Below are 72,089 nucleotides of genomic sequence, written 5' to 3'. Positions count from 1 at the left end.
GTTATTAAAGGATTTGGCCTTGTGCTTGGGGAAGGGCTTAAGGAAGCAAGACTTTCCTCTGGATTAGATGTTCCCAGGAAAAGAGGGTAATACTATGATTGGGTATGTTAATAAATCTTACAAAGAGGGAGGAAAGACTAGAGAGCTGTGATTAGCTATTAGCAACAACAGTCACTCAGATTAGCCAGGATAGGGATATAGAGGGTCACCGGAAAGTAGGTAAAAGGTTCAGGATTTGAACTGCGGTGGTCCACTTTGGAGTCTGCACATTTACCTGCTTTATAGGCAAAGGCAAGGGGAGCAGCAACAGAAGTAAAACACGGACAATGGGAGAGATGTTTTAGGGAGACATCTCCTTGGTTATGTAATGGAGCCAAGGCATCAAAGGACACTGGCACCACAGAACTCCCTTGCAGGAGCTAGCTAACTGCTCTAACAATAGTCTGAAGTTCAAAAAAAAAAAAAAAAAAAAGTCCTTTTAGAGGACCTTTTTGCTTACCCATAAGTGTCCACCAAGCAGACTCTTCTCAGTTTTAAAAGACTTAGCCCCTGGGGCGCCTGGGTGGCTCAGTGGGTTAAAGCCTCTGCCTTCGGCTCAGGTCATGATCCCAGGGTCCTGGGATCGAGCCCCGCATCGGGCTCTCTGCTCAGCGGGGAGCCTGCTTCCTCCCCTCTCTCTCTCTGCCTGCCTCTCTGCCTACTTGTGATCTATGTCTGTCAAATAAAGAAATAAAATCTAAAAAAAAAAAAAAAAAAAAAAAAAGACTTAGCCCTGGGACCCCTGGGTGGCTCAATCTGGTTAAACATCTGACTCTTGATTTGGGCTCAGGTCATGATCTCGGGGATTGAGGCCCTGAGTTGGGCTCTGCACTCAGCACAGAGTCTGCTTGCCCCTCTCCCTCTGCTCCTCTGCCTGCTGGTGCCCCACTCTCTTGCTCTCTTTAAAATAAATAAAGAAAAATCTTTAAAAAGCTTAGGCCTGTTTTTCATGTGTGTGATAAGGCTACTTTCTTCAAGAGGACTCAGGTCCGTGCTGGTAGCCTGCTGTCCTCAGTGTACTTGATGGAGGCTCCTCTCCATACATTCTCAGGACCACTTTCAGAGGTGTTACCTCCTTGCCGGGTCTGAGACCCTTTTAATGCCACTACCAACAGGGTGTGCCAGGAAATTGCTGCACTCGCCTCTCTCAGAAATAGACAGATCATCGAAGCAGAAAATCAATAAAGAAATAAGAGCATTGAATGACACATTGGACCAGATGGACCTCATAGATATATACAGAACATTCCACCCTAAAACAACAGAATACTCATTCTTCTCAAGTGCACATGGAACCTTCTCCAGAATAGACCACATACTGGGTCACAAATCAGGGCTCAACCGATACCAAAAGACTGAGATGATTCCCTGCATATTCTCAGATCACAATGCTTTGAAACTGGAGCTCAATCACAAGGAAAAGTTCAGAAGGAACTCAAATACCTGGAAGCTAAAGACCACCTTGCTTAAGAATGCTTGGATCAACCAGGAGATCAAAGAAGAACTTAAACAATTTATGGAAACCAATGAGAACGAAGACACTTCACTCCAAAACCTATGGGATACAGCAAAGGCGGTCCTAAGGGGGAAATTCATAGCCATCCAAGCCTCCCTCAAAAAAATTGAAAAATCCAGAATACACCAGCTGTCTCTACACCTTAAAGAACTGGAGAATCAACAACAAATCAAACCAACTCCACACGTAAGAAGGGAAATAATCAAGATTAGAGCAGAGATCAACGAGGTAGAAACCAGAGATACAGTAGAACGTATCAACGAAACTAGAAGCTGGTTTTTTGAAAGAATCAATAAGATCGATAAACCATTGGCCACACTAATCCAAAAGAAAAGAGAGAAAGCCCAAATTAATAAAATTATGAATGAAAAGGGAGAGATCACAACTAACACCAAGGAAGTAGAAACAATCATCAGAAGCTATTATCAACAGTTATATGCCAATAAGCTAAGCAACCTAGATGAAATGGATGCATTCCTGGAAAACTATAAACTCCCAAAATTGAACCAGGAAGAAATTGACAACCTGAATAGACCGATATCTAGTAACGAGATTGAAGCAGTGATCAAAAACCTCCCAAAAAACAAGAGCCCAGGACCTGACGGATTCCCTGGGGAATTCTATCAAACTTTCAAAGAAGAAATAATACCTATTCTCCTGAAGCTGTTTCAAAAAATTGAAGCAGAAGGAAAACTTCCAGACTCTTTTTATGAAGCCAGCATCACCCTGATCCCCAAACCAGGCAAAGACCCTACCAAAAAGGAGAATTTCAGACCGATATCACTGATGAATATGGATGCTAAGATTCTCAACAAGATCCTAGCAAACAGGATCCAACAGCACATTAAAAAGATTATCCACCATGACCAGGTAGGATTCATCCCTGGGTTACAAGGATGGTTCAACATTCGCAAATCAATCAATGTGATAGAACAAATCAATAAGAGAAGAGAGAAGAACCACATGATCCTCTCCATTGATGCAGAAAAAGCTTTTGACAAAATCCAGCATCCGTTCCTGATTAAAACGCTTCAAAGTATAGGGATAGAGGGAACATTCCTGAACTTCATCAAATCTATCTATGAAAAACCCACAGCAAATATCATCCTCAATGGGAAAAAGCTTGCAGCCTTCCCATTGAGATCAGGAACACGACAAGGATGCCCACTCTCACCACTCTTGTTCAACATAGTATTAGAAGTCCTAGCAACAGCAATCAGACAACAAAGAGAAATAAAAGGTATCCAAATTGGCAAGGAAGAAGTCAAACTCTCTCTCTTCGCAGATGCACTGGGCTTTAATAAAAGCATGTGGGGGAGGAATGAAATGACTATCTATTGTGCTGTCCTATACAGCAATTCTCCCCTTTACCTGTGTAAGCAAACCCTGATTTCCTTTGGGAAGTCCCTAGCACATACAGTCCTGGAACGACATGGAAATGAAGATGCCCTCTCCGCCACCCTCCTTCAGTCCACCAAAAACACACACCAAGGAGGGGCCACACAGCATGAGTCAGGCAAATCAGTCTCTCTCTTCTAGGAGTCTGAATCTTGAGTGGGGAATCTGTGTAGAGCTGACAAATGGCAGTTCTCTGCAGAGACTATCCACTCATTCCTAGCTGCCTAGACTCCCAGAACTGCCTTTATCCCTTTGCATTCCCTTTGACTCTCTAAGCTACCTAGAATATTTCCAATAACTTTTTGCTTAAGTTAGTTCCTATTGTTTGCATCCAAAGAGGCCTAATTGACATATGGAATTTATTTGATAACGTCTTCTCTTGAGCAGAGTTTTGGAAAAACATCCTTTAATGATGTCAGTTCAAAACAATGAGAAGACATAGAGTTAAAGCTCTGGCTCCCAGTTCACATGGAAACCAGAGTATGCTTTCCCAGGAGACTTGCTTTATTAAGACTACTGGGTCTTTTTGCCCAGTACTGATAGGTGGTCAGAAAAAATGGCCACAAAGATAATGGGTCTTTGACCTTGATTTTCATTACCTGACTCTTTATCTTTTCTTCTCAATGGGAACAGATAATGTTTATTCACATCTCATCTCCAACTTGCTTTATTAAAAAACAAAAAGAGAATACCTTTGTTTCAATTTACAGAGAAATCTGATTAAGAGCTTCTTAAATCTAAACACTGTATCTCCAAAAGTCCACTGTTCTATAAAACCACAGATAATGTTAAATGGGATAATATGCTCTTCTTGACATAAAAGTGACCCATTTGCTTCCAGTTCTTGAAACTTCTGGTGTTCCATCTGAAGTCACACCAAACAATCCTCTGAGAATAAAGTCTTAGGGTAACAGAGCAAGGAAAGAATATGGTTATAACTACACCTTTTGAAAAACATGCAGGATGGGGGAAAGAAGGCATTTTCTGAATACCTACATTTGAACATATGCCTGTAAATACTGGAGAATAATTTTATTTTAGAAATCAGATATCCAGTGAGCTTTTTATTCTGTAAAGTAGCAGGTCACACTGAGAAATGGGATCATTTAAAAATGCTTGCCTGTGCTTATTTTCAGATGATTACCCACATGGAAAATCCAAGAGAATCTACAAGCTATTAAAACTAATAAACGAGTTCACAAAGTTTCCTTGATCCCAAACCAACAGTGTTCTCATGTACCAGTTATGACCAATTAGAAAATGTAACTGAAATGAAGATCCCATCCACAATATCACAAAAACTAAAGGCATAAAACTATTAGCTTTCAAACCAACATAAATCCCAAAATAACACTGAGCATAAAACAACAAATTGCAGAATGTTAGATATTTATATAAATGATAAAGTTTACATTTTTATATAAATACCAAAAAAATCTTGTATTTAGAACATGTAAATGCAAAAGTACTATATAAATATTTATGGATTAATACACAAAATTTTGTTTTTTGGTTTTACCTCCAGGTAGTACAAGAAAAGAATGGGACTGGGAAAACACTGGGACTTTATTACTTGAAAAAATATCCAAAGCAAACATGGCAAAATGTTAAGGTGTATTGTAGGTACGTTATTATCCTCTTTAAAAGATTATTATTATTCTCTATAACTTTATAGTTCATAACAAAATGTTTAAAATACTATTGTAACTGTGAGGAACAGAATATTTTCCTTATTGTTCTCTTACACCAAGTAGACAATTTGAGAACAAAATAAAAATCATTCTGAATGTGTGGGGTTTGTTGTTCTTAGAAACGTGAAGTTAGCAATTAGCCAGTAGAAGAAGTTATGCATGAGATAACTCAGAACCTCTATGACCAGAGTTGATGTTCTTAAAATAAACATCCTTCCACATTTCCCCTTATGGAGAAACTTCTCCCTCAAGCTTTTATAAAACAGAGGCGGTAATACAGGCCTTGCACAAGGGGGAGGTAAGATTGGTGCCAATTTTACCACTATTTGGTGACCTTGGAGAACTTACTTTCTCTTGGGTTCATTTGTAAAATGTGGGTATTAAGTTTCCCTTTCTTGCTGGCTTGTTATGCAGAGAAATGAGGATATATATATATATATATATAACCGTTTACTGTTATAGAAATGTTTTATATATATATATAACATATATATAACATATAATGTGTGTGTGTGTGTGTATATATATATATATATAGAACCATTTACTGTTATAGAAATGTTAGAGGATTCCATGTACACATTTTTCACTGATTTCTGGATTGAATTTCATGAAAAGCCAAATATAGCTGTTGGGAAGTACAAACACAATCACACTTTGGAGAAAAGGAGTAGAGTCTGCCTAACATTAAAGGCTCACTATCAAGAAAACGATAATTTGCAAACAGGACATAATCCTGTGGATTATTTTTGGAAGAAAATGTACCAAAGTGTTTGTTATTATAGTGCTTTTTTCCTAAGTTACTAGAGAACTTTATTTGAAAAACTTCATTCTTATCTTATCAGACTAAGACATTTGATAGAAATTAAGAATGCCTTAGGTTATTTTTGTTGGGACAAAGGCTAACCTCTGAAATTTAAATGGAAAAAGAATGTCAGTTATTTTCTTATTTTTATCCATATATGTAGAAAGGCAATGGTTAAAACCAATAACTCAGTATTTCCACTGGGTTTGAATCCAGATTTTGCCATTTACAATTGGATGCCAAATAATTTAACCTCTCTGCTTCTGTCTCTTTCCTAGTAAAATGGGGATGATAATGATACCTACCTTTAGGCTACTGGGCTTTTCGGGAAGACAATCATATCTCTCTCCACAGGTGAACCTAGGTTTTGTGGGACCTAAAGCTTGTATTTTTGAAGAGTCTCTTTAAGTGCAAGAATTTGACATTATAAATACAAAGTAAGTTATGAGGTCACAGAAGGAGTCCTGAAGCTTTATTAACTTCTTGGGATACCTACCTCTGCTTTCCTCCACTCTCCAGGCCAGGAACCAACTGAGAAAGTAGACACAAACGTCACAGTGGGATATCAAAACACAGTCAAGCAATCTCTTATTTACAATTCAAAATCCAAAAAGTTCTAAAAGCCAAAAGTGTTTTCATAACTCATTTGGCAGAAAAATCCAATTTCATCTGAACTCATTTGACAGTAAAATCTAATCTGAACTGATGTGATATGGTCTTATTTTATTCCACTCAGTGTGAATATTCATAAACTTTAGTGCAGAAATAATAATGTTTGATAATGGAGAGTTGTCCCAGAAACCGAAAATGAGCCATACAACCTTTCTAAAATCTGAAAATTTCTGAAGTTTGAAACCCACCCACCTGGTCCCAGGAGTTTCAGATAAGAGGTTGTGGACAGTGTCGTATTTATTACCGACAAGGCTGAACTGAGGAATACATCAGAACCCCAGAAATACAAGGGCAGAGCTCTCCAGAGCAAGCTTAGTACACAGAGGGTCAGAGAAAATCCACACCTTCCCAGTCAGGTGAACAAGCCTTCCTTCTCTCAAACTCACCAATTCTCCCAAACTTGTCCAGAGGAGGAACAAGTTACTAAAGGGGTAGGTTTGAGAAGCCCAAAGAACTACTCCCAGATGTTTCCCTCGGAGGGAGTCAAGTGGAAACATGGGAAGTAGGAATAAATGTTCCCCACTAACAATGGGGTTATTGTGAAGATTAATCAGAACAAGGACTTAAAGAGCTTAGCTTTGTTTTTGACCCGCAGGAAGCCCCAGTATATGCTATTGTCATAGGTAAACCTCCTGCACCTGAGTAATTTCCCTCTGGCCTCAATCTCAGGACACTGTGACCTTTCCAAACTCTGGTCTCCTTCTTGCCAGTGGTAAGGGAGCTGTTTAGAAAGGTTAATTTCACCCTCAAGAAGAGCACTGATCCTTAAGGTCTGGATTGCCTCTTACCACTCTTCATCTCTTATTTTCTTTCTTCTGATTTCTTTGCTTGTTTATTCTACATTTTATGTTATCTGGCTATGTTTTATTTATCTTTAAACTTTGTGAGTTGTTACTATTTTAAATTATTTCTGGAACAGGGTGACTATACTCACATAAATAACTTCTAAGTAATGCAAAGAACAACAGAAGTGTTTGCTATTTATCAACCACATAAGATATAGATGAAATCAGTCAAGTATGGAGGAGAAATCTAAGGATTAAGGGTCTTGCATGACTGAAATTTGGTGGAAGAAATAACCTTCTTGTCAGATACTTTTGTATCCAATTATCTTCTGGCTCCATGAACCAGAAATTTCTCTTTTTTAAAGGTATTAATGGAGTATATCATCTTATTTTACAAGAAATGTCTGGTGAATTAAACTTTTTAAGAATGAAATGGGTTGGGGGAAAAAAAGAATGAAATAGGTCGGTGGAGTGGGGAATAGAGTGAAGGGCAGTGGTAGGCCTTTGGGTGAATAAAACATAAGCTATATGAAATCATACTTAAAGTACTGTACAAAGATCTATACACATGAATTAATTCTGACTTTTTTTTATTTTTTTGTAATCATAAAGTAATATATGTGCATTGTAGAGTGATTAAAAAATAGAAATTAATACAAAAGAAAACAATAAAATCTAACCAAATCCTCAACTCTGAGATCATTAACATTTAGGTGCATTTCCATCCAGTCTTTTTTGTTTGCACAGATATTCTTTTATTTTCTAAAGTGGGACTATATTTTACTTATTATTTTACAATTTGTTTTTTCAGCTACCTATAGATCCTAATTATTTTCCCATGGTATTAAATAGTTCCTTAAAATAATTTTTATAACATAATTCACAATCATAGTAATATGTTCAAGTAGTAGAGAATTGTATAGAGATAAAAGCAAAATTCTGCTTATCTTGCCAATATCCCATTTAAACATGATATAAAATTAAAATTATAAAAGGAAAAATTGTTATATCTGACTACACAAAATTTTAGTGCTGCAAAGTAGAAAATAATCACAAAGTATAAACAATAAATGACAAAATAGAAAAATGTTTTCAATGCAAATGACAGATAAAGGACTAACTTCCTCCATAGGCAAAAACTTTTACTCGCACACACAAAAAGAACCAGAACATTTCTAAAAATGGGATAAAGATGTGGGTTGGCACCTCACTGATAAAGAAATGCAAGTGGCCCAACAAGATAAAAAAAAACAAAAAACAGAAGAAAGAAAAAGAAAAAAAAAGCCATAAGAGGATGAACTGCCCCACTTATATAGAAGTTAAAAAAAAAAAAATGAACATGTTTGGTAATATACATTGTTGGGATGATGTGGAGAACTATTCTTAGTCATAGTGGAAGTGTAAATTGGGGCAAACTTCCTTGAATGGTGAATTAACAATATTAACATCCTAAATATATACTTCCTTTCACTCAGGAATTCCACTACTTGGTCTTTGTCCCTTATGATTAATATGCAGAGATATTTGTACAGTGTTGTATGAATGGCAAGATCCCATATTAAATGAGTTGAAGGAAAACAGCCTGTGAAACCATTTGGTGGAATTACTTAGTTTAACCACTAGATGTCAGAATTGTTGCACAAAAATTAAACTATAGCCAGGTAGATAAAGAGAATTTGAAGGTTGGAAAAACTTTTCCATATATAGCCTTTCATTTTAAAATAATTGGTACTTATACATGCTTCCCAGTGCAACTCTAAAATAAGAAACATTTTGCATATCACAAAATACTTGCAAAATAGAGCATTTCATAAAGTGATCTTCAAATTCTCTTTTGAAACATACTTTTCCATAAAGAAGTCTCAAAAAATTTTCATATGTTTTGACTAGGCTTTAGCCTAAAATGCACTAAAATTGGGTAGGTTCACATGGTCTGATTTGCAAATTTCCAGGAGAAACTCAGACTTCAAAGAATATTACTTATAACACGAATAATACCCAAAATTCTACTGTTGCAGATTAATTTTGAAGAACTTAAGAGTTTTCAATCTTGGGGTGCCTGGGTGACTCAGTTGGTTAAACCTCGGCCTCTGGCTCAGGGCCTGATCCCAGGGCCCTACGATAGAGCCCCGCATCGGGCTCCCCGCTCAGCAGGGAGCCTACTTCTCCCTCTCCCACTCTCCCTGCCTGTGTTCTCTCTCTGGCAAAAAAGTAAATTTTTTTTTTTAATTTCCAATCTTTAGGAGTAGAATATTAACTGTAAAATATCTCTAGGTGAAGTGACCCTTCATTGGGTTCACCTAGAAGGAGATGGGTGGGATGACAGCACACTAGGAGGAGGTGCCTCTTCATTGGGGCTTTGTGTGTCCCCTGTATTGTCCTTCAAGCTAACGACCACACAATTCAGTGCAATCTTACTACTGAGAAGTATGAATACACAGGGAAACCTAAGATCTTAGACATTATTCAGCTTATCGAATTCCATGTTGCCACAAGTATTTCCTAATGTTCTTCTATCAAGTTGCATATTTTATATTATCTAAAATAAATAAGCACAAATACATTAGGCAATAGATGTCACTTACTTATTTATGTTCTCATAAACTAATTACTAAGGCAAATATTGAAACCAAATCCATATTTAGTTTCTGATTAAGGAGCTCCAAATACAAAAATTTCTTGTAGACACGGGGCTACATAAATGTCTGAGAATTTCTTCATCAAAGAAAGAAGCAGGAGATGCAAATTGGACAGGAAAGTGAATCAACAGTATTAGGTGATTACTTTCAGAAATAGCTGCTCATTTATTTAGGTTTATATCAAGTATAAAATAAAATCATAATAATGAAAAGGGCTGAGACAATATCATCTTGGCAAAGTATAATGTGTTTGGCATTGCTAGGCATACCAAACCTGAAGATGCAACTACTTTTTAAATATCTTTCATTTGAAAGGAATTACGTTAGTAAAGTGATATTTGTAAGCATATTCAGCTATAGATACCAGTCAATTCCTAATGCTTTCTGGTCATGGTACATTCTACAATTTTCAAAGCAGGTTTACACACCTTATTTGATTTTCTCCTGAAGAATTACTTTTTTTGGCATTCATATAAAAAATACTAACAGCTTATTATCAACTTTCTCTAGCCTATCTCTAAGTTGAACTAAATTAAATATCTTTAACCTTAGCCACTTCAAAAAGAAAAAAATAAATCTATCCATTAAGTTTGTGGATGAGCTGTAAAAGGCAGAAATGACATCAGTGCCCAGTCCCCTGTTCCCCTTCCCCTGGACTCAGAGTAGAACCCACTCACAGCTCTGGCACGCATCTCCTGTGGATAGACAGAGCTTACAGCTGATGAAATAGGAATGACTTTTCATGGACCATGGCATGTTCCATATGTCCTGCCCTAGAACTCAAGGGTTAGGGCTGCAACTTTTTCCTAATGTGATGGAAGAACAGTGCAGTAGCTCTGGGCTGGGTCCTTTTCTTTTTTAAAATTTTTCTTCTACATCACATTATTGGAGAACTGTGCAAATACAAACCCTTCTCTCTTACAGACCAGGAGTCTCCTAAGTGGAATGTACCCATGATGAACTACTAGGGCAGGGGCTGGCAAATTCCAGCCCAGCCAAGTCCAGCCCACCACTGGTTCTTCACTTTTTATTCTTTCTAATTTTTTATTATAGTAAAGTACACATACTACAAAGTTTACCACTTTAGCCTTTTTAAGTGGTACTGAATATATTCTTAATATTGTGCAACTATCATCAAGGGTTCGGTCCTTTGTAGCGTCTCCTACAACTAACCCAACTCCTGCACATCAGAGAAGAGTCAATTTTTCACCGCCTGCATCGCAACACTGTTACATCACAAGTATTCTCATTCCCATATTTGCCCCTAAAATCCTAGAAGGAAGGATAGGTCTTAAAACTATTGGATCAATTACTTTATCTTACTTAGAAAGGCCAGTTTATATATTTACAGTTATATTGTGTCCCCTTGGATTCATAATGCATTTTGAATGGAAACACACTTATCATACAAATCCAAACATTAGCATAGACTTGGCTCTTGTTTTTTCTGGGAAGATAAACCATCTGCAAAGGAAGATTCTGATACATAATATGAAACCTTATGATTTATGGTAATAGTAAGCCAGATCTTAGAGAAAAATCCACTGGACCCTCTCAACCACCCTTTGAAGGAAGACAGATGTTATTGGTCTCAACATACAGATGTGGAAACTGAAAAATAAGAACATGGAGTTTCAGCATCCTATCCAAGGCTGCCCCGCTTGTAAGACAAAGATGCAGAATTGTAGAGATCTCAGTTCTCCTGACACCATGTCCAGGATGCTCTCTGTTGCATCTTACTGGAAAAGGAGATAAGAGAGATGGCTGGATCTTCTGTCCGTATGCATCTCTTAACCAACCTACTGGATTTTTTTTCTCTTCAAGTCCGCTAAGGTAGTAAGATCACTCTCTCTCAGTTGCCATATACACATGGATTCCATATTTGTAAATTTGCCTACTTACTAAAATTTGTTTGTAACCCCCAAATCAATACTTATAAGCTTCCATGGTCATTCCTGGACCCACATAGAAGCAGCAAAAAATTCAAATGGCCCATCTTGCATGTTCCTAACTCTCAAAAAGCAATCTATTTTGTGCCACGTTTTTCACATTTTGTGTTTGTTTTTTTTTTTTAATTTTTTATTGGTGATTTTACTGCTTAAAAGTGCCCTCAAACATTGTGTTAAAGTGCTGGCTAGTATTTCAAAGTGCAAGAAAGCTGTTCTTGCTTTATGGTGAAAACACATGTGTTAGATAACCTTTGCTCAGGCATGAGTAAGTGTTATTGTCCTTGAGTTCAATGTTAATGAATCAACAATATATATTAAATAAGGTGTTTTTAAACAGACATAAACATAGAACAAGGTTATGTAGTCATCAACTGATGAAAATGTTATGGCCAGAAGCTTCCAGGAACCTAAGTCTGTATTTCTCCCAGGAACAATGGTTCAGTACTAATTCAGGGTTCACAGTGATCTGATAGACTATAACTATCATGAATAATGAGTTTACTGTATTTAGACACAATCTCATATGTGTTGGTTTGAGGTACATTATCTCAGTCCTGTGTAATGTCAGGACCTATCCTGGCTCCCTGTCCTCTCCCCACAGTAAGGACAACTTAAATTAAGTATGTTTCCCTGATTGTAGTAATTTGGGGGCTGGCTTAAAAGACGAGCAATTTGTTTGATCACTTTATATGTTTTCAAATTTATATTCCCTTCAACTAGAGAGTGGCCTGCTCCTTTGATAGTGGAGAGAGTAGAACCCAGACAGAAAGGACAGACACCATAATAGTACGGTATATACAGTCACCTTCATGTTTTCCTAGAGAATAGGGAATCACTGAATTCCTGGTTTCTTAGTGGAATCATGAAAAACATAACTACCCTACAGGAAGTAGTTAATGCTTAAGAAAATTATTTTTTCTTAGTCTCTACTAAAGAATCCAAGTAATGTAATAAGAAGACATGAGGATCCTAGCAAAAGTGGCAGCAGTGGCAATGTAAATCCATAACCACCTATAAAATGTAAAGCAAAAAGACAATTCTGTTTTTATAAAGATACTTATTTTTGTGGTCAGCACAAGCATCAATTAGGATCTGATATCTAGACTTGGTTTCCATGAATAATACTCATGGTAAAGCCAGACATACTGTGCTAGGTGCTTGATCTGCATTCTTTCACAATGATATCTAATCCTCATAATAATAACCCTAGGGAGTATTGTCTTTGTTGCAGATGGAAATCAGAGGTTTAGAGGATAAGTAAGTTTCCCATTGCATAGCAAGTACAAGTCAGTTCGGAGAGAATCCCAAAGCTGTGTGCCTTCAAACTGGCGTATTGCCTTTCCCACAGTGACCTCATGCAGGACTGGTTAGATAATTTTTGGGGCCCAGCACAAAGTAAAAACGCAGTGCCCCTCATTCAAAAATTATGGAAAACTATGGAATATTAAACCAGGGACAGGGCCCTTCTAAGCAAAGGGTCTTAAGTGTTGCACAGGTCTCATGCCCATGTCACGATGCCTTCCAAAAGCACAGATCTAGTGGGAATTGGGGAAAGAGGTATTCTTTTTTTTCTTTGTTGGTATGATTCATGTCTTTGCCACCACGGAAGCATTGCTAATTTCTCTTGGCAGCCTTAGTGGCTTTGCTTCTAACAAAAAATTCAGAGGCATCTGTAGAAACAAAAGCAAATACATAATACAGAAAGACAGGCTGCTGGTTGCTTGATATGCAACTGATAATAGCTGGGTTTTTTAAGTAAAACATAAGAATAAGATGATTTTCTTTTTATTTGCCATTTTTCTTTTTGGAGAATCTTAAAAGTCTGATTCCTTTACTTCCTTAACACTCATATACTTTTGTTTTCTGAACAAACCAAATTTTTGTTCATCATTCTCTTGCAGTATCATTTCTAAGGACACAGAAATTTGACTTGACTTGAGCTGAACTACAGATAAGGGAGTTGCGACACCCTTAATTCCTGCTGTGTTCTCTGTCAAAAAAGTCCACAGGCATTATGGTTCTATTGGGGGAAAGTTTACCAGTTTCCCTCAATCCACTTTAGCATTTATGATTTTCCTGCCTGACAAGCTCAGTGGGGAGAGAAGCAACCTAAAAAGAGTAGGAAAGTTAGCTATTGATGCTTTTGCATTGCTGAGCCATGGGTCCACTCAGGTCACATTTTCTCCTTTGATTCTCTTTTATTCCCCAACCAAGGAGCTCAGTGTCCTTAGGCTGATTGCCCTTTTCAGGGCAAGTGTTAAGAGAGGAATCAGATTAAATTCACTGCAATGAAATGTCATTACAATTCAGTTTCCCTCTCCCAACCCTTCTTGCAGGATTCCTGCCACAGGCTTTTTGTCTTGCTATTTGTTTTTACTAGATGGAGGTATTACTTCTCAACTCAACTGCCTGATGAGTCTTAGAATCAGCTATTTCCTCTTCTACATGGGCAACTATCCCTTTTATTTTCTTCCTGTAGGGCTGGATGTAATTGGATGGTTAGATAAAAACAAGTTATGTTTTTTTCATAAGTATGGCTTATTTATTTCTGGTAATCATGAAACAACATAACCACTACATGCATCAGATTAATTTGACTGTAAATGTATTTAACTTCTATTCCAAACTCTATGTATGTTTATTCTTCAGTTTATTTCTATGGTAACAAATGTAGCCACTCCCAACCTAACCAAAATTAGAAGGAACTCTGCTCCCAGTCTAAGCTCAGATCTTTCTCACCTCCCACTCCCAATATACACACTTCAGATTAGACTGTTTCGCCATACTTGGGCAATATTCAGCACTTTTCAAGGGAATCTGGGGTCATGACAGAGATTTTTTTCTAATATGGAGCAAGGAAAGTTCACGATGTCTTTCATAGCATAAAAACAAATACTCTCAAAAACTGGTCCTCTGTATTTGCTCTATGCTTTTTTTATTAGTCATCTATTGCTGTATAACAGGCCCCAAACTTAACATCTTAAAACAACAATAAGTATTATTTCAGTTTGTGTGGGTCAGGAGGTTGGGGGCAGCTTAGCTGGGTGATTCTGGCTTGGGGTCTCTCAATCAGGTTGCAATCAAGATGTTAGCCAGGAATGCTGTCATCTGAAGGCTTGGCTGGGGTTAAGGCAATCTGCTTTCAACACAGCTCTCTTACATGGCTGTCAAGTTGGTACTGGCTATTGGTATCCTCCTATACAAACCATAGGGTTGTCTACATCTTCCTAACACGGCATCTGTCTTTCCCTAGAGAAAGTGATTCAAGGGGGACAGCCAGAAGCTACAATATCTTTTATGACTTCAACCCCAGATATCATACACTATCGTTTCTGCAAAATATTATTAGAAACACTGGTCAGCCCTGCTCAGTGGCATGGGACCACAAAAAGGTATGAATACTGGGAGACAAGGATCATTAGGGGCCATCTTAAAGGCTAGCTATCATCATGCTACTCTTTCTATCACACACAAAATGTGAGTTCCTTGAATAAAGCATGTGACCAATCTAGTCACTGAAAAGGGATATTTACCATTATTTATTATTGAATTTGTATTCTTTGTTACACATTAGACTTGGGAGATGTTGTTAGTGTCAATAATCACTAAAAGTCTGTTCAGCTATGGGCGTGGGGATAAAATTCCCTTCTAGATGACTCTTGTGTTATTGTGTTATGCCAGGGAGTTCACTTGGGTTGGCTCTATAGTCTTTGGTGTACCCTGTATTACTGTATGAGACCTTCCATTCAGACTTAAGGCAAGAGCTTAGATTCTGTTCTGAAGGGTGGCTGCTGAATTATTTTAAGTAGGGGAAAGGCTAGGTCATATTTGCATGTTATTAGGTTCATTGTTACCTGTGTCCAGAATGGATTGATGGTGCAAAGGAAGACAGAGCAATACTGGAGACAGATCTGTTAAGAGTCTGTTTCAGAGAGTCCTTTAATCACAGGTGAAGTTTTACAGCTCTCAGCCCTCACTGTCGTTACAAAGTTCCTCATCAACTAGACTGAAATTCAATGAATTGAAAGAAAGGAAAAAAAGAAAAGCCCTAATCTGTAGCATTTGCTAATTTCTGTGGCATACATACATACATACCAACATGGTCAATGTCAAGCCACCAACATGGTGTCATGGGACAGAGAGCTGGGAAGAGATGTGCACAACTGGCCAGTACGACCTGGCTCCAGCATCCACTGGGACCATTTTCTTAAAACAGTAGTCAGGAGCAGGTTAGCAGCTCTAGAAATGAGGGACCAGTTAAGCCAAAGGCCTTGTCCACATGGCCAACAGCGGGGAAGGCAGGCTTACTAGGCACCTGCTTACCCTAGAGGGGGCTGCTGGGGGTTCCCACTACCTGCAGCAGCCTTCTGTTGCTAAAATTCCCCCTGGGCCTTCCAGATCATAGGATTAAGCTCTGAGAGTGAAGGCAAGAAAAGGAACGTGGGCGTAGAGGCAAAAATTATTTTTAAATTTAAGTGAATTATTTGATTTATTTACTATAAATAGCCTTTCAAACTGTTGAGAGTGAATCTTGGAGGGAGGCCACTAGGTATAACATGAAGTATCAATAATACCTTTTCTTTAATGAGCAGCAGCTGTTACCTTTTTCCATTAAGTAAAACTCTGGAGACATGAATATATATTCTTTCTAAAGAGGATTTTAATGAACAAGGACCACTCAAAATTCCAATTACCAGATTCTTGCTAACAGTACCCAGTCATGCTGGGTTTTTCAAAGGAAAATTTTCTCTTTTTTACATTCACCATCTCATGTTCTTCCTCAGTATTTGCTTAAGAATTTGTTTTATAGAACAGTCTCAAAGTTGGCATATTTCCAAACAAAATATAACAAACCAACCCAAATTCCCCGTGAACAGCAGATTTGTGTATGAATACTAGGCAGGCTACAGTTGTGCTTTTTCTACCCAAATTCCATAGCCCTTCAGATTTAGAACCTTCCTGAACTAGAGGGTGGGGAGACATCCAGCAGGGACAGGGGGAATGACCTTCTCCTAGAAAAGATTCCTCCAATGTGGGGGAGGGAGAGTAAGAGGAGAGAGCCCTTAAGCTAACAGGTTAGCATGTTTTAGGAATGAAGATATTTTCCTTATCGATGGAAATTGGACAGTTAATTAAGACCTGAGTTCTGTGGTGCTGTGACTGATTTACATGTCTTCTGCAAGGAATCTTTCCTTTTTACTTTTTCAGAAGACCTAACACAAGCTCTTCAAAATCCCTCCTAAAAGAGTTACTGTATACAATATTTTGGAGACAACTTAAGACTGTAAGTTTCTATGTTTTTTATAAAACTGAAGAGTGAGAGCAAGAGAAGAAAGCAAAAAGCAAAAATGGAACTGACAAGCTGCACATCTTTCCTCAAGATTAATCTAAAGCTTTTTTTTTTTAATTTTTTTTTAAGATTTTACTTATTTGGGAGAGAGAGTGCACGCCCACACAAGGGGAAGGACAGAGGTATAAGAAGAGGGACAGATTCTCTGCTGAGCAGGGAGCCTGACCTGGAGCTAGATCCCAGGACCCTAAGCTCATGACCTGAGCCAATGTCAGACGCTTAACGGACTGAGTCACCCAGGTGCCCCTCAAACCATGTATTTTTTAATGGAAACACCACAAAAGCAATGGTGCGGCCTTACTGCATCCTATCAGGAGATGCATGGTGTTGTTCTTATTACTGGTGATTAAATTTGATCAGTTGGTTAAGGCTGTGTCTGGCAAGTTTACCCACTATAAAGTTACTATTCTTCCCTTTGAAATTAACAAGACATTTGTGGAGCAGAATTTTGAGACTAAGTATTTACAGGATATTTATCCCATATTTCATCAAACTTTCACCAACAACCTTTAGTTCTATTGATGTTTTCCTAAATCCATTTTTTTCCTGTATTTATTTCTTGTTATTTTACTATAACAAACAGCTTTTCTTTCTTTCCATTTCTATCAGTATAGACACACAGAGTTTTGCTTTATTCAATAGCTTATAACCCATTACTGTTTCTTTTGATGCTCAGATTGTCAGATTTGGATAGTGGGAACCTCAAGCTGGCTCCTATGTAATTTGGTAACTCCCCATCATTCTTTGAATGTTTCCTTACTTTCCAGAAGAACAAGATATGCTGGGTTTGTCTTGTACTTTCCCTATCCCAGGACTGGAACCAGTTTTTTCTTGAAAGAGATCTGTCTTATGGTATCTATTTTTAAAAGCAGGTCTTGGATAGTGGTTGTAAGTAATCTGTATTTATCATTTCTGGTTGGTAAATTAGTCTCTGGTGAATTTGATTAGCATGAAAGGATTCTCTAGCACATAGTCACCCTCAATGAACCAGTCCAACTGAGAAGCAGACTCGGAATTGTGGTGTTAGTGTATTCAGCAGGGGATGCTCAACCTGAAGCAGCTTCAGATTTCTAGTGCAGTAAATGGCTCTTCCATCTAAGGTGCTATCATAGAGCAGGGCTCAGTGAGGAGTATACGTGAGAACTAGCCCAGAAGGCTGCAATCCAAAAAACTAAAAGCTCATTCCAGGCTTTAAAAATTTTAAGGTGACTTACCTATCAGGACCACTTCTCCCGGAAACCTCAAGTTCTGAAGAGTAAGGAAAGGTCCTCCTACCTAACCATTTGAGAACTCTCCATTTTCAAGAACACAGACCGTTAGAAAATTCCACTGATGAGGCAAGAGGCAAATCTGGCACACTAACTTCACTCAGTGTTTTTTTGGTGGAATGTTGAAACAGTCCAGTGAATTCCTGGGGACTACTCTTAGAAATGGATGAAGGGTCTTGATGCTTCTGGAATAATAGATCCATGTTTTCTAATTCCTTTCCAATTGCTATTCTATAAGGCTTTAAATGGGGCTGTATCTTTTTCAATTTACATACATTTGAGAAACATTTCTCAAAATAGTTTATTTATTGATTTATTTACTTTGAGAGAGAGTGCACGTGTGAGCGGGGGTGGAGGAAGGGGAGAGAATCTTAAGTAGGCTCTATGCTCAATGCAGGGCTCAATCTCATGACCCTGAAATCATGACCTGAGCCAAAATCTAAAGTCACTGAACCAACTAAGTCACCCAGATGCCCCTCAAAATATTTTACCTTAAACCATTGAGGAAAAGGATAGAAACAAAAACTTGTAAAAATACATCTTTTAATAAACACCAAGAAATACAGTGCAGTTTCACTGAGGTTTTACATTGCAGTTTACAACAAACATTATCTATTATAGTGTATAATTACAAGTAAAGGAAACTCAGAATTTTTTGTGGTTTTTTTTTTTCCCTCCCATGGCTGGATAAACCAAATCTGGTGCATGATACCACATTTAAAGTTTGTTTCAAGCTGGCTTCCATAAAAGGCCCTTAACATTAATAGCTTGCAGCAACTACAACAAAAAACATATCCCCCATCACAATGATAGTCTGATGAGTGCTCAAAAATTACTAAAAAGGACTGTAAATACTTGCTTTCCTTTGATGGCTTTGAAGAATAGCTACTGAGAGCAAATCTGAAATATTAAAGACAATAAGGGAAACGTCTGTTTCTTTTGCCTAGTGTATCCATAGTAAATACTAATTTGAGACTACAGATTATGAAAAGACTGCAAAAGATCCTTATAGAAAAAGCTGCACATTTATATTTATGATCCCATGGACTAAAACCTGTCTAGTGTATTAATGGCTGAGTCTACTTTTCTTTAACACTGTTGATACTAAGAACAGGAAGATGGTAGAATTCTTGACACTTCTGGACAAATTTAGTGAGAGAGAGGACTGATATTAAATAGCAAAGGAGGAAACTAATATTAATCTTAAAATTAAACCTGCCATTGTCTTGGAGTGATCAAGATTCAGCTATGTCTGAGAAGAGTAAAAAGGAATGGAACTGAAGGTAATCAGAAGCTGTAACTAAAAAAACCATAGTTTTGCATGCTTTATACTAATGGCATTTAAAAATTATACAATGGAATTATTTGCTATATACACAAACTAGTGTTGTAATTAGGAAAAAAAGAAAAGTAGCACTTACATCCACAGAAGTACCAGAATCATATCCAGATTTGCAAAGAGGCATAATAATCTGTTTACCATGCAACTAGTGGTTTGTGGAATTTGTAATGGTTAATATAAAAAAATCTTTATGAACATAATGCTAATGTATAGCAAAGTATACCAATTAAGTCAGCAGCTCAAATTTTCATAAGGGTAAAGACCCAATATCCCTGAATTTCTAAGAATTCATTTCAGTATTAACACAGGTGCATCTAAATGTTACCCCATTAGAAGAGATTTTAAATACTCCTTCCTCTTCAATACATCATCATACTTTCAGAGGTGAAAAGGGAACAATTTAATTTCTTTACCACTTTTGCCCATTCTCATGAATCTGATATAGTGTTATTATAGTGTCTAGGCTAATGTAGGTGCTCTAAAGGATCCAATGAACTGAATTTCTAAGCTCCAGAATATTGCTGATATTGTACAATAAGCCTGTCAGAAAGTCATGTCTCTAGTTGAAATATATTCCTTGATCAATGACTGAGAAATTAAGACCAGCTGCCAATAAAGTAAGACTGTTTCCTAACTGTTAGATAACAGTTTGATCTTCTTTGTTATATTAAAATTTCTTAGTGGATGGGACCGGATTTCATACTTTTCATGTATCCTCTATAGCACCCACTAAAGTGTGGAGCAAAGATATATGCTCAAGGAAATAATCAGTGACGAAGGCAGGAACTGAATCAAGAGTGAACGTGGTCAAGGTGAAGCTATAACTTACTTCAGTCATCATTCAAAAGGCAGTCCAACAGAATGAATCTCTGATGTTTTCAGTGAAGAATAGATGCTTGTCCCCTACCACTGTCTAAAAGAGAACAAACCACTTGGGCCTCTTTCTTTGTCTCTAAGAGATTATACAAGGCCATGAATACTACTTGGTGGATGCTATCTGGAAAAAAAAAAAGGCTTTTCTGCCACAGAGGGGAAGCACCGATTCATCACATGGCCCATTTTAACTCTAATAATACAATTTATAGAATCATTAACTTTTGAAATTATGTTAAATGTTATCCATACTAGTAGATATTTAAAATGTTATGCTTATTCTCTCTGACATCACTTAAAATGCATTTTTTAAAACACTGCCATGAGGTAGAAGATAAGGAATGCACAAAAGAAAGTATCTTCAAAATATGAAACTCTGTTTTATATAATTAGCCCCGAGAGAGAAGTAAGAAAAGTTACAGCCTTAAGCTGGTAGACTGACTACTGTTAAAATATTATGCTTACCTGAAAGAAATTTCTTATATTTGAAATTGCCCTTTCTTCCCAGTTTAAGGTATTATATAAAAAGGACAATACACATTCTAAAATACTCATAAAGATCACGTACAATAGCCTCTCTTAGTCTTCGTATTTTACTTTACCATGTTGCTCTAAAATACCTCAACTGAGACACAGGTCCTTTCCACTTGAATAACTGATTAGATATCAATATAGAGGTTAAAAATCTTTCTAGCATAAGAAGCAAGATAAAATGATTCACATTTAAAATAATGTACTTTTCATAAAACTAGCAGCACTTCATTCTACCAGGATATACAAATTTGGCTTCATTGACTGGTCAGAAACAAAGGAAAATGTATGTGGGTCCTTGTACAAGGGAAATGTGAGGCTACAAGTTTTCTCTGAGAACTATTTCCACATTAGGTGGTGTGTGAAACTACTGGAATGTCAATTTCGATGGCAGAGAGGCGGGAGCGTGCTGAATAGGGCTGCGAGTAGGTATGCATACTGGGAGGATGGGAGTACAGTGGCTGCCAGAATGGAGAAGGCAAAGATTTGCATGCACAGTACCAAATAAACAGTAGAAGGGAAGTCATATACAGGCCCCCAGCACTAGCCATAGTGACATACACTGCGTAGTCAAAGGTAAAGACTGGCTCAAACTTCTTGTTCAGATGAATGTTATAAAAGATGACCCAGATGGAAGGGGAGAGGCTCACAGTACCTGCCAGGAAAAACAGCAGCCCAGCCACCAGGTGGCAGCCTGCACTATTGACCAGGCACTTGGCCAGTTTGATGTTGGGCACTGAGGACCTGAAGGCCGTGTTGCACATTCCAATCAGGCAGAGCAGCAGGGCACCCATCGCAATCAGGATGCTGAGAGGCAGGGCAAACTGGAGGACCCGCAAGTCCAGCTGGTCAACTGATGAGTACCAGGTAGTATCATACATCAGGCAGTCACTGCTCCCATCATATCGGGCACACTTCACCCACAGGCCAGTGTACACAGTCAGATTCTTCTCGTTTCTGTTGAATGTGATCAGTCGTAATTTCCTCCAGTTGGGAAGCAGAGTCCCCGCAAAGAGGCCTGCTACCGAGGCGATTCCACACAGGAAGGAGAGGACTGTGGCTGCATGGACATCCCGACAGCCCATGGCAGGCAGGCTTGTGCAGTACTGTCAGACTGGGGGGTGACACACAAGAGGACACATCATGAGGGGACAATAGGAGAGCATAGCAGGAAGGGTGGTGCTGATTGGCAGCACAACTAATGATGTCAATACAAAGAGGCAAAGTCTGTCCCTGTTTCCTGTGTACAATATGAAGGTATATAAACACATGTGCATGTGACAGCAGAGCACAGGAGCACTCACCTATTGGTTGCCAGTGGCTGCGTCAGGGAATGACCAAAGATCTGAGGTCATTGTACATGAGTATTTTATTTCCCAGCAAATCAGAGGAACAATCAAAATACTTTCAAATCCTCTTAACATTACATATGAGTCTCTCAATTGTCAATAATCACTCATTCAATAATTCACATCTACCAAATACTTTCCTGTGTCAGCCACTCAAATATATAGAGTCAAAGCACTCATTAACCATCAACAACAAACACCACAAATTCAGCCTCCAATGCTCATGCGAATGTAAAATGAAACTAGCATGCAGCTGAGGTGAAGGTGGCTCATAAAAGACAAATATGTAAGAAAAGAAGGATCACAGGACAGCAGACTGGCTGAGGGGAGGACCCTGACTGGGTTCCAATTCCCACTTCCTCACTTACTAGCCAAGTGACCTTGGGTCAGCTATAGAACTCTGTGATTCCTTTTCCTCATCTGTAAAATGAGAAAAATAACAGTACCTGGCTCACAGAGTTAAGTATTCAGTGAGTTAATATACTGTTCACTGCTTAAAACATGTTTGGCACGCTGTAAGAGCAATTCAAATGTTAACTACTTCTTAGCACTCAGTGACCAGCTCAGTGCCTGGCACACTGGAGCAGTTTAAAGAGTATCGCTGAATAAATGTTAAGTAAGAAAAACCAACATCTCATTCCTATATACTAGCATACTGGATAATTACAAAATGTAAATGAACTCTCCAGTGAGTTAGTCAAATGAAAAGAAGAGAACAAAGATACTTGAAATGACTCTGTTCAACTACTTCCTGGCTGATTCAAGATGACTTGCATGCTTTTCAAGTTATTACACTTGTGGTTATTGGTTATTATACCATTACTGCTCATATAAGATGAAAGCACAAATTCCTGAAGTAATGACAACCTATCTCTATTAACACTATTGTAAGAAAAAGAAAAAAGTAGCCAGGCCTTTCTTTCATTCCAAATTAAAAGGCTGTGTTCTTTTTCTGCATGTGACGAAGTATAAAGACCAGTATCTAGTTCAGCTTTAATTTAAGAGTTTGAATGCACTCTCCAAACACCACTCAAGTGCATTTTCTCTGCCTTCTATCACACCCCCAATGAGGCAACACAACAGACCAATAAAGTAGCACATTTACTTTTTTTAGTCAGATGATGAAGGAAAAAGGTTGAGAATATTATTGTTTCTGAATACAGTATGTGTTCAGAGTACCTATGACCCTCTGCAAAGTCAAATATTATCTGCTGTGATGGTGGAATAGCATTTCCAGGAGTTCAGGGGCCAGAACGAAGACCAAAATGCTAAACTGGGTTAGGACTTGATCAAATGTGTCTGAATGGGAAGGTACATTTTTTTTTTTAGAAAACAACATATCTGCATATTTAATTTGGTGATATAAACTAGGAATAATTTTACTAGCAGAAAATATATAGGTATGTACATACCTATATAACTGTACTATATAAAATCAGTTTAAGTACAAGTGAACCATATTTCAAAGTCCTCAAGTTAGGCATAGTTTTAGGTTTTTCCATTAATATTAATTTGCTACTTGTTTATCATGTTGTCTTCTGTCAATATTACCAGGAGTAGCAATTACTTACAAATATATTATTTACAGATGAAAACAAATCAAAGGAATTGTAGTTGTAATTTATATTTTTCATGCAAAATGGGGAGAAAAACTATCTTGCTTAATTTTAGCAACCAAGCACCTTGTTTCAGTAATGGAACTGTGGTTCAGGTTTGAGGATGTTTACGCTGGAAAAGGCTACTAATGATATCAACCTCCAAAATGTAGCTTCTTACTACTTTTTGCTCATTTACCTGTCTCCCCCATATGCTGTTAGCAACTTGTACAGTGCCTAGCATGTAAGTCATTCTAGGAATATTTGAATAAATGAATACTGGCACTGTTCCAAGACCACAGTAACTCACAAAGGTAGGCTACTGATAATGCAGAACTGGACAAAGAAGTAGCTATTACCAAGTAGTAATTCATTCAACAAATCAATTCATTCAACTCAGGTATTTACTGAGTATCCAGCACATGCAAAATAGTTAGGCCCTGGAACAGCTGAAGATACTAAGATCTGGAACCTGCTCCAATGCGTTAACAATCAAAGTGAGAGAAAGAATATGCTGTTCTATGAGGAGTCAGTTATGCTGAGAGTGAATCAACTGTATGATTACTACATGTTAAAGGGTAATTGTTAAATATCAAGCAGAGTGAACCAATTAGGCACCTGTTCATAAAAAATGTATCATCCAGGGTTAGAAAAAGACTAAGCAATGAAAGAGAATGATGATTTGATTAAAGCTGTGAAGACATAAGAAAAAGGTTCCCTCTCTTTCTCTTAAAGCTTCAGAACTCTTTTAGACAATGTACTCACAGTTCTAACCCAGTCAAAAATTCCCTCTTGCTTTCAGAGATAGAGGTAAAAAACTTGGGAGTATCAATAAAATTGAGATTTCTCCAATCAAGCTGCCTTGTACTACTAATTCCTACAATGCAAAGGGGATGAGAAACAAGATCAGATGAATAACTTTACTATTATAAATAAATTCCTGTAATTCTTAGGTTATAGACTATCAAATGACACTAATGAGCAGAGGTGGGTCAATATTTACTTCAGAATCAAGTGTGTTCAAATTTATCCTGCATCAAATCAACACCAATGTTGTATCAGTTGCCTGAACTTGCCTTTACTGAAGCATCATTTGCCCATATCCCAGAGATTGACTGAAAAGTTCTAATTTACACAGCCAACAAGGATACCATGGTATTTCTTCAGAAGGGAAATACTATTAACCTCAATTCTTTAGCTAATTTCAATCTCAGTGCTGGAATTAATGTCCTTGCTCTTTATAACCTTCTCTGGCTACTTTCCTTATGACCTGTTCTTAACTCCACATCTGCATGATCTGGTAAGTCATGTATCTCACTAGAGGGATGAGGAATCATTTCATAGGGAGATGGAATATAGTTACTGATTTAAAATTGGAAATAATGCTGATTCTCAGATTAGTATTTGTTCATATTAAGAGGGTGAAAGATCTCTACTCTTGTCCCATGCCAATTAATTTTTAACCCAAAATAATTGTTTCAGATGCAAATCTGATTATTTCACTGTATTTCTTTCTTTCTTTTTTTTTTTTTTAAAGATTTTCTTTTTAAGTAATTTCTATAGTCATTGTGGGGCTCAAGCCCATAATCTGGAGATCAAGAGTTGCATGCTTCACTAGCTGAGTCACCCAGGTGCCCCTCACTACATCTCTTACTTTTAATGCCTTCCTAAATTTCAAAACTTTTTAAATTTCTAAATTTCAAAACTTTTCCATGGTTCCCAAAGATTCAAATCCCACCATCAGTTCCTATCAAATTCAAATTCTCAATCTCCTTATGTATCACTCTCCCATCTAACATGTTACAAACTAAGTAGCCATACTGTTTTTCTTCTAACTCTTCAAATTTTGTAGTTTTATATTTGGCTAAGGACTTTACTTCATGCTATTTTTCCTTCTAGGACTTTAATTCCATTCTACTCTTTGCTTACCTAAAAGGTATTCATTTTTCTAATTTTCAGGGAGGCTGGCCCTAAACCTGTTCTCTCCTCCCTTATTCTTAACCTTCCCCCAGCCCTGGTTATACACTCTGAATTCACCTTTGTACCTTCTCTTTGGGAGCAGTGATTATGCCTATAATTCCTTGTTTAGTATTTATCTTTCTCACTAGGCTGAATTCCAGGATGACAGAGAGCCTTCTCTTTTATTCACTGTGTCCCACACTGATACACAGAAGGCACCTGATTTGTTAAATAACTGAACAAACAAACAAACAAACAAATGTAAGGTCCATATGGGTATGGTCAGGATCCAGAGAGAAAGTTACAAATCTGCTCTGTTATCAGTTTCTTTCTTTCCTGCTTTCTTTCTTATTCATTCATTCATTCATTCATTCAATCATTCATATCCTGTGTGTTTGGCAGCCTCCAAGTTGCTTCTAGACCATGCCCTCCACTTTCCATTCTTTATTAGCCAGTCTCTCCCATTTTTTAAAACAAAGTTCATTTTCTTCTCCTAAAACAGTCCCCTAAAAATGAGACTATTCCCAAGTATTTACATAAATACTATTCTTCCAAAAATACATAACTAAGTTTGGCAACACTAGTTAACTTTCACAGTGGCAAGGAGTCAATCAATTATACCTGTGCTGATTCTCATGTTTTCAACTCAATAGGTTTGTTACTACTGGATATACCCCCCCTTTTTATTAACAGGTTAATATATCAAATTAATTTCTGTTTATCCAAGCAATACTATTTTTAGAACAAAACAATTACTTATATTTGTATTTGTACTTTCTTTTTAATATAGCAATGGAGAAAAAAGATAAACATCTTTTTGCCATATGAAAATCTCTTTTTGGAACTGTAGAAAATGTGCCAGGTTAAGAACACACTAACAAATCTAAGTAGCACTCTAGAACACAAACTAGGCAAGAGCCTTAAGCTGTGTCAGATATACAGATATCTGGGCTTGTTGTGAGTGGCAACTTGATATTATAGCCCAGGCAATCAAAGACCCAAATGCCAGTCACAACCTACCATTTACACACTGGGCAAGGCATCTACGTCCTCTGAACCTCAAATATGTCATCTGTAAAATGTTCCCCAAGGTATGTGTAAGATCATGAATAGTAAAGCCCTTTGTAAAACAGAATATGGTCATAAATTTAAGTTTATAATGATTATTAGTAGGCTTATTTATTTTCTTTAGTTAGGAACATGCTTTTCTTCTGGATCTCAGCAATCAATCACAGATGATTACAGCCATGTAACAATAATAACAGAGCATTCTCTATGGAGTAGTTACTGACCAAATCAAATAAGCACTCTGTTTCAAAACAAGCACTTCACATTTGTCATCTATCTATTTCATGGTGATTTTTAGAAGTAGATGGATAAAATTTGGAAAACAGTTAAAGGTTATCAAATATGTCATTTTCAAATAAAAATGTTTTCAAAAAGATACCTATCCTGTGGTTTTGAATAGCATTCAAAGAAGTCTGAGGCAGGAATAATACCTAACAGCTTTAGGAATTCACAGACCCACCACTATGTAATTCTTTCAGGGATAATCCGGAATAGTTATATGAGAAGACATGTGTAACAGCAACTACATTACTTCTTGATGGTAAGATGAGCAGTCCCTTTTACCTGTAATTGAGTTTTCTTAAAAACTACAGGTTATCAATCACTGCTCTCACAAAGGAGGTCTATCATAAAACTTCATTTTCTTGAACAAGAGAAAAACATGACATCTGATATACAGTGGAAAAAGGAAAAGGAGTAAAATCAAAGGATGTACTTACTCTTTGAGGTACTTGACAGGTCTAAATCAACTTTAATCAACTTAGAAGAAATATATGCACATCTGAATAGACAGAAGAGATGATTGGGCCTAAAGAAATAGGAAAAATGTCCTAAATAAATAAATACAGTACTTCTTTAAATTATGTGTGTGTGTGTATACACACATGCATAAACACACACACACACACACACACACACACACACACACACACACACAATGGGTTTTTTAGATTCTATCCAGGACGAATAAGGAGGCCCAAGGAAACACTGTGCAGCTAGTTGTCTTGGAAGTAAGACAAATTCATTGTTTCTTTTGTACTTTTTAGAAGGATACGGAAAACAAAACTAGGTTAAGTTGATCTGCACTGTGCGTCCTAAAATTTGCAACTAGAATGCTTTTCTGAGTTTACAGTTTCACCAACGGCTCAACGTGCCATTTAAATATGTTTCCATAGATCTATTTTAACCATCAACAACTTCCTTTTCGAGTACTATTTATCACAACAGGTAGGATGAGGATGCTAACTTATAAACGCCAGAGAACTTCCTGGATTAAGGCATTTATCACTGGCCCCATTATTATGCAGAATGCCGTCCTCAATAGTCTCCCCAGAAGAGATTTCAAATTATGATTTTTTTCTTTTCTAAATGTATGTTTCTTAAGTTGGTATCATGCATAACTGGTCACTCCCAATTAAGGGAAATTTGTTTTACAATTAAAAAGACACTAGGATCCCTGAGCTTTCATTCTAAGCGGGGTTACCAAGTCTGGCCTTTCTCTAACGTGGTAACCGGCCCCTTCCAAGGCCGATTACACACAGCTTGGGCTTCAGAGTAAAGCAAACCAAGCTTCCAGCGCAACCCGCACTCCCCTTCCTCTCCTTTCCTTCCCTTCGAGCCCTGCCCTTAGGAGCACCAGAGCTAGCAGAAAGAAAGAGGGAAACAGCGGGGGGAGCTCTCCTGGTTAGAGCCAATAGAAAGGGACCGCAACAGTGACTGTTACCGCTCTCGGAACAAGCCCACCCCTGCAACACTGAGTGGGTTTGAACCGCGAGCAGGTCATCATTACACAACCAGCTGGTGATTCAAAAATAGCAACCTGCAGCTCCTCACCGCACACTCCGCCGGCCAAGCCCAAGCCCTCGGCTGCTCCTGCAAGACATCTCGACATTTCCATACTCCTGTGTACACAATTTTTTAAAGCCTTATAAAATATCTCCTCATTCAATTTTCACGTCCACTGTCGTGGTCAACAGTTTTCAGTGTCCCTGATTCCCTTCGATTTAGCTATTTTACACAAAATCCTCAACGACTTATGCAAAAGATCCCCAAATCAGATTCTTGACCACACCTACCTGTTCCTCACATCCAAGACATTTCACTCTCCCACACTGATGAGCTTCTTAGAGCGTCTCCCTCTCAGCTTCCCAGGAAGTGCGTTCCTAGCGAGCCACCCCGGAGGCTTCTGGGAGCGTAGTCTGGTTTTCCCGAGGCCCTACTCAGGAATGCCCTGGATAACTGGAAGACTACAATTCCCAGAATCCACCGGGCCGCGGCTGCGGCAACATCCTGCGATCGCCTTCTGCCTTTCTCCCCCACCTCCCGCCCCCTAACTCCTGTTGCACCGTTAGCTCCGTCCAGATTTGGGTTACAGGTGTTTAAAAAAAAAAAAAAAAGTTAAACGAAACAAAACTAAAAAATAGTTTGGAGTTGGGTACCCAAGTAAATATCTCCTACTAAATGTGATCTCCCCGTAAGGTTTGTTTTAACAAAAGTGCTTAAATACTTTTTTCCACAAAGCGTTTACCAAGGCACAAAGTAGAAAAGCTCAAACTCTAGAATTGATTTTGAAAATGTTCAAAGATACAGAGAACTTGAATAGTACAATGGACACCCATATGCTCACTTTCTGGATTCAACAATTATCCACATTTGCCACATTTATCTTATCTCCACTTACGTTGTGATCACTAAGGTGATAGGCATCATGACACTTCAGCATCCTTAGTTTTAAATATTTAAGAACACATTTAACTGCCTACTTTAATATGGGGTTTTGCTACATATTAGTTGGATGGCCTTGGGCAAGTTACCTCTCTGAGGTTATCTGTAATGAGGATAATAAGATTACCTCCATCATAGAATTGTCTTGAAAATTAAGGAACTATATACAGGCAAAGCGCTGAGCACATAACTAGCTATTAGATATTTAAAATAACTTTACTCTTCTGCACAATTTCAACTATCCTGTTCCTTTCTTTGTGGCTTCTCCTAAATATGAAGTACTGCATTAGGAATATTGGAATTAAAATAAAGGTTTCAGAAGTCTTGTATAGGGCTGATGCATTTTACATATATAAAGGATGTGGAAGTGTCACGATGCATACTAATTTCAAATGGCCACACACACAGAGATAAAGTAAATGTGGCAAATGTTGATAATTCTTGAATCTAGAGAGAGGAAGTGTATGGGTGTTCATTTACTGTTCCAACTCTCTGTATCTTTAAAAATTTTCATGATAAAAGTTTTATAAAAAGCATCACATTTTAAACAAAAGTAAAGGGTTACATCCATCCTTATCCCACTCTGCCCCTGTACTTAACTTGGGCAAGTTTAGTAGCCTTTTTCTGGCTCAGGGTCTTACCTGTAGTAATAATGTTATCTATATAAAAAAAAAACAATAATGGTAAGGATTAAGTGAGTTACTACTATAGAGAAGTTTACAACAGTGTCTGACGTTGTTTTTACCATTTTTCTTTTTGTGTTGCTCGAGGAACTTTTTATTAGTGATGCAAAAGGGGGAAAGGCTACTATCTGTCCATTATAACACCTTCTCATCTTCCATACTGCTTCAGAAGATGGATAGAGTTATCTAAGGCCTGAAGCAATCCAATCCCAAAGCTAGACCTAGAAATGTAATTATGAGAAAGAAGGATTGGGGGTAAAAGGATCTCTGAGCTCAGGCCAGCCAGATGGATGATGGCAATATGACACAGCATATCTCACTTCTCTTCTCTGAATTTTAATTCTTTCATCTATAAAACTGAATTGAATCCAATAACTGTGTACAAAATCATTTTACAACTTGGTTCCCAATCACAATGAATTAACCTGGTTAGCAGACTTTGGCTGGGATGTATATGTAGTTGATTATAAGGATTAAAAAAAATAATAGCACCAAAAGGAAGGGATGGGCTATTTCTAAACTTATTGATAAGTTCACATCTATGGTTAGCCTGGCCTTTGGTATAGCAAAAATAGAACAAAATACTTATGTACCATAGTGGGACTAGATTTTTGGAATATCATTCTCAGAAGTGTTTTAGGTAAGACTTTAGATCAGCAATTAACAATCCTGGCTTTCCATTTTTTTTTCTCAACAGAGAAAACTCATTAAAGAGTAAGTCAAATCTTAAAACAAATTCACTGCATTATACCACCACCAAAATTCTACAAGTATCTACTTACTATATTAGTTTTCTATCACAGCTGTACCAAATTATCACAAAGTTCAGTGGCTTAAAATAACCACAATTTATTATTTTACAGTTCTGGTGGCCAGAAACCTGAAACAGATCTTATTGGGCTAAACTAAAGGTGCTGATAGGGCTGTATTTTTTCTGCGGGCTTCAGGGGAGACTGTTTCCTTGTCTTCTGCAGCTTCAACTACAGACACCTGCATTCCTTGGCTTATGGCCTCCTTCCATTCCCAAACTCAGCAATAGCTGCTCCAATCTTTCAACATCTAAATCACGTCACTCTAATATTCTTCTGCATCTCTCATCTTTCGAGAGCACTCGTGATAACATCAGACCCACTCAGACGACCCCAGATAATTTCTCTATTTTATGGTCATCTGATGAGCAGCTGAAATACTCCCTTGCCATGTAACAGAATGTATTCATAGAGTCTCTAGATGAGGTTTAGGACATCTTTACGGGACCATTATTCTACTTGCCACAGTCACTAATCACTTCTTTCTATTTGAATCCAAGGGTCTTTCTGGTCTTCATTCTCTTCCACTTCCTCCGGGTCCACATTGCACAATTCTGATTGCCTCTTTTTTCCCTAAACTCTGCGTTCTCATTTTTGGAAACACCAACATTTCTACTTCTCTTCTAGTTTACCTGATTTGTTCCCTGTCTGCCTGTTGCTTTCACTTTCTCATCCTTACTCCCCAGTTCTCAAAAGGCTCTGTCCGGGGACCTTATCAATGAAAACTTCTTCAGAGGGCAACCTGTTTTTTTTTTATCTCCCCAAATCCACATCTGGCTAAGACTTTCCAAAATTTCAGTACGATTTCTAATTACCCCATATGATTAACTATTATTACTTTAACATTCTCCAAATATAAAATAATTGTACTGCTTATGTCTTCCATCATTCCTCATTTTGTCAGTGGTTTCCCCTCTCTTTTATTTTTTTGTTATCTTCTTTATACCTTCTACTCAAATTAGGAACCACACCCTGATTCTTTCTTTGAAATATCCATTTTCCCCTTATTCATTACAAAGAATTGTCATAATCCTATTTAAAGCCTTCACCTTGGGGCGAATGGGTGGCTCAGTCAGTTAATTGTTAGACTCTTGGTTTTGGCTCAGGTCATCTCAGGGTCATAGGATCCAGCCCCACATGGAGCCTCAGCGTGCAGTCTGCTTGACATTCTTTCCCTTTTCCCCTCCCTTCCTATCCCCACCCCCACCCCACCACTCACACGCAAGCTCATGCTCTCTCAAATAAAATCTTAAAAAAAAAAAAAATGAAGCCCTCAACTCTTTACATTAAGATATGTGCAACCATTCCCTTACATATATATTAATGTCAATTTAAAAATAACAGAGAACACTCAATATTTATTACATCCCAAGGATGTTTTCTATGAAATTTCTGATTTAATCACAATAAATCCATATTAATGACAAAGAAATTGAGACACACGAGAGATTAAATAAAGTGATCGAAATCAAGAAGTCATAAGTGGAGGATATTCCCAAAAGGTTGCTGTCACCACTCACAACTCTTCAGATTCAGGGCAGTCTCCTTATTTTGGATTTCTGTAGCTAAAACTTACCCTAAACGCTTACTGAAGCTATTCCTGAGGTTGGAATGTCTTCCTACTATCCTTTCTGCCCAAATCCTACCTACCTTCCCCCTTGTCTGAATAATTTTATCTTCTGTAAATTATACACATCAACTCCAAATGGAAACTAACTGGCACTTAATATTCCCTTTTTTGTGTTAGTCATATCTCACCACAGTACTTCCAAGTCCCCAACTGAAACTCAACAGATACAGATTAATTTAAAAACCTCTGGGGGTGCCTGGGTGGTTCAGTCGGTTGAGTGTCCAACTCTTAGATGTTGGCTCAGGTCATGATCTCGGGGTCTTGAGATCGAGCCCTAAATCAGGCTCCATGAACAGCAGGGAGTCTGCTTGGGATTCTCTCTCTCCCTCACCCTCTGGCCACCCCCCATGTGTACTCTCTTTCTGAAATAAATAAATACATCTTAAAAAAAAAACCTCCCCACTTACTATTTTTTAGAGGAGCCTAGCAAATAAAAAATAATAACTATCTATTAGTTGGGAAGTATAGAGAGAAAAATAAGTAAATGTTACAGGAAGAATGTGTTCCTCAAAAATTCCAATGCTGGAATCCTAACTCTTTCAATATACCTCAGGATGTAACCTTATTTGGAGACAGGGTTTTTATAAAGCTAATCAAGTTAAAAAGAGGTCATTAGCAAGACTTAATCCAACATGACATTTCCTATGAAAAGGAAAAACTTGGAGACAACCACACACACACACACACACACACACACAGAATACCACGTAAAGATGAAGGCAGAACTGGGGTGCTGCTTCTACAAGCCAAGGAACACTGCAAACCACTAGAAGCTAGGCAGATGACATGAAAGAGAATCTCTCTCAACAGCCCTCAGAAAGGACCACCTCTGCCAGCATCTTCATCTCCTACTTCGAGTTTCCAGAATTGTGACACAATATATTTCTGTTGTTCAGTTTGTGGTACTTTTTAAAGTAGCCTTAGCAAACTAATACAGGAAATAAGGGAAGAAGTTTCTGGATAATCAAGCAGTGAGCTGTCACTTTAAAAATGGTTGGGACTTTGTTGTCTACCATAAAAGAGGAAGGGTGACCGCACGTTTCCAGTATTCTTTAATAAAGTGGTGAATAAGGGGAAGGAGGGAAGGAAACTGTACAAAAGAATTGGCTTAAAGCAGGATAATTGAAGGCTTTTGCCTATAATTACATTCAGGTGTTATAAATCTTTGTCATGTACCATGCCTCTTACCCTCTCCTTCGACCACCACTATTTTTAACCTAGTTTTTACAGATAAACCTGTATGTTAAACTTTTGATGAATGTGTTACAAATTTGGAATTACATTAGTGATTCTTTGAAGCAGGCGAGTTTTTCTGGTTTCTATTTTTATAAGACAGGCCATGTGTGCACATTATATCATTCTTATAACTTCTCTTGACCTCAAGGTAGTACCAGTTCATGTTAAGAGTTGTTTTTGAGGGGCACCTGGGTGGCTCAGTGGGTTAAGCCTCTGCCTTTGGCTCAGGTCATGATCCCAGGGTCCTGGGATCAAGCCCCACATTGGGCTCTCTGCTCAGTGGGGAGCCTGCTTCCTCCTCTCTCTCTGCCTGCCTCTCTGCCTACTTGTGATCTCTCTCTTAAAAAAAAAAAAAAAAAGAAAAAAAAAAGAGTTGTTTTTGAAACTGAGCCTCAAGTATTTTATAGTACTCTTATTTCTCCCCCTTAGGACTTGGTTGACCAGAGGCTTTTACACTGTCACTTAATCACATGGCAAATCCACTGAAAGCCAGAAGCTTCTACTCAATGCCTGCTCTTGATTTAAAGTACTTCCAATCTCCCTCAATTTGCAGCAAACCATATACAAATAAAACTGAAGGCATATTTTAGATCTATTATCATATCCTTTTTCTTGGGGCGCCTGGGTGGCTCAGTTGGTTGGGCGACTGCCTTTGGTTCAGATCATGATCCCAGAGTCCTGGGATCAAGCCCCGCATCAGGCTCCTTGCTCAGCGTGGAGCCTGCTTCTCCCTCTGCCTGCTGCTCCCCCTGCTTGTGGTCTCTCTCTGGCTCTCTCTCTCTCTGAAAAATAAATAAAAAAATAAAAGAAATTCATATCCTTTTTCTTAAGAAAATTACACCATGGTCTTCTTAAAGCCTTTCATATTGGAATAATACCAGTCATAACGTTTGATAACAAATAAGAAAATGAAGGCACTGGTCAGAAGATATTGGCAGCTTCAGAAAAATATATGAAAATATGTGCCTTTGGGGTGCCTGGGTGGCTCAGTCATTAAGCATCTGCCTTCGGCTCATGTCATGATCCCAGGGTCCTGGGATCGAGCCCCGCTTTGGGCTCTCTGCTCAGCAGAAAGCCTGTTTCTCCCGCTCAAACTCCCCCTGCTTGTGTCTTTCTCCCTCTCAAATAAATAAATTTAAAAAAAATTTAAAAAAAAAAGTGCCATGAGCAAAGGAAGCTTTGTCCTTTGCTTTCAACTTCAATCACTTAAAGTTTAAAAAACAAATAGAAAAAGCTCCAACTTTGGCATATATTGCTCCAAAATTACTTATAATATAAACTGCATTTGCTGTTCTTCAAATTCTAAGTATTTCAGAGGACAGGATTCAAATAATAGCTATGCTTCACATAGCTTAGTATCTGGGGCAACCCAATGAATTTAATTTCTATTATAAATACATTAATAATATACACAAAGGTGACTGACTGCTTCCCCTGAAGTCTTCCAAGTACCCAACAACTATTAATTAAGCAACAGTCATAAAATAAGAAACAGTAAAAGTACAAAAATTAGAACTGCCTAAAAGTAATGATTGGTTATGGTCAGAAATGGTAGTTGAAACTGCACTTGGCTTTTTCACACTTCTGACAGCCAGCTGAGGCAATAACCCACATCACTCCTGAATTATCCACAGAGAAATACTACAACTCTCCAACATACATGCTTTTCTTTCTTTTCTCTTTCCTTTTCTCATTTCTATCACCTACTTGATTTTGTTTTTCCTTCAACTGGCTTGTGACACCCACTTAAAGCTAAGAGATTTCTCTGATACTTTCCTTCTCCTTGCCAAACTCTAGTCACAAAAAACCAAAAAACCAAAACCAAAACCAAAACAAACAAACAAAAAACCCCAAACAAAATGCTTCTCTGACATAGCTGTTTAAGAAAAGAAATAAATTTTTCATTATTATTTAACTTTGCAGGAAATATTACAGCATGTTGTCTGCCAACATTTGTTAACTATGTTTATCTAAATGGCTTAATTCCCAAGGAATAAACTCTTGTAAGGCAAAGACATTTTTAAAATTATAAAATATAGTACACTCCCCCAAAAGTTAAAAACACTCAAAACAGGGGTGCCTGGGTGGCTCAGTCAGTTGAGTCTGCCTTTGGCTCAGGTCATGATCCCAGGGTCCTTGGATCTAGCATTGCATTGGGTGCCCTGCTCAGCTGGGAGCCAGCTTCTCCATCTCCCTCTGCCCCTCTCCTCTCCACTCCTTCTTGTTCTCTCAAATAAAAAAAACCAAAAACCCAAAACATCCATTTACCTAATTGTAAATGACCACAAGGCAATATAGTATGTGTTTTTTTTTTCATTTTTGCTGAATTCTTTATTTTTTTTATTAACACATAATGTATTACTTGTTTCAGGCGTACAGGTCTGTGATTTATCAGTCAACACAATTCACAGCACCAAAAATATGGAATGCTCCACGAATTTGCATGTCATCCTTGTGCAGGGGCCATGCTAATCATCTCTGTATCATTCCAATTTTCGTATATGTGCTGCTGAAGCGAGCACAATATAGTGTGTGTTGAAAAGAGATAATATTTGTGAACAACTCAGTACATTGCCCAGCATATGGAAACATTATTACTGTGTTAGATATTATGATTACTAGCACAGACCACGTACTCAGTTTCTCAATTTGTTTCACTTGTCTATTCATAAGGAGAGACAGATTTAAATTAAATTTGAGATACTCAAATGTTTAAAAATATACTTTAAATTCAACTCACAACTTGGTCTTCAAACAAAACATTTCCATGTTTTTGAAATAAGATGTCTTCTGTGTAAGGTTTACAATTTAAACCACTGCTAATTTTCATTTCATTTTTTAGCTATAGTTTGTAAGCTAACTTATGCTGCTTCTTTGAAACATTTAAAAAAATTTATTACATATGCATTTTTTTAAAAAAATAGCTGTCACTTATTACTTATCTGTTTATTTATTTAAAGTAAGCTCTGTATCTAATGTGGGGCTTTGACTCAAGACCCTTAGATCAGGAATTGCAGGCTCTACTGACTGAGTCAGTCAGGCACCAGAAACATTATTTTTAATGTAACTTAATGCTATTACAAATTTCTAGAGGGAGCTTACCTTTGTTAACTAATTTTTTTATCTGAACTCTGCAAACCCTATGAAACTACTTAGAAAATACTCCATGTGTTTACGTACATGTTGGCAAGAAAAGAAATCTTTAGCTTTCATTAACTTTCTCAAAAGAATCTCTGTAGTCCATCCTCCCAAAGCTAACAAACAATGAGCTAAGACATACAACTTTACAAGAAAACTAACTAGATAAAACCTGAAATAAATACCCTTGACCTGATTTTTCCCATTATGAAGTTTCCCCCCGATTAAATAATACATGCTTATCACTTAAAAGAAAGCATTAGGGGCTTCGGGGTGGCTCAGTAGGGTTAAGTGGCTGACTCTTGATTCTGGATCAAGTCATGATCTCAGGGTTGTGAGACAGAGCCCCACACAGGGCTTTGCCCTCAGTGCAGAGTCTGCTTGTCCTTCTTTCTCCCTCTCCTTCTACCCCTCTCCCCACCCATGCTTACTCGTGCTCTCTAAAATAAATAAATAAAATCTAAACAAAACCATTCATTTTCTATAAAGTTCATTTTGCTATGATATGAATAATATGGATATATATTGCAAAAATAACAATATATTTTGGGAACATTTTTATTCATAGGTGAAATCTTTGAAGCATGAATCCAGCTTCACAGTATAATACACTTAATACTTGACAGTATCTGGCTTGTAATTCATGATGGTAAATCAATCTGACACAAGCTCTTCAAGAACTACTGGGACTTGGTAAAAATACCTTGGCTATTCAGTAATATAAAAATTAAGTCTTTCAAAAAGTATATATATTTTGAAAGGTAAAAATGAAAAAAAATCTTGCTTAAGGACAAAATAAATGGCATCTGAGATGTTAATATATTTTAAAATAAATCTTTAAATTCTTAAAATGTACTTTTTGTAAAATAAAAAGGGATCCAGATTTTCTCCTTCTGTTTAGAATAAAAATCAACTATCAACTTTCATTAACTAGAAAATACAAATCATGGAACATTTAGTGAGTTACATAACACAATGCTTCATTTAGTTGTAGAGTAGTGACCTGGCCATTACTGACAAATAAGATGTAATTCCTCTTAATTCTCAGCACATATCTACTATCCTTTGCCACAGCAGAAAATAAGATTATGGTGTCAGAACTTCAGAAATTCACCTGATGAAACTGTCCTCACATTGCTACTTCTTTATATTTAGGAAATAATATAAGTTAAGAGAAAAATGATACTAAAGTTATAAACGTAAAACATACCCAAAATGAAACATGATCAGAATGACCAGTACAGATGTTCAAATTCCGAATGCTCTCCTCACTCTTACTTCTTTGCTGTAAAGCAGGACCAGATTATTCTAATCGCCTGCAGTTTCTGCTATTGAATGTGAGGTCCATAAGGGCAGCAGGTCCTGTCTTCAACACTGTACATGCTGTGCCTTGCACAGTGCCTGACAGATGGGAGACACTCAATAAACACCTGTGCAATGAAGGAAAAAGAAATACAAAAAAGCCATTGATCTGGGGCCCTGAATGGGAGGTGGGAGTGGTGAACCGAAAACAGAACAAATAAAAGTGAAATAATACTTGTAAACACTCATTCACATTGTCACATCAGAAGAAATTTAAGGAGAACAATACTGACATGATTTTTATGTAATACTTATAACTATATGTAAAGGCTTCACTGAGGCTTAAATTCCAAAAAAATTTCTAATAATTTAAAAGTAGCTTTGAAGAACTAATTTTAAAAGCTCATTAACTTGCTACTATTTAAACAACAACAAAAAAACCCAACTCAGAAAAGGTTTATATAATGAACTCATTTGAGTAAAAAGATAAATGAATTAAAAAATTCTGCTGGAAATAAGAAACTATTAACAGTGGTTTTCTCTGGGAAGGATGGGAGGGCCCAATGCAGGAAGATGGTAAGTTATTTTCCTTTATATGCTTTTTTGGGTGGTTTATGTTTTATTTCTTACAGTGAACATATATATTTTATAATCAAACTAATGAAGAGAAAATGTCCGATTTGTATTTCTGAAACACAGAAATTTAGAAATTTTAATATCAATATACTGATGATTGATAATATTGTTTCAAATCTGCACTTCCTATTACTTCTCTTTACCAAAATATGAAAACAAGACATATTTGAGTGCAGGAAAATGAGACATGTACCAGACTGTTCCAAAGCAGGAAAAAAGATTTATAATTAAGAAAGAAAATTTTCCAAAAGGTGAAACTATAATCATCTACCTGCTGGTTTCTGTTAAATATTATCAGTGATCTTTATTATTACTGAAAATACATTAAAATTTAGGGTATTGAAGTTTTCCCAAAAAGGTAACTATTATATAATTAGTAGAACCAGGTACACGACAGACTCAAAAACAAACCAACAAAACCTTGTTGCTCATTTGAATAATATTCTAGAGAATGCTCTTCTGTTTATATATATATAAATGATCTCACTAGAGATGTCATAACTACAGGAATATCAGAGGATTTTATTATGGGTAGATTGGCCATAAAAAATAAGTTGTCTTTTCTAGGTCTTAGTTTTTTTACTATCTATACACTTAACTACAAAACAAGAAGGTATGGTTCTTGAATGATGGCATTTATAGCAGAAGGTTAATAATAACTAACCTTCTAAAGAATACATGTCTGTAGAAAAACTTTCAAATGAATATAATTTCAGTATCATTTAAATTTTTTTTAATTTTAAAAAATATTTTATTTATTTATTTGACAGAGAGAGAGATCACAAGTAGGCAAAGAGGCAGGCAGAGAGAGAGGGGGAAGCAGGCTCCCCGCAGAGCAGAGAGCCCAACACAGGGCTCGATCCCAGGACGCTGAGATCATGACCTGAGCTGAAGGCAGAGGCATAACCCACTGAGCCACCCAGGTGCCCCTCAGTATCATTTTAAATAGATTTAAATTACATCTATCTGGGGCTAATAACAATTTTTTGGTGGTGGCTCACTATAAGTTATTGTACTGGAAATCTGTAAATTAAGCAACTGTTTCTTATGATATGCATCATCTTCCTGATTGGCATGTTCATCCAGAGATTTTCTTATATAGTTCTTTAATTCATCAATTCCTTCTCCTGTAATTGCAGAGATGGGGATGATATGTTGGAACTCCATGGTCCTCTCTGGAATCATGTTTTTTTCAAATAGATGTAGAAAATCTGAAACAAGGAACACAAAACTAAGCTGATTTTCATCATCTTTGAAAGTAAATTAAAACTGTATTAGAGGTTTATGAATCAAGGTACTAAAAACTAGTATTATTAATTCTTTTTTTCCTTCCCTCATTAATAACCTCTCAGAAACTTTTGTTTTTACAAATGACAATGGCAAGATTATAAGCACATGATAGGTGCTTAGCAAATATTTTTTGGATGAATATATTTTAACCAAATTAAGTAAAAATAAAAGATAGATCACACATGCTTTATTTACAGAAGCAAAAAATTTGCTTTTTCTGGAGGAGCTCAATGAAGTCAGGCAACACAGATTTTCTAAAAGACGTTATGTATAAAAATAACATCATTCATGATTGGGATTTTGTAACTTGCCTCAATACACAGGTGGCCTTTAGCTGCCCTAAACTACAGGCTTATTATCTCTGGTGTTAGGAGCCGTACTAAAATTGAAAGGGGTGTGGGGACATTTTAAGGGGAGATCATTTCAGATGAGTTCAATCTATCACCCCACAGGGGCTGACAGCTATTATATTACTTTTTCCTCTTTCCTGCCTTCAAGACAATGGGAAAGGAGATGGCACATTGATGGGATGGGTTAACATGGATATGCACTGGAAAGGCTGGAGTGAAAGAGACTGAACAAGTAAACATGGAACTTCATTTGTGAGATTCGAACATCCCCAAGGAAGTCCAAAGATGCTAACTCAGGAATTATCACTGAGGGCAATGTATTTTGTTTTATGACAGACCAAAATAGCACAAACTCTTGAGTTACTCTCCCTTTTGACAGTTCCTCTGTAAATTCCCTTTTCTTCAAGACCAACTAACAAATAGATCTAATGACCTCATAAAGCAAGTGACATTATAGAATAAAGAGTACTCAGTAGTTCCAGGAATACTTATATCCTGAAAGTAATTTATTAACTCAAGGACAGCTCCAATACGTAAATTATGCAGGGGAAAGATTTCTGTAAGAGAGAAAGGATCTTCTGGTGCTGTGTGCTAGTCCCAGTATACTATAACTTATTTTCCCCATTTCTATCAGAAGGATAAAAACAGGGAATTAGTACCATTTAAAAACATATTAGCCACCTTCTATTCACCTTTTTCTCCTCTACTAGACTCAGAAAAATGAAAGCATCACTACTGTAGGATAGGAAGTGTTCTGCAAAGGTCAATATTCAAAACTATGGAGAGTCCCTTTAAGTTCCTTTACACAAAGTGGTCCATTTAGGAACAAATTTCAAACAAATAAATCCTTTTGCAACAACAGCATTATTATTCTATGTCACACATATGTAGGTACTTAAGTTCTTTTTAGAAGATTAGGACTCTTCAGGGTACTTTGCTGGCATTGCAAAGATACATACCTCTTTAGAACTATTTGCTCTGGTTTTATTTATAGTGTATTAGGGGAATGAAGGTCTAGGACTTGTGAAGTATGTTAAAGTAAAAGAATTTACAGGTAAATGTTGACTTTCTTCTCTTCTGATCCAACTCCCATCAACTTTTTAAGGGCCTAGTTTAAATTTTACTTCTTCATGAAGCCTGACTTTACCTTTTGTCTCTGCTAACTTACTGTCCATATCACAGTTCTGAAACTTGATAAGTACTATGTTACAATGTTATTTAAAGTTTCATATTAATGTGTTCTTTCTTCAAACATAATTTTTTTAAGAGTAGCAATTGTCAGTTTTCTTTTGCATTGATTACACCACTTAGCACTTTCTGCACGCAATAGGTAATCATTAAATTGGCATTAAATGAACAAATGGGTTTACCTTTAGGATTCTGGAGTTGATTCATCAGTACATGGTATTTATCCTGAGCACCTGGCAAGTCCATTTTATTAACTGCCAGAAGTGCAGGTTTTGTCTGAAGTTCCTCTTTGTACAATTCCAATTCCTTCAAAAAAAAAAAAAAGAAAAACCAAGTAATTTTATTAAAATAAATATATAGATTACCTATTTGGTAATATCTTTCTTTCTAGGCCTGGGTAATCTAGAGCCCACTGACATTTCTGAAATTCAATAAACCTCAACAACCACAAAATTAAGTGACAAAGAAAATTCATAAAATACTCACTGGCTAGGTCACATGTTAATATATTTTAATTCAAATGACATCTTAGAGACATAGTGATTTGTACATAGGGCCAAATACAGATATCTAGACTTCTATTAAGCACACTGATAAAATTCAGAAGTAAATAGTAACAATCTAATGCTATATTTATATTATTCTTAGAAAAAGTAAGTGTGCTTAGGAGTAAATTTTCATGACAATAGATTAGGCAATGGTTTCTTAGCTGTGACACCCACCAATGCACAAGCAAAAGACAAAAATAGACAAAAAGAACTTCATTAAAATGTAAACCTTTGTGCTTCAAATAATATGAAGAAAATGAAGACAAGGGCACCTGCATGGCTCAGTGGGTAAGTGTCTGCCTCTGGCTAAGGTCATGATCTCGGGTTCCTGGGATGGAGCCTCCTGTCAGCCTCCCTGCTCAGCGGGGAGTCTATTTCTCCCTCTCCCTTTGCCCCTTCCCCCTGCTCATGCACTCACTCTCTCTGAAATAAATAAATAAAATCTTAAAAACAAACAAACAACGAAAGTGAAGACAAAAGAAATGGGAGAAATATTTACAAGACATGTACCTGATAAGGGGCTTGTATCCAAAATATACAGAACTCTTACAACTCAACAAAAAGAAGATAAGTAACCCAACTTAAAAAAATGCACCAAGAATGTGAACAGACATTTCTTCAAAGACATAAAAATGGCTGATAAACACATGAAAGGATGCTCAACATCATTAGTCAATAGAGAAACACAGGTCAAAACCATAATAAAATACCACCTCACTTACTAGGATAACTAAAAATAAAAAACACAGACAAAGGAAAAAGTTTTGGCATTCTTGTAGAAAAACTAGAACCCTCACATACCTTGCTAGTGCGATTATAAAGTAGTACAATGGTGCAGCCACTCTAAAATTCTGGCAGGTCCTCAAAGTGTTAAACATTGACTGACCATATTATCTAGCAATTCTACTCCTAGGTATATATGCCCAAGGGAAATGAAAACATGTCCATATAAAAATCCATATTCAAATGCTCACAGGAAAAAAGTGACAAGGATATAAGATATAAAAAGTCCTGGACATAAGCAACATCATGCTGTGTTAGAAATCATGTGGCTAAGAATAAAAAGTGAGGCAGGAAGGGCAGAGATGAACTGCTAGATAGGAGCCAACCCTTGCCAGATTCAAAAACCATGTTCAGGGTAAGACTTCAACCTAACAACAGGGGGGAATCACTGAAGTGTTTTTTTTTTTTTAATATTTTATTTATTTATTTGAGAGAGGGAAAGAGAGTGCATAATTAGAAAGAGTGGCAGGCAAAGGGAGAGGGAGAAACCAGTTCCCCAGTGAGCAGAGAGCCTGATGTGGGGCTTGATCCCAGGACTCCGAGATCATGACCTGAGCCTAACGCAGAGGCTTAACTGACTGAGCCACCCAGGCACCCCCACTGAAGTATTTTAAGCAAAGAACAAGCATTATCTTGGTTCTTTCACAAATATCACTCTAGCTGCCATATTAAAAAAATGAACTAGAGAATGGTATTATTTTCCTTTTTTTTAAGATTTTATTTATTTACTTGACAGACAGAGATCATAAGTAGGCAGAGAGGCAGGCAGAGAGGCAGGCAGAGAGAGAGAGACGGGGAAGCAGGCTCCCCACTGAGCAGAGAGCCAGACTCAGGGCTCAATCCCAGGACCCTGGGACCACAACCTGAGCCGAAGACAGAGGCTTTAACCCACTGAGCCACCCAGGCGCCCCTAGAGAATGGTATTATAATAGCATTGTGTGGTGACAGATGGTAGGTACACTTGTGGTGAACATAGCATGATGTATATAGAGTTACTGTATCACTATGTTGTACACACCTGAAAATACTGTAACTTTGTGTTTTTTTTTTTTTTTTTTCTTTCCCAGCAAGATAGAGCCCATTGCTTTATTCAGGTTATTTGTACATTCCAGCAAGTTTGGGGGGTGGGAGGGAAGGGACCACAACGAGAGCCACAAATGCGTGGGGGAAATGGACTATAAACCGTTGTTTACTGTTTTGGGTAAAGAAAAAAAACCTTTATAATCAACATCCCACCCGTCAGTACACGTGGGAGAGAAAAAACGTGATTGTTCCGAATCGCGCATTTGTGTCTCTGCGTTTCCTATGCGCGGTCTGTTGGTACCACTGCCGGCGGCCGGCAGAGCACCTGAAAGTAAAAACGAGTTTCAGGAAGGAACAAGTATTAACAAAAGGAAGCTCGAAAAGACGGCTTCGGGCGGGTGGGCGGCGCGCCGGGCGCCAGGCCAGCAGGTCAGTAGAAGCAGACGGTGTGCAGGAAGGCTCTGCCGCTCTTCTCCTCGAACTCCTGAAGCAGCTCGTCGATCTCGTTCTCCATGTCCTCCGTGTGCTGAATACACTGGCACAGCTCACAGATGAGGAACGCCCCCAGGGTGGCCTCTTCGTGGTTGTCCTGGATGTCCACGTTGATGACGTGCACCGGCTGGCACGTCTCCTGCTCTCTGGAATTCAGATCTTCCACCACCTGGTCGTACACTCTCTCTTCACACGTGAGGATCAGATCGAACAGGTCTCTGCAGTTCTGGAACCTTTCTGGCCGCGGCTTGATCCTCTTATTTCTGTCCAACATATGTAAGATGCCGTTCTGCGTGTAGAGTTCTTTGTCCTTCCTAAGGAGATCATTGTACATCTGATCATATGTAGTTTTGAAATCATAAACATTTGGCTTGTCGGGTGCTGGTCCCGGGAGCTTCACGTGCGTTCCTGTTCCAAAGGACCGGACACTGAATCCCCGTTTGCTGAGGATGTTGTGCGCCTCCATGCTCCGGTTCTGGTTGCTCGAGCACACCACCGCCACCCGCAGCGGCGACGACGGCATAGCGGCGGCCGCAACGACCGCGACGCAACCGCTCCGGGACGCCCACCCAGCCGCGGCGCTTCCGCGCGAGCCTTTTTTTTTTTTTTTTTTTTTTTTTACTGTTTAGAAACCATTTTTAATGGTTGGGGTACCCCCCCCACCAAATCAGAGAAAGGTTATATTTTTCTTTAAGACTTCTCATGATGGTAAGCATTTCATTTTTCCGACACAACACATGTTATAATGTAAACTCTGGACCAGCCAGTGGAAAGATCACTTTTTCCCCATATAAAATAAGTCTTACCTTTATACTCCTAGCCACCCCCCCCCATTTCTTCTTTCCAAACTGACCTGCAGTTTTCGTAAAATATCAGGCTAGTTTACCTATTACACATAAAACACTGGGATTTAAACCAGTGTTTTAAACCACCCAGGCGCCCCTAGAGAATGGTATTATAATAGCATTGTGTGGTGACAGATGGTAGGTACACTTGTGGTGAACATAGCATGATGTATATAGAGTTACTGTATCACTATGTTGTACACACCTGAAAATACTGTAACTTTGTGTGTCAACTACATTTCAATTTAAAAAAATGGACTGAAGAGAAGTGAGACTGGAAGCAATGTGATGACATAGGAATACTTAAAACATTCTAGTGAGGAGGGCTGATGATTATAACAGTGTGGATGAAGACACGTAGATGAATTTCAGAGATTTAGGATATGGAACTGATAGGGCTTAATGCAGGTGGTGAGAAAGAAAGAAGCGAGACTAACACCCAGGATTCTGGTTTACAAAACCAGTAAAGTTCAGTTGTATGCATATTAAGTTTGAGAACGTAATGGGACAGCTAGTGAAAGATATCCATTAGGTAGCTGGTCTAAAGCAAGACCAGAAAGACGTAGGTATCAGAAAGATCTGGCAGTCATCAGTGTATTAACTATAACTGAATGCTATCTAAGGAATGAACAGAAAAAAGCAAAAAATAGACTGAGGGGTGCCTGGGTGGCTCAGTTGGTTAAACATCTGCCTTCGGCTCAGGTCATGATCCTAGAGTCCCAGGATCAAGCCCCACATTAGGCTCCTTACTCATTGGAGAGCCTGCTTCTCCCTCTGCCCCTCACCCCACTCGTATTCTCTCTCAAATAAATAAAATCTTCTATAAAAAAAAAAATAGACCAAGGGGCGCCTGGGTGGCTCAGTGGGTTAAGCCTCTGCCTTTGACTCAGGTCATGATCTCAGGGTCCTGGGATCAAGCCCCGCATCAGGTTCCCTGCTCAGCGGGGAGCTTGCTTCCCCTCCCCTCTCTCTCTGCCTACTGCTCTGCCTACTTGTGGTCTCTCTCTCTGTCAAATAAATAAAAAGAATCTTAAAAAAAAAAAAATAGACTGAGAAATAGTCTAAAAAGTAGGAATAAAAGTTCAAGCAAGAATAAAGGCTGAGAAGTATGTAATAGGAATTTAAAATAAAGGAGGATTTCATTGGTTGTAATAGGTTGAAGCGTGGGTTAACACAGAACTGGAGAAAGCAAGTTGAGATGACTCTTTGACATCAACAATTCAAAAAGTAGAGGTAGAATATGTATTTATTCTAATTATCCATTATTTAATACAGTTCTATATGCCTACATGTCAGACCAAATGCAGAACACGGTAAAACAGAAAACCTACTTTTGTAAGCAGTATTATGGTTTCAAAGGCAGTTCTGTATTGAGTTTGGGAAGAAAGCTGAAATCCAGAAATATCGACCTAAAAAAAAGATGGAAAGAGACAGTTTTTAACATAACAGCTACAAATTTCTATGTTTTGAAATGTTTTACTTTCTCAAGCTAAAAACAATTTCTCAATCTATACATTATTGTTAATTCAGTAATTCAAAATGAGTAAGAGAAACTGTGGTGTCAAGACAGCCATAATTATTCTGATAAAATTATAATATTAATGAATTAAGAAACTAGTACAGATAAAACAATTTATATGAGATACAGACAAACTAATACATAGCTGCAACACCATCAATGAAACAGGAAAGAGATACTATATAATAACATAACAGTATGTTGACAATCTTAAAGAATTAAACCTTGATAAGTATGGCCAAACTTACATCTGATATAGTAATGCCATCTCCACTCTGTATTATAAATGAAGATTACTTACTATATTTGACTCCCATTTAAACACTTAGTGGAATAACATGTGATAGTACCTTATCTTTTAATCTTATTACTATAAGGAATTTCTAGGAAAACTAAACACATTGATTTTCACACTCATTTGAACATTACATGGGTACACATATGACTTACAACAAACAGTAGTTGTTTGGTTCTTTCTATATGCTTGAGGAATTTATGGCCCATTCCTTTGTTCATATGTGCTCCTTCTATTAAACCAGGAAGGTCAGCTACTGATATCTAATACAAAATAAAATGGTTTAATAAAAAAAAGAAAATAAATACATCCCCAAATTTTCATATTTCAAATAGTTACTAATTTGTGATTATCACTGCATATTTATAAAACCAAGATATTAAAAATCAAAACCATTTGTTATCAGAAATTAGAGTCCCATTTTTACTTACTAATCTAAAAATCTAGAATTCTAAGAATTCTAGGGATTAGATTAACATTTATTAATCATATAAATTCTCTTTAGAATTCCATCAATTATATTGTTCAACATGAACCTGTCACAGAATTTCAACTTTCTGAGTTCTTAAAAGTATAGAGGGATAGTAATTCAGCAGACATAGACTTATAGCTCTGTAGTTTCGAGTTTTAAATTCCATATGTAATTGATTATGTGGCACCACTGTTCCTTTTCTGTTTATGTTCTACCAGGAGGACTACTGACCATTTTTGAAAAGTAAAGGAGAAAAGGTTCTTTTTTTTTTTTAATTTTATTTTTTTAATATGTATATTTTTAAAGATTTTTATTATTTATTCAACAGAGAGATAGAGATCACAAGTAGGCAGAGCGGCAGGCAGAGGGAGAGGTGGAAGCAGGCTCCATGCTCAGCAGAGCCCGATGTGGGGCTCCATTCCAGGACCCTGGGATCATGACCTGAGCTGAAGGCAGCTGCTTAACCGACTGAGCCACCCAGGCGCCCCAGGAGAAAAGGTTCTTATAACTCCTTTGTGAAATGGTAAGTTATTAACTATTAGTCTATATTTGTGGTTTTCAAACCTCACTGCACATTATAAACACCCAGGGATCTTTTATAAAGTAGAGATACCCAGGCCCTACCCCAAGGAATTTGGTTTCAAATCTCCGGCGCCTAGGCTTCATTTATCATTGTTGTTCTGAAGCCATCCAGTTAATTCTAACTGGATGTACAGTAAGGGCTGAGAAGCACTGCTCTTCATACACTGCCCCTGTGGATAGGATTTCACAATTTTAAAGGAAACTGTGGCTATGTGACAAAGCAGTCACATAGACAAAATACAACAAAGGTTTCATGTCCTGAAAATATTTTTTTCATGTCCTGAAATTTTGTTTGCAGGTTCTCCATCTGAGAATTTTGCAACTGAGAATTAAGTTTCCCTTAAAATTTACAATGTTCTCTTTTCCTCTAAATATTGTTCTCCATATTCAAATTATTTATAATTTTACTTATTCTATATAATGAAGTTTTAAAAAATTTTTTACTGTTAAATAACTTACATAAATGAATATAAATCTTTTATGTGTCATTGATGTATCATCACCTTAAGTCCATACTTTACATTAGGGTTCACTCTTGGTGTTGTGCATGCTACTGGCTTTGACAAATGTATATCATCATGTACCCACCATTACGGTATCATACAGAATGGTTTCACTGCCCTAAAAATCCTCTGTGCTCTTCTGGTCATCCTTTCTTTCCCCTTAATCCTTCGAAACCACTGATCTTTCTGTCATGTCCATAGTTTTGCCTTTTTCTAGACTGTGACATAGTTAGAACCATACTGTATGTAGCCTTTTCAGATTGGCTTCTTTCCCTTAGGAATAATATGCATTTAAGTTCTTCCATGTCTTTTCATGCCTTCACAGCTCAATTCTTTTTAGTGTTAGATCATATTCCCTTATTACCACAGTTTATTTATCTATTCACCTACTGAAGGACATCTTGGTAGCTTCCAAGTTTTGGCACTTCTGAACAGGGCTGTTACAAACATCCATGTGCAGGTTTTTGTGTGTATGTTGCATTTGCGTAAATACCAAGGAGCATAAATGCTTGTCATACATTATATATTTTAAAAATTTTGTCACTTTCCTTTGTTATTTGTTTTTACTCTAATTATTCAAAAGATCTATAGTTATTCCTTATTAAGGAAAAATAAGTTTTAATAGCTAGACCAGAATCCCATGCAATTAAAAAAAATTTGTTTTAGAAAGAGAAAGTTGGAATAAAATAAATTCCATGAACTTTAGAAAATGTTTTTAGGAAACAAAAATCCATAATCAAATATAGCAGTAAAATACAGACTTCCAATGAGAACAAACAGAGATCAAAGAGATAAAGAAGATTCTATGCTGTAATGATAAACTGGACCTAAACTTTGGAAGGACAAAAAGTTATATTTTCATACGATATTCTACTATGATCATGCTCAGCAGAATTGATTCGATCATGGTCTCATTTACCAAAAACAAAATTCTGCTACTTTTCCCCCCTAACACCACAGAAACAATCAAATATTACACAATCCAAACATCAAAAGCACTTCTAACCAAATGTCTTTAAAAATACTCACCTGTTTGAAATCATCATACATAATCTTTCCAAGTTGAGGCTTTAATGTTGTAACTAAAAGAAAAAATAAATTTAGGCTAGAATAAGGCTGGTACTCTCAAAACTGTCTTACCATTATGTATAAAATAAATAATACTTTTTTTTTGGTAAGCAATTTAATTCAGATTACATTTTCATTTGTTGGAGTGGGAAATACAATTATAATCTGCATAGGCATAGAGCTAATCTAATCAGTGGGCTTCAAAGTTCTTTGGCTGTACTTTAAGGAGCGTGATAAAGGTGCTGCTGGGTAGAACAGAATTTAGGTTTCTATCACTGGGTCTGTGGGTGAAATTTGTTTAGTCCTTTCTCATTCACTTACCCTCAAGCCTTATCAATTCTGCACTAGCCTCTTTCCTATGACTCTGAACTTTTCTTCCTCTTTCCTTCTCAAGAGTCCCTGTACTTTAACAATAAATATTGGTCACGTAATTTATAGCAATTAGACCCAAATTAACTCTACTTCATCAGAGTTTAATTTTAGAATGGCTTAATTGTATTTTCCAGGTCAATGGATGTTTCTATGTCTTTTTGTTTAATGATGACAGAGATTCTATCACATTTATTCATTACATGGTCTAAGCATTCACTATATTTCATCTAGCTACTGCAATAACCTAACCATTCTTCTCAGACCCATTTAGGTCCCACACCAATCCATTTTCTACATCATATGTGGAGAGGTCTTTTTGAAAAGCAATCTGATCATTTTATTCTTTGATTAAAAGGCTTCAGATATAAAGAGCAAAGCCTACCTGGTCTATATGATATAGTTTCTACTTACATCTCCCGCCTCATCAATTCCCTCTTTTCCTTATTACATGTTCTCTAGACACACAAATCTCCCTGCCACCAGAGAGCTTTTGTGTACAATGCTACTTCCTCTGATGGAAGCACCTTTCACATCCACTGTCTGTCACTGATTAATGCAAGTATTCTTCATACCTCAGCCCTAGCATCACACCTTCCCAAAGTTTAAAGCAGCTACCTACACTCTTTCACAGAATCATAATATATGCTCTTATAGTCAGGTATGATATATATGCCCTCCCCTACCAGTCTATAAGCTCAGTAAGAGTCAGAACAGTATCTGTTTCTGCTTACCCATCTTTGTTTCTACAGAACCCACTGGAGTTCACAGAAATAAATACTTGCTAAATGAATAGAAAGAACAGTGCTTGATAAAGGGTAGGTGCTCAGAAAATCACAACTAAATCAAATAAGTGATTATGCAAAGGAGAAATAAATGCAAAGAAGCAAGTATCTAACAAGTACTAGGAGCTTTGTGGAGGGCTAAAGAGATTTCAAGGATTAATGGGGAATGCACGTATGCTGGCGGCCAAGTTTTCAAACTAAGGCTACCTCAGAGTTGTCACTTTATTCATATTCAAAGAAAATGAGTCTTTAAAAATTTACCTCCACACATTAAAATACACAACAAATGATACTTACATGCATAATCTGCAATTACAGGTTTTGCATGAGAAACCTGACTTAGCAAAGAGGATTTTCCAGCATTTGGGAATCTGAAATGAAAAAATAATGTAATGAATTAAAACAAATATTAGTATTGTTAACAATACTCGATTATCTCTGAATTTCTAACATTTCAGGAAGTACATTTCTTGAATATCTCTGGGAATAAAAACAGACTATAAATTAAAAATAATCCCGAAAGGGGCCGCCTGGGTGGCTCAGTCATTAAGTGTCTGCCTTTGGCTCGGGTCATGATCCCAGAGTCCTGAGATCTAGCCCTGCATTGGGCTCCCTGCTTGGTGGGAGGCCTGCTTCTCCCTCTCCTACTCCCCCTGCTTGTGTTCCCTCTCTCGCTGTGTCTTTCTCTGTCAAATAAATAAATATTTTTAAAAAATAATAATCCTGAAAAACTTGAATGAAATATACATATGAAAAAAATAAAGATAAATTTATGCTGGACACTAGAGATGTTTTAGTATTTAGTATTGGGAGTATAATTCAATTATCTTAAAAAAGCCTGCAAATCATAGAAAAACAAAAGGAAACTAATAAAAATACCAACAATCCACTAATTCTAGCCAAACAATGACAAAATATTGCTTATATAGCTTTATAAATTTTCTTTAATATGTTTTATACTATATTTCCAAATATACACAAAAGTAGAGAGAAGTAATGAATCTCGTTTAGCAATCACCTACCTTCAACAAATTACACATTCCCAATACTTCTTTTAAAGTTGGTTTGTACAGGGACTCACCTAAGGTCCATGTATTACAACTAGTTAATGTATCCCTTAAAATTTCTTTTGGTAAAGATCTCCCCCATTTTATTTTCTCTTTGTAATTTAATTCAATTTTTTTTTTAAGTTTATTTGAGGAAGAAAGAGAGAGCCGGTGTGCGCTACAAGTGCAAGCAGGGGGAGGGGTTTGGGGAGAGAGAGAATCCTCAAGCAGACTCCCCACTGAGTGTGGAGCCCCACAGGGGGCTTGATCCCAGGACCCAGACACCATGACCTTAGTGGAAATCAAGTTGGGCACTTAACTGACTGAGCCACCCAGGTGCTGCTGCAATTTTATTTTTAAGGAAACTGGGTCATTTGTCCTATAGCATTTCTTTCCCATAGTCCAGATATTTTTTTTTGCTGACACCCCCATGATGTCCTTTAGCATGCTCCTTTGCCCCAGTTTTTCTATAAACTGTTAGTTTGAGATAAAGCTTTGATCAGGTTCAGTTTTGATTTTTTTTTTTCTGAAAGATTACTTCACAGTTGGTTGGCCTGCTTTTTAAACTGAGTAATATAAGGTGAACACTTTTCAAGGGCACACTGTAATTTACTTAATTTCCTATGGTTAGGCATTTAGGTTATCTCCAATTTTTTACTATTAAAATTAACATTGCAAAAAAAATGTATGTAGCTAGAAGGACATATACCAACATTAACAGTCACTCCTAGGTGGTAGAATTAATAGATGCTTTTTCTTTAAGAAAACTTTCTTTTAGCATTTATTATTTGTCTAACTTTTAAAAACTTTAAACACCACAGTTATTACCCCTGAACTTTTAAAGATTTTACTTGAGAGAGAGAGAGTGAGAGTGTACCTGAGCCCAAGCAAGGTGGGAGGGGCAAGGGAGAGGGAAAAGCAAACTCCCTACTGAGCAGGGAGCCTGATCCAGGGCTCAGTGACAGGACCCTGAGATCATAACCTAAGCCAAAGCCACAGGTTTAACTGATTGAGCCACCCACATGCCCCTTTCCTTTTTTTTTTTTTTTTTTTTTAAGATTTTATTTATTTGTTTGACAGACAAAGACCACAAGTAGGCAGAGAGGCAGGCAGAGAGAGAGAAGAGGAAGCAGGCTCCCTGCCGAGCAGAGAGTCCAATGTGGGGCTTGATCCCAGGACCCCGGGATCATGACCTGAGCCGAAGGCAGAGGCTTTAACCCACTGAGCCACCCAGGTGCCCCAATGACTCATTTTTCTATGGAAATACGTATTATTATTATTTTTTAAAATACAGTATTATCTTACACCTCATTATACCCAGGCCCTTTCAACTTTCTGAAATGCAAATTGCAGTAATTTTTATTCATGATTATCCCTAACTAGACTTGCTTATTTCTTGCCATTATCCTATTTTCATAATAGTATTAAATGCAGAAAAGTGCCAGTGACTATTTCCAAGGAAATTGAAATCATGTGAAGAAAAAGGATGCTAATGGTTGAAGAAATGATAACTGAAATTTTACCTGTAAAGTACTTAATAAAAATTTTAGAGGCTGAAATCCAACTATGCAAAGATCAGATCTGACAACAGCAGTACAAATACGTTAGTGATAAGCACCTTAGTTCTAAGGTTCAGTTCATGCCTGAAACCAGAAAACAGGTTATCTGTTTATGCTGGTACACACAGTAGTAACTTTTTAAGAACAGTTGCCTAATTTAAAAGCATTAAAATATATACATTAAGCACTGTACTTAAGAAACTTGATGCTTTAAAAAAAAGAAACTGGATGCATCAATTATTGACTGTATTATCAAATCCACTTCTTTTTTTTTTTTCTGTTGCACATTCTATATTAAGAGAAGAGAGAGAAGAATAAGGAATACATTACTTTTCAAGGCGGCTGTAACAAAGTATCACAAATTGGGTGGCTTGAAACAAAGAAATTCATTCTCTCATGGTTCTGGAAAATAGCACTTTGAAATAAAGATGGAGGCAGATTGATTCCTTCTGAAGGCTCTGAGGAATCAAATCCACTTCTAAAAAGCTTAGTATTTCACTATATGTACTCTCCAATAAGTTGGCAATGTAATGATGAGGATGTCAGCAGCTATCATTCATTACCCATTCATAAATCTAACACATGTGTTGTGCTGTAAATGTGTTATCTTATTCACATTTTAGCAATGTCTCTAGCCACTATTAAAAATGAGAAAACAAAAGCTTAGAGACATTCTAAAACTTACCCAAGACCTTCCAGGTGATCTCCAGTGGATATGAGATTCTAAACCAGTCTCTCACCTGAGTCCCCCATCCTCACCCCACCTTTACCCCTTAGCCTTGTGAGGCTCTTAGTCTGCAGAGGTCTCCACAGAACTTGAAACACATTTTTGTAATGAATGAGACTGCGAAAGGCTAGATTCTCAGTCTTGTTCACAAAACCTTACTAAGCCTAGAACATTGTGAAAAATGAACGTTATTAAAGAAACTATGACTGATAACTATGTTTTATGGAAAAGACTAAATGCAAATGGCAAGCCTGAACACCAGGATCACATCTTTCCCTGTTATAATGTCAGCAAGAATGGGGCCTTCATGAATTCTAAGACACTGCTGTTAAGACCTAGTAGCTAGACAGGCATGGCAAGAAGTGAGGGATTCAGACTGATTACTCTGGTAAAGAAGCAGTGAGATGGCTGGAGTGGTAGATAAAGAGAGTTAAAAAGAAGCTATGAAAAGCATGGAATGGAACTGGAAGTCTAAAGTAGAGCCAGCAATAGGCAGTGTTCTCTATCTCTTAAGTCTTTCATGTGACTTCTGCTAATGCTGAAGCGGGGCCAGGCAGACAGGGAGAAAAGAAATTCAAAGTTGAAGTCTTCCCTTCCTTTACCTACTTTCTAGCTTGCTATCTATCCCCCTCAGTCAGGTGCCAGGACTGCAAACTCTACAGCCAAACAGCACTGTTTGATGAAACAAAGGAAGCCTGTGAAAGAAGAGGACAACATTGTGGGGTCTGTAGTACTGAGAATGGACAGATCGTAAGTAGAGTATGAAGGACAGGGAAACAGTCATAGTGAGATCCAACTTGGTGCTCAGTAATATCTAAGTCTGATGGCTGAGACTGTCTGTATGGGCCGTTAGCCACCTGATCAACAGAGCAATACCTCTATAAAGACTTGTAGGCGTATCTCAAGTATTTTTTTCTCTTTTTCCTTCTTCCTATACACTTCATAAAATGTGGTCTGGAATTTTAATTTTATTTCTTAATATCTGGTAATTTTCTTTCACCTTCCTATATTATTGCATTTGATTGATTTCCTTTCTTGATTCATTCTTTACCATTCCCATTAGCCTACTCAATTGCTGTGATCTTCCTTTCTTTTTATAAATAAATATTAATTGTAAAACTCCATGTTTGCAATGTCAAAATAACTATATTTAGCAGCATCCTCAAAGTATACAAACAACACACAAATTCCATAAATAACACTGGTCCCTAATTACCATTCATATTCACCTCCTACTCATGAACTATTTCTCAAATTATAAAAAAAAAATACAAATGATACTTACCCCACTAGGCCTATATCAGCTATAAGTTTTAGATCAAGGCGAATGACTCGTTTCTGGCCTTTCAGTGGTAAAAAATTAGTGAGTAATTTACCACCAAGGCCTCCTTCAGCTACCAAAATTCTGTCTTTCTCTTTATTGAGCTCTCCTTAAAAAGACAGAGAACAAAGATACTTAGAACAAAGATTACTACTTGGAGCTAATCATTAATGACATTTTGCATTCAGAAACAGATGCCAAAAAATTCTAACTTATAAATCTAAAAAGCTGTATCTTTACAATAATCTTAAATCTAACAGTTAATTTTGAACAACTTTTAAAAAAAGTTTTAAAATATTAAAAAAAAAATTTACTATTTGAGAGAGACAGAGAGACCCTAAGTGAGCACGTGTGTACCAGGAGGGTGAATGGCAGAGAGAGAGGGAGAATCTCAAGTAGATTCCCCGGTGAGTGAGGAACCTGATGCAGGGCTTGATCCTAGGACCCTGAGGATCATGACCCAAGCTGAAATCAAGAGTTGGCTATACAACCAAATGAGCCACTCAGTTGCCCCTTGAAAAACTCTTTTTCCCTTGAACAACTTTTATATAAAGTTTTCAAATCTCTTATAAATTAGCAATTGAAGCAGTTTTTAACAAAACTATTTTTTCTTAAAGATTTTATTTATTTATTTGACACAGAGAGCGAGATCACAGCAGGCAGAGAGGCAGGGAGAGTTGGGGGGAGGAAGGTTTCCCGCTGAGCAGAGAGCGATGCGGGGCTCGATGCCAGGACCCTGAGATCACGACCCGAGCTGAAGGCAGAGGCTTACCCCACTGAGCCACCCAGGTGCCCAATTTTTTAAAAAATTTAAAGAGGAGCTATTCCCCACAGTTCCCAAACAACTTTTAAAAATATGTACATTTTTACAACCTTAGAATCTATAATACACTTACCTATAATTTTACCATTTTCATCAGTTACTGAAATACCCACAGGTACAGGAATTTCACAGTCTTTCCCTTTGGACCCTTTCAGTGCATTAACTCTACAAAAAAATAAAGCTAAATTAAAATAGGGAAAACCCACTGTATTAAATGGACTATACTCAACAAATATAATGGCTTACAAAGACTAGAAACCAACTTTTCTTGTTAATGCAGATGTTAAATGGCCAAATACCAGAGGAAGAGAAAATTATTGCTATTTATTTGCATTTTAGACTATCATATAAAAACAATAAAAATAAAACAGATAACAAGACAAGTAATAATAATAATAATAACAGGTAATGATTTAAGTTACCAAGCTAACCAAGTCATTTTAGCTCATAAAGAACTAAAATATTATATGACTAAAACGAAGAGATCATTGCTATAACACAAATAAGCTAGAAAAAACAGAATTATGTAGATGTATATAAATGAAAGAGACTGTGGAAAAAACTAGGAAATCCATTGAATAACAAACGTTTTAACAAACAGACCTCAAATAAGAGTACTTTAATTATAAAGAGACTGATTAGCTACTTTCACACTGCTCATGATAGAACTGGTACAAACTTTTAACAAGCAATTCTACTTCTGGAAATTTATCCTAAAAAATAACTGAATAATCATGTAAAACACTATATACACTAGGATACATTTACATTGTGACTATAACAATGAAAAAGCCTATAATTACCTAAATGAATGAATGCCAAAAAAGTTGTTATTTCCAATAGTATATTAGTATGCAGCCATTCTGAACAATTCTCTGGCATGGAAAAAAATGTTGAGAGAAAAGAAAAGGTTGGAAAATGTTGTGCTCTCGTATTTGTACCCCCCAAATTTTATATACATCCACATAATCATAAGCTAACTGCCACAAGTCATTTTGCATAAATGTCTAAAAAAAAAGACTTAAAACAGTCAAGAAAAGGTTAATAGTAGTTACCTATGCGTGGAAGAATTATAGGTGATTGACTCCTTTTTTTCAAATTTTTAAATTTTTTAAAATATTTTATTTATTTATTTGACAGCAAGAGAGAGCACAAGTAGGCAGAGAGGTAGGCAGAGAGAGACGGGGAAGTAGGCTCCCCGCTGAGCAGACAGCCAGATGCAGGGCTCGATCCCATGACCCTGAGACCATGACCTGAGCCGAAGGCAGAGGCTTAATCCACTGAGCCACCCAGGCGCCCCTCAAATTTTTTAATTTTATCTGATATTTTTACAGTGAGCTAGAATAACCTTTATATAGAGATAAAATGAAGAAAAATACACAAACAAAAACATTATACAATTACATAATGGTAACAACCATGTTAAGGCTATCACATAATTATGTACCAGTTATTCAGCCAATTATACATACAGATTCAACATCTACAGTGCTCATCACAAACGCACTCCTTAACCCCTACTACCTATTTCACCCATCTCCCCCAACCCACGTCCCCTCTAGAAACTGTCATTTACTTTCTACAGTTAAGAATCTATTTTCTTGGTTAGCCTCTCTCTCCCTTTCCCCCTATGCTCATTTGTTTTATTTCTTAAATTCCACATATGAGTAAAATCATATGGTATTGTTCTCTGAGTTATTTCACTTACCATAATACTCTCTAGCTCCACCCACATCTTGCAAATGGCAAGATCTCATTTTTTTATGACTGAATAATATTCCATTGTGTATCTATATCATATCGACTTTATCCATTCATCAGATAATGGACATTTGGGATCTTCCTGTTAATCTGGATATTGTTGATAATGCTGCTATAAACATTACGGTCCATGTATTCCTTTGAATTAGATTTTGTATTTTCGGGGTAAATACCCAGTAGTGTGATCACTGGATCATAGGGTACTTCTATTTTTAATTTTTTGAGGAACCTCCGTATTGTTTTCCAGAGTGGCTGCATCAGTTTGCATTCCCACCAACAGTGTAAGAGGGCTCCCCTTTCTCTGAATCCTCGCCAACACTGTGTTGTTAATTTTAACCATTCTGACTAGTGTAAGGTGATATCTCATTGTAGTTGTTATTTGTATTTCCCTGATGATGAGTGATATTGAGCATCTTTTCATATGTCTGTTAATCATCTGTATGTTTTCTTTGGAAAAGACATGTCTTCTGCCCATTTTTTAACTGTTTTTTGGGTGTTGAGTTTTATTATTCTTTACATATTCTGGATATTAACCCTTTATCAGATATGTCATTTTCAAGTATCTCCTCACTCCATAAATTGACTTTAAGTTTTCCAGACTGTGTGCTTCACTGTGCTTTTATTTTATGAAGTCCCAAAAGTTTATTTATTTATGCTTTTGTTTCCCTTGTCTCTAGAGACAATCTAGTAAGTTGCTACGGCCAATGTCAAAGAGGTTACTGCCTGTATTCTTTTCTAGGATTTTAATGGTTTCCTGTCTCACATTTAGAGCTTTAATCCATTTTGAAGTCATTGTTGTGTACGGTGTAAGAAAGTGGTCCAGTATCATTCTTTTGCATGTTGCTGTCCAGTTTTCCTTACATCATTTATTGAAGAAACTGTCTTTTTTCCATTGGATACTCTTTCCTGCTTTTTCCGAGATGAACTCACCTATAGTTGTGGGTTCATTTCTGGGTTTTCTCTTCTGTTCTACTGATCTATGTGTCTGTTTTTGGGCGAGCACCGTACTGATCACTTGATCACTACAGCTTTGTAATAAAATCTGAAGTCCAGAATTATGATGCCTCCAGCTTTGCTTTTCTTTTTTCAAGAATGCTTTGGCTATTTTGGGTCTTTTGTGGTTCCAAAATTAGGATTATTTATTCCAGCTCTGTGAAAAATACTGTCAGTATGTTGACAGGGACTGCACTAAATGTATAGATTGCTTTGGGTAATACAGACATTTTAACATTATTTGTTCTTCCAATCTGTAAGCATGGAATGTTTTTCCATTTCTTTGTGTCATCTTCAATTTCTCTCATCAATATTTTATAGTTTTCAGAACACAGATCTTTTACCTCTTTGGTTAGGTTTATTCATAGGTATCTCATGGTTTTTGGTGCAACTGTAAATGGGACTGATTCCTTGATTTCTCTTTCTGCTGTTTCATTGTTGGTATATAAAAATGCAATAGATTTCTGTACATTGATTTTGTATTCTGCAACTTTACTGAATTCATGTATCAGTTCTAGCAGTTTTTTGGTGGAGTCTTACAGGTTTTCTACATAGAGTATTAGACTTCTTCCTTGCCAAATGGAATGCCTTTTATTTCTTTTTGTTGTATGATTGCTGTGGGTAGGACTTCCAGTACTATATATTAACAACAGTGATGAGAGTGGACATCCCTGTCTTGTTCCTGACTGTAGCGGAAAAGTTACCAGATTTTCCCCATTAAGGACAGTATCGGCTGTGGGGGTTTTTGTATATGGCCTTTATGATGTTGAGGTATGTTCCCTCTGTCCCTACTCTGTTGAAGATTTTTATCATAAATAGATGTTGTACTTTGTCAAATTGCTTTTTCTGCATCTTTTAAAAGGATTATATGGTTCTTATCCCTTCCTTTATTGTGGTATGTGACATTGATTGATTTGTGAATATTGAGTCACCCTTGTAGCCCAGGAATAAATCCTACTTGGTCATGGTGAATGATTCTTTTAATGTTGGGTTTGATTTGCTAGTATTTTATTGAGAATTTGCATCCATGTTCATGAGGGATATTGGCTTATACTTCTTTTTTAGTGCAGTGTTTGGTTTTGGTATCAGGATTATGCTGGCCTTCTAGAATGAATTTGAAAGTTTTCCGTTTCTATTTTTTGGGAAAAGTTTGAGAAGAATAGGTATTAACTCTTCTTTAAATGTTTGGTAGAACTTACCTGGGAAGACATCTGTGCCTGGACTTTTTATTTGTTGGGAGTTTTTTCATTACTGATTCAATTTCTCTTCTGGTTATCAATCTGTTCAAGTTTTCTGTTTCTTCCTGTTTCAGTTCTCGTAGTTTATATGTTTCTAGGAATTTAATCCATCTCTTCCAGGTTGTCTGATTTGTTGGCATATAGTTTTTCATAATATTCTCTTAGAATTAATTGTATTTCTGTGGTATTGGCTGTTATTTCTCCTCCCTCATTCGTGATTTTATTTATTTAGGTCCTTTCTTCTTTTTCATAAGTCTGGTTAGGGTTTTACCAATTTTACTAATTTTTTTCAAAGAGAAATAGGTACTATTATTACCCCTATTTCATAGCTGAAGAAAGAGACTTTTATACAGATCCTGAATACTTTAAAGGATTTATATGCTGAAGGCATGGCTTCTTCAAAGCAGTAGTTTTCAATTTTTCAACTGCAACTCAGTAAGAAATAATACAGTCACACACACACACACACACACGTACACATACAAATTCATATATATATGACTTAAAAGTTTTGTGAAACCCTACTATGTGATAGTGCTGTTTCCTATTCTGCCTTTTTTTTTTTTAAGATTTTATTTATTTATTTGACAGAGATCACAAGGGCAGAGAGGCAGGCAGAGAGCCCGATGTGGGGCTCAATCCCAGGACCTGAGATCATGACCTGAGCCGAAGGGAGAGGCCTAACCCACTGAGCCATGTAGGCGCCCCCCCATTCTGCTTTTTATATGAAATCTAATAAATTGATTTTACAACTCTAAGGCAATGTTTTTCAAAATACAGTCATAACCAGCACTTAAAAACAAGATAGGTGATTGCTGTACAACAATATGACTGTAGTACAATGCCACAGAACTATACACATTAAAATGGTAAATTTCATCTTATGCATATTCTCCCAAAATAAAGGAAAACAACAATGTACAACATACCACAGAACAGAAAATAGAGTAACATACATGTTTGGTTAAAGTGTAAAATGTTTCTCAGTATGGATGGCACAAAAATGGTTTGAAATTACCTATTAAAAAATTGAAAGACAGAGTCTAAAAACACTAGTTTAGAGTACTTAAAAGCAAGTCTAATAGTTGAGCTCTTTTTCCCATGATTAACTTTTTCATATCCCCAAAACTACAGCACATGAACAAATCTTCCAAGGAAAAGAAGAGAAGGGAATTAAGGTTTACACTCAATAGGGAACAAATCTCTTTAGATGGAATTAAGTGAACTTTGTTTGAAAAACAGAAAATGAGGAGAGGTGGGGGTAGGTGCAAGGGGTGAGGTTGTATTGACAAAGCTTGGTTGTTTGGGGTAAGGATTGGAAAGTATATTCTTGAGGTAAAATGGGGATAAATGAGGCAATGTGTAGATACCAGCATATAAAAAAAACTCCATTTAATTAACTTACACAAAGCTTGTGCACTGAAATTTACAAAGTAATACTTTAAAATCACAGCATGATGTACCATACCTCATTGTACGAGTTCATCTTTGAGTGTACTACATCTAAGATATCATTTTGGTATCTTGTTTATATTTGATCCTCATTAAGTGTGCGCTGAATTAAACAAAATAGACACTATCTCTGTTAGAACTGCAAAATGAAAATAAATGATAGCTCAATTTCATCAATCCAAGAGTCTCCCTTTTGGTTCTACAGCCGGAAACAAAATGCCATGTAAGGTAACTTGCAAAGCTCTTGTAGATTTCTGATTATTGAAAAAACCCAACACTGAACAATTAATTATAAAAATAACATTGAACATTGCATGCCATAGCAGACCACAAAAATGCATCTCTTACACCTGACTGCAGGGAACATCAATGATCCACGACCCAAGCTGATGCGCTCTGAAATCTTAAAGAGATGATGCTTCCCACAGTCTACTTCCGACCAATGATTAGGTACGGCAGGGTAACTAAGGCAGCCCCTTTGTAGGAGACAAGAATTCCTCTGATGGGCAGCTTTGGCTGAAGGAGTCACCATCAGCTTTGCCTAAATTTTCTTAGAACTGCACAGTGGATTAAAATTTTGCCCTTCTCTCTCTCCTTTGTAAGGCTTAGACTTGCACAGTGGTCAGACAACTTTCCCAACATCCTTCAGGTCCCTCTCCAATTTGTCCTTATAGGTGTTTTCCCAATAAATCTCTTGTTCATCGAATCCTACTTTGGTACTTGCTTCTTGTAGGACCCAAATACAGACATATGGTGGCATAATTCATAAAACTATAAAATAATACATTCAAATGCTGGCATTCACTAAGTTTATTCAACTTAATTTACCTGAACTACACAAGGTAAATGAGGCTGTTACCTCCTCCTCCTTTAAATTCTTCCTTAGCTTCCATGACACTGTCTTTCCTGACTCTCTATTTTTAGATCACACCTTCTGTTACTTTTCCTTAAATACTGGTGAATAACAGAATTTGATCCTCAATCCTTTTCTCTTCTGTAATGCACCCATCCTAGTCCATGCTTATGATCAACAAATTTATCTCTAGACCTGACCATATTCCTCAATCACAGACCTGTATTTCAAGTGTTTGCTGACATTTCCAAAGATCTTTCAAACTCCCCTTTCCTACATCTCAGTTGCCACTTTCTGCTGTAATCCTTTTCAAAGAATGATACTATCATCTATCCACTCCTCCAGTCAAAACACAGAAGTCAGCCTTGATTTATCATTCTCTTTCAACACTCCATCAATCACCAAGTCTTATTTATTTTACTTCTTTAACATAGTTCTAATCCATCCATTTCTACCAATCTAATTCATCATTCAACTAATGTTAACTGAGTATCTACTATGTACCAGTCACTTTAGTAGATATCTGGGAAGAAATGATGATCTAAACTGTTATGTTCCCTGCCCTAATGGACCTCAGGAGTAGTCTGGTTAAGAGAGCAGACACTAATCAAATACATGAGAAAATGGAAAATTATAACTGTGACAAGTCTTATGAATTAGAACTTACAATGGGAGTTCATATGGGAATTCTGACTTCATCAGGGAGGTCAGGAAAAAGACGTGAGCTTAAATCTAAAGGGTTCATAGGAGGCAATGGATAAAGGGGAGGAAAAAGCATTACAGAAAAGGTAACACAAACAAAGCCCCAGTGATAGAAGACAAATACCAGTATAAGATACTAAAAGAAAGCCAACATGGCTGAAATGCAGAAAACACAGAATGTAGAGGGAGATGAAACTAGAATGATGGGGACAGACCAAGCACTGTGTATTTCATCATTTCTGAAATATTGCAATATTCTCCAAATTGATCTCCTATCTTGAGTCTCAACCAACACCTCCAATTCATTCTTTAATCAATTATCCCCAGAGTGGTTTTTCTAAGACACTAATTTATTAATGTCCCTTGCCTATTTAAAATCTTTCAATGGCTCCCCATCACTCTAAGATAATCTTCAAATTCTGTAACACAGCATATCAGGCTCTTCATGATCTGGGCTATAATGTCTTTGTTTTAAAATGAGCCACCCCATTTGTACCACAATTATGCTAGAAATAAGTATTATTTCACCAGTTTTCTCACCAGTTATTTCTCCTAATGCACTGCCTTTTTTGTTATACACTTACCAACACACCCTTTCCTGCCTTGATTGTCTGGCAAAGTTCTATTTCCTTTCAAGACTTGGTTCAAGCACCACTTCCAAAATACAGGTAACTGAGTACAGTTTTTAAAAAGTTCTTTTCATATTTTGAGGGCAGCATATATTCCATAAAAAAATAACAAAAATTTACAAAAAATAAACGGAACATTTTGATGTTACAGGGAGAAGACCAAAACAAGCCAAAGGAAAATACACAAGGGACTTAGTGAAACAGGCTCTAAATCTTAAGATCCCAGCAGAACTATTGGTGATGGTAGGGTGGGTAGAACAGTTGAGATTTGAAAAAGGTTTCCTAAAGATTGCTAAAAATTTAATTTTAGAAGAAGATAGTGGAGGTCATTTTCTGTTTTCAAAGCAAAGTACAAAAGAATATAAACAGACAGTAAGAGAAGAAAAGGATAAAAATGTTTAAAAACTGAAACATTCCTTAGGATCTACCCTTTTTATCTTTACTAGAATTGAGATAATTATTGTAGACTTCTGCTCATTTACAAATATAGAATATAATTTACTTCAAATTACCAATTCAATTTTGATATTCTAGCCTTTTTTTCCTCTGGGATTAATTTTCTAAAATCAAAGTCATTCAGTAAATACTTACCGACTATTTGCTCCTCCTCCAGCCACAAATCGTTTCTGAGGATATTTGTCTTTAAGTTGTTTCAAAGTCATCCTGTTATGGGCTACAACCCAGACGTCACCACCTTTTCCACCTTCTCCCCCTAAACGAGGGTAACCCATTCCACCACTTCCTCCTTTGGTGAAGAGTCTTAAGTTATCAATGAAGTTTCCATACTTAAAAAAAGAGAGAGAAAGAGATCATTTGTATACCAAACATGCTTACCACCTTAGAACTCCCAATCTTTTTTTTTTTTTTTTTTTTTTACCACTAAAGCTCCTAAAAAAATCAATACTGGCTTTCTGATTGTCAAATCTATAGTCTTTTTTCTTAGTTCACCTCTGGTTTGACCTCCCTCTCCCATTCGATTAACTCTCTTAAGATCTCTTTTTTTCAATTGTCAGTTGTCCCACTTTGTGTCTCAAGGTTTCTGACACTGTCCCCCCCTTTTTCAAAAGATTTACTTACTTAATTTTAGAGAGTGCATGCATGTACAAACAGGGGGGATTGGGGGAGGAAGAGGAAAAAAGAGAATCTCAAGTGGACTTCATGCTCAGTGGGGAACCCAATGCAGGGCTTGATCTCACGACCCTGAGATCATGAGCTGAGCAGACATTAAAAGTTGGATGCTTAACCAAGTGGGAACCCTGTCCCACTTTTCAATCTAGATTTTCTCCTCTGGGTGATATCAGACTGTACCAGTAAACTATCACCTAGGTGAGATATTCCATATATCTAGTCTGTTGGCTATCTCCATCAGGAGGTAAGCTTAATAGTTTAAAGCAACCAAGAGCAAGATCTGCATTTAATTTATATTTGAAACCTCTCAAATATGTAACTTTTTCTTAGACATTAGTTGAAAGGGTAATAGTCACTGTAGATATACAACATGGCAAAACCAAATTTTTCCCCAGGTAAATTCTGTTCCCCCAATATTCTCTCAAATAATTGAACCACCATTTATCTAGTCATTGAGTCTATACTGGGGAATCTCTGACTATACCTGCTTCTTTTCTCAAAGCTCTATTACCTATTTCTCCTTTCTGATACTACTGCCTTAGTATTTTGACCATTACACTGGCTCTAAAACACTCTTGCAATGTCTAATCATTCCTTCAACTCAGCCTTTGTCCTGCTGCCTGAGCTATTTTTCTGAAAATGGATTTGATCTCTAATTATATTTCTCCCTACTCAAATACCATTCATGTTTGTTTTTGCTGTTTATGAAATAAAGTCTAAAATCCTCAGTAGTAAAAGTTCTTAACTTATTCTTCCAATTTCATTTTCATTTGTTCAATATCCATCTCTCATTCCTCTCTTTGCTCTGTACTACATAATCTACTATCACATTTCCATGCCACTCTGCTCAGGCTTTTCCTCCAATGTCATATGTCCCTTTCTATCATAAACCCACCCAAATGTCAATTTTCTGATGTCTGTCTTTATTCCTCTAGTCAACACTTACCACTGACTTTGCTGGACTCTCTCAGCAATTAGACCATATCTTTGTTATTATGCCTTTTGAAATCTTATACTGCATTTAGTATTTGTTTTCCTCACTAAACTTCTGCAGGTAAAGATCCTAACCTCTCAAACTATCAAAATTCCTTACAGAGCAATTTCTTTAATTGACAGTCTTTAGTCACTTAGCGTAGGTTAAGTACCAAAAACATCTTTTTCCAAAATATGTATAGTCCATTGACCATTCCACTATATTCTGGAGGAGGGGATAAGGATAGGTCTCACTAGCACATTTAGTAAAAGCTCCCTTGGTGATTCTGATGCAGTCTAGTTCTCAGATTGCAATGGATGGGAGCAAAACAAAGATTTAAAGTTTAGGTTTTGAGTACACAAATGTACTCACGAAATAGAATGTTTTAAGGGAACAGGGTGGAAGGAATATATAAAAGATGAACTTGAGGGCTAGCCAGAGTATTTTTCTTGCAGATGAAGAACTTATACTTTGATTCTGCCAGAATAGATCAGAAATGAGTCATGTATAAGTAAACAGATTCCCCCTGCAAACAACATTTAGTGGAAGTGACTGTTTAGAACAGTAAGGTTACACAGGAGCCTTTCATAACTGAGCCACACAAACACACAAAGAAGCAGTTTCTTTTTGGTTGAAGAATTAGTTACCTCATACACCCAAATACTACCTTTCACACGTTTCTTTTCTATTGACTACCTATTTTCTGGAAAATAGAGGACTGGATGAAGTATGATTTAATTTGGGGTGCCTGGCTGGCTCAGTCAGTAGAGCAGGCGACTTCTGATCTCAGGGTCTTGAGTTCAAGCCCCACATTGGGCATAGAGCTTACTGAAAAAACAAAAAACTTCCAAACTCAAAATAAAAAAGAAAGAAAGAAAGAAAAATTTAATTCAGAATATTAACCATGCCTCTCTCTCCAATAAAAAGAAAGTTTCTGTTTTTAAAGTTCCATTCAATGTGTAAGACATTTCTTACTACTCTAGATTCATCATATTCAGAGGTTTAGAAACCAAACTTAAAATGAGTATCTGACTGTCGTCATTTTTAATGACGCCAGCAAGTCTCAAAACATTACTAATGAGGCTCTTTAAGATTTTTTTCTTTAATTTTGAAGCAACTGTAAATTTTTACAGAAACGACGTCTAAAATGAGCACTGCATAAAAACTGAACTAAATTTCTTGCAAGAAGGCAGGCCAATTACATTACTTTCGTTTCCTGATGAATAGTTTTTAGAAAGCTCTTTAAAAGAGTACACTAGAGAAAAACATATATAGGAACAGGCTATGGATATTATTACGTAAAAGAAGAAAAATAGACTATTTGAGCCAAAAGAAAGCGTCAACCCTACACACTATGTATAACATATTGCATGCCTAAAAGGCAGGCAGGTTTCCCCAGCTCCCCATCCCGCGTGCACACAATTCCCCTAAAGAACCTCAAACCTTATCCCTCCAAACAACCGTCCTAAACCGTGCCACGTAGATAGACTCTTCACATCCCTCACGGGCCAAGCCTGACTCCTGGAAGGGCTAAGAGGAGACAACTACAGTAGAACCAAGCACGAAAGAGGCCCCCAGAAAGAAAAAGGGGAGGCAAGTAAGGAGGAAAGGGGAACCAGAGTTCTCAGGTGGCGCTACAGGCACCATGCTCTGAGCAACAGGATGAGAAACACCACCGGACACGGACCTTTCTGAACCACACGCAACTGCAGTGCACCATCACTGCGACGTCCTAGGACTTATTCCCGAGGCAGGTGTCCACATCGAGTTAACGCGCGGAATTTTGACGTCACGACTGGCGGCGGAACCTATTTTGCCTACGCACGCGGCTGCAGGGATGGCGCATGCGCTTATGGAGAACGCCCGCGGACACACGCAGGCGCAGACGCAGGCGCTGAGCGGCGTCCCTTACTTGTAGGTGGGGAAAACTATCCTCTCCGTAGGCGTGAAGCCCGGAAAAATGCCGAGAAAATGTTGGGGGGCCCTCAGGCACGGGGCAGTCAGGTGCAGAATGGATACCTGGGAAATTAACATTTAGTATGGGATGGCACTGGACACTGAACTGCCCTGCACGAATTTTTACTCTGATTGAGGAAACCAAGGGTACCACAATCTTCACTCGGGGAGGCGGAGTGGAAAAAACAAAAGAACCACCAAACAGACCATAAAACCAAACGCGTAAAAGTCGCAAATTCAGTTGTGAAAAAAGAGCGCGAAAGCTGTTTGTTCGTTGACGGGTTGAGTAACCTCTTAAGTGCTGGGAGCTAATGCATTTACAACTTGGGACGCAAATATCAGGACCTGAGGGCTGTAACAATTTCATTGTGTCTAGTGAGGAAGGAAATTTGTCTTAAACAATTTGTGAGACATTAGCTTCTTGGAGGTGGGTAGACAAGAGTCTTTCCTCACCTCAAATTTAAAGCGCGGCTTTGTGAGAATTAGAAAGCCTATTTTCCTCAGCCTGAGCAGGACCAGCAGAGAAAGTGGTAGCCCTGAAGTCCGCCCCACCCACCTCTACTCCCCCAACGCCTCATGAAATTAAAAAAAAAAAAAGTCCACAGCCAAGTTAGGCGGCCCCGCACCACAATGCCAGTCTTACAGTAATCTTTCTTAACCACTCAGAATTCATTGCTGGACTCCTTTTCATATTTTTACCCCTCTTTTATAAGTCATTATTTGGAGATGAAAAAAATGTGAAAAATATCCCTGTCTTGATTGCTTTGTTGCTACTGAACCTCACTCTTCCCCACCAGTCAGTAAAGTTGTGATTGTCGTTTAACCTGTGATTAATTAATCAGGACGTTAGGCTGTTAGTATGTAGATGCTTAGTTTAAACTTGTTAATATTTGCTGCCATTTAGATTACTGTCTTTACAAGGTCTTTCTCTTCTGTCAGAATAGTGTTAAGCCCAATCTATTTATTTTCTGATTTTTTTCTTATTAATGGACACAAGCCAAAATTATTTTCTATCCCATAATGCATGGGCAAATGATAACAGCAAATGAAAATAAATGAGAAAATGATACTAAAACATCCTAAAATACAGAGGAACATTATGTACTATAAACAAAGGATAAAGTATATTTTCCTTAAACAAAACAAGGTCAGAGCCTGAGGTATTTATTATAGCTCTGGTTATCAGTTAGTAAAAGAAACATGAAACTGGAAACTTTTTTTTTTTTTAAGATTTTATTTATTTATTTGACAGACAGAGACCACAAGTAGACAGACAGGCAGAGAGAGAGGAGGAAGCAGGCTCCCCGCGGAGCAGAGAGCCCGATGCGGGGCTCGATTCCAGGACTTTGGGATCATGACACGAGTCGAAAGCAGAGGCCTTAACCCACTGAGCCACCCAGGCACCCCGAAACTGGAAACTTTTGCCTTTAAAATGTGCAGCTAAAATGAAGGTGAGGTGAAATGACTCAAGGTATTATCCAGACCTGATGCATAGGTCATTATTGGATAAAATGTCACTATCTCTGCCACTGAGAAAATGCCACTCTCTTCCCCATGGTTGCTCAGAAGATAAGAGTATATGCAAACCATTAAACTCAGTGGCACTAGAAAATTTTGTGTAATAGGCATGGTAGTCCCAAAGGAGCCATTGGCATAACTCACAATTTGATCTTAAAAAATGTTTAATATAAACTAGAGTTACTCTAATAAAAAAATTTTAATAAGCATTTTATTTTGGAATAAATTTAAAATTACAGAGAGGTTACAAAGATAGCCCAAGGAGTTCCCATCCCTTTAGTCAGCTTGCCTTAATGTTAACATACAACTATTTGTCAAAACTAGGGAATTTATGTTTGTACAATACTATAAACTACAGACTTTATTTGATCTCATTACTTTTTATTTATTTGATCATTTATTCTCATTTTTTATTTATTTGATCTCATTACTTTTTCAACTACAAACTTTTTCTATTCCAGAATATAATTTTGGATACCACATTACATTTAATCTGATAAATATTTTAGTGTAGTTGTTATTTTAAGTATAAAATGAATATATAATTAACAAATGTAACATTTTATAATTTTGTACTGTTTAATTTTGTCAGCAGACTGAAATGAAAATTGTCTAAATTAATTATCTGCTTTGTAGATTATTTAAATTGATCTTTTGTTATCTCACCTATTAATTAGATTCTTACCTTTTGTCTGTCATGCTTTTGGTTCTGCTGTCCAAGAGAAATCAAGGTAACTAAGTTAAAAGGCCTGTATGTGAAATTGTCATCAATTTTATACCTCTCCCTTGGGTATTCACTAGCTTCCTTGAAATGCCAACCCCTTCTTCTCTACACCAAAAACTAATTTCCTAGGACCCATAAATGAACTCCAAATGTGGCCTTTTCTCCTGCAGTAGGCTTCTTTAGTTTCCTCTTTTTTTTCCTGCTCCTATGAAAACCTAGCCAGCCTATAGCTTATTTCCTGAGGACATTTCCAAGGACTGTCCAGCCATTCTGACAAATTAATTGAGTCAAGATGTTTGTAGGTAGAATTGGCATAAAGTTACTTCTAGTAAAAATAATTGCCTACTACATGGCTTCCAGTTACTTCATTAAGGAAATATAACTCTGTTACTGGAATTTTCAGGTACCATAGCAAGTCAGTGGAAGGGATTTTTGGTGGATGAGCAGGTCTTTCAGGTCTGCTTAAGGCAGATGCTTCCATAGGCCTAAACCATAATGGACTTGGAACTAGGTGGGAAAGGAGGTTAAGCCTGGAAACAAATAAGCCTGTTTCTTTTTATGAGATAATAACTAAACTCAAATTTGTGGGAAATTTCATCTATAATATATAAGTGAAAGTATAGTGCTGTATTATACTGTAATACTATAAAAACGTTTGTATTGTTTATATTATTCATCTCATTTCTATTAATATAGTTACTCAGAAAGTAAATAGTGTATCCCAAAATTTGCTATGAGATTAACTTTCTGATATTTTTCAGCACCTACAGTTCTTTTTTCTTTTGTATCTATAATTTTTGTTATAAATATTAAAGGTTAGCAGGAAGTAACCCATTAGGTTGAATTTATTAGTATTTACTAATAAAATGTTTTCTCTCTGCATTTCCTCTTCTAGAACCAACCCAATGACAAAATGTTGAAATAATAGTTTGTTTTTAGTGTTCTTAGGCTTCCTTTTCTTCATCTGCCCCCGCCCCCAGCACATTACAATTACTTTTTATTATAGGTACTAAGTACCCTTCTGCTTTCCTCTCACAGTGCTCATCAAAACTGGATCTCAGGCATGAATATGATCCCTGCATTTTACAACCTAACATGATTTTAACTTGGTGCATTAATTCCTCAGGGCATTTACTTCTAGTTTTTATCTCTATCTGTGAAATGAACAAAAGGCCCTAACTTCTACTAAAAGAATTTTAAGCTTTAGTGTGGGAGATCCTCCAGTGGGGGAACATGTGGAAAGAGGAAGGTTTCTTGGTGTTCTCGTATAACAGAAGGTGGAAGCTTATTCTAACCTTAATTATTTTGTTGATTCTGTAATGCATTGTTATCAGGCTTCACTAGTTTTCATATACAGAGAAAATAATGTCACCCAAAGGTCTTCTTCACTGTTACCCTTTATCCATATGATCTCCAGAGGTGTTCCCCACCCCTTAAACTTATGCATTTGATCATATCACTGTATTCAAGATCCCCTTATGGTCTCAGCCATCATATCATGTTCCACGTGGGAACATTTACAAAGTTGCTTTCTTGGAAGTTTCATTCTTATGTCTCATTGCCACCTTGATATTGAAATGATTTTTT

At 37.1% G+C, this 72,089-nt stretch overlaps 3 protein-coding genes across 3 annotated transcripts; all 3 read right to left on the bottom strand.

The window, feature by feature from the left end:
• Window positions 1–18,640: 18,640 nt before the first annotated feature.
• CLDN12 (claudin 12) lies at window positions 18,641–28,993 on the bottom strand. Its single transcript, XM_080818856.1, has 3 exons — window positions 28,905–28,993; window positions 27,549–27,637; window positions 18,641–21,972 (listed from the first exon to the last, which is right to left on the bottom strand). The coding sequence occupies exon 3, from the start codon at window positions 21,941–21,943 to the stop codon at window positions 21,209–21,211; it is 735 nt and encodes a 244-aa protein (XP_080674982.1). The 5' UTR covers window positions 21,944–21,972; window positions 27,549–27,637; window positions 28,905–28,993; the 3' UTR covers window positions 18,641–21,208.
• A 10,735-nt stretch (window positions 28,994–39,728) lies between these two features.
• GTPBP10 (GTP binding protein 10) lies at window positions 39,729–68,072 on the bottom strand. Its single transcript, XM_080818023.1, has 10 exons — window positions 67,992–68,072; window positions 64,795–64,988; window positions 56,649–56,740; window positions 55,717–55,861; window positions 51,397–51,470; window positions 49,907–49,959; window positions 47,476–47,583; window positions 46,838–46,915; window positions 41,998–42,121; window positions 39,729–40,198 (listed from the first exon to the last, which is right to left on the bottom strand). The coding sequence occupies exons 1-10, from the start codon at window positions 68,022–68,024 to the stop codon at window positions 39,960–39,962; spliced, it is 1,140 nt and encodes a 379-aa protein (XP_080674149.1). The 5' UTR covers window positions 68,025–68,072; the 3' UTR covers window positions 39,729–39,959.
• Window positions 44,208–45,249, bottom strand: LOC308352675 (RNA polymerase II subunit A C-terminal domain phosphatase SSU72). The gene has a single exon (XM_080818994.1). It carries the CDS (start codon window positions 45,182–45,184, stop codon window positions 44,600–44,602), a length of 585 nt encoding a protein of 194 aa, XP_080675120.1. The 5' UTR covers window positions 45,185–45,249; the 3' UTR covers window positions 44,208–44,599.
• Window positions 68,073–72,089: the final 4,017 nt, after the last annotated feature.

This window comes from Martes martes (assembly GCF_963455335.1).
Source record: "Martes martes genome assembly, chromosome: 11".
NCBI classification, from domain to species: domain Eukaryota; kingdom Metazoa; phylum Chordata; class Mammalia; order Carnivora; family Mustelidae; genus Martes; species Martes martes.
Note: the sequence above shows the minus strand (reverse complement) of the source record. Positions and strands in the feature narration are given on the sequence as shown.

Excerpts from the sequence above, each read along its gene's own strand:
- CLDN12 (XM_080818856.1), bottom strand. The coding sequence starts at position 21,943 with ATGGGCTGTCGGGATGTCCATGCAGCCACAGTCCTCTCCTTCCTGTGT.
- LOC308352675 (XM_080818994.1), bottom strand. The coding sequence starts at position 45,184 with ATGCCGTCGTCGCCGCTGCGGGTGGCGGTGGTGTGCTCGAGCAACCAG.
- GTPBP10 (XM_080818023.1), bottom strand. The coding sequence starts at position 68,024 with ATGGTGCACTGCAGTTGCGTGTGGTTCAGAAAG. Across the intron at positions 64,989-67,991 it reads GTTGCGTGTGGTTCAGAAAG|TATGGAAACTTCATTGATAA; the intron begins GTCCGTGTCCGG and ends TCTTTTTTTAAG. Across the intron at positions 42,122-46,837 it reads CCATAATACTGCTTACAAAA|GAATTGGAATTGTACAAAGA; the intron begins GTAGGTTTTCTG and ends TTTTTTTTGAAG.